This window comes from Mustelus asterias, chromosome 25, assembly GCF_964213995.1.
Source record: "Mustelus asterias chromosome 25, sMusAst1.hap1.1, whole genome shotgun sequence".
Taxonomy (NCBI): domain Eukaryota; kingdom Metazoa; phylum Chordata; class Chondrichthyes; order Carcharhiniformes; family Triakidae; genus Mustelus; species Mustelus asterias.
Genome location: NC_135825.1, coordinates 12,332,781 through 12,395,598, shown reverse-complemented (window position 1 = coordinate 12,395,598; position 62,818 = coordinate 12,332,781). Strand labels below are relative to the sequence as shown.

General features: G+C 44.1%; 2 protein-coding genes across 2 annotated transcripts; both read right to left on the bottom strand.

The window, feature by feature from the left end:
- Window positions 1-9,382: 9,382 nt before the first annotated feature.
- Window positions 9,383-22,461, bottom strand: LOC144511710 (uncharacterized; the record flags this gene model as incomplete). The annotated part of the gene is made up of 7 exons (XM_078241935.1): window positions 9,383-9,896; window positions 11,127-11,289; window positions 13,781-13,833; window positions 15,386-15,474; window positions 18,114-18,192; window positions 20,532-20,855; window positions 22,140-22,461. Coding segments are annotated over 6 exons (1,002 nt in total), but the record flags the coding sequence as incomplete, so codon positions are not given.
- Window positions 22,462-22,701: 240 nt separating this feature from the next.
- LOC144511709 (titin-like) lies at window positions 22,702-56,640 on the bottom strand. Its single transcript, XM_078241934.1, has 14 exons — window positions 56,604-56,640; window positions 53,557-53,877; window positions 41,342-41,665; window positions 39,915-40,223; window positions 36,906-37,229; window positions 35,928-36,236; window positions 32,923-33,246; window positions 31,946-32,254; window positions 28,266-28,589; window positions 27,289-27,597; window positions 25,712-26,035; window positions 24,734-25,042; window positions 23,119-23,442; window positions 22,702-22,799 (listed from the first exon to the last, which is right to left on the bottom strand). The coding sequence occupies exons 1-14, from the start codon at window positions 56,638-56,640 to the stop codon at window positions 22,702-22,704; spliced, it is 3,945 nt and encodes a 1,314-aa protein (XP_078098060.1).
- Between the last annotated feature and the right edge of the window lie 6,178 nt (window positions 56,641-62,818).

Sequence of the window (62,818 nt, the reverse complement as noted above, 5' to 3'; positions counted from 1 at the left end):
TGTTTATCTATCTAAGACTCATAGAGGCAAATTTTCCCATTCCACCTGCCACGGGAATTGTAGTGGACAAAGATTCGGACCATGGAAAGGTCTGTTGAACTCGGGTGGGATTTTCCAGTTTCAAGGTGAGCACATTGTCTGAGAGAATTCATTAAGTCAGATATCTGGACATGGGAGAGGTAATTGATATCCACAAATATAGACATAAACTGGGTGTTAAGGACAATGTGCAAGGGTCACCTCGCATATTCAAACTTTTACATGGATTGGATAATATACAAAGGTTGTGACTGGTTTTTAACATTTGTATCTCATGTATGATGTAACCTTAATCCATGGTTGTGAGTGGACAGAAATAACTCCTATAGAAATGCATACTTCTGATTGGTATGTGTTTATTATTTGTAATCAAAACTGGAAATATATCTGTTTGTGCATTCAGGGCTCTGGCTTGCCACTAGCTGGAGTGCTATGGCTCTTACTATAGCTACCAATAAACAGGTGATTTAAAACTCTGAAACCTGGTCTGGCTACTTGAAGGGAACAAAGTCTCCAGCAAGATAAAGGATTGAGCAAAAACAGCCCCACAACAGCTTTTATGAAAATCACTTAAATATTAAGTTTAATTGATAATTTGTTTTAATTTGCTTAATCTCAATCTTATTGTTGGTGATGAGCAACAATTCTGTCAGGGTGAGGAGACCTGATATGGAGTAGAACAACCTTCGCTGCTCCATGTATCAGATCCACAAACAAATTATGAGGCAGATTTCAGGCAGAAAAGTATCTCAATTCACAGAGAAAATTCTCTGGGCAAAAGTAAATTGTGATTGAGTAACTGGGAGGCAGACTCAATTCCAATGTAAGGATACCTCTGCTCAACTCCCTGACACGGGGCTGTGTATTTCCCTAGATGTAGTTGGCGATGAGTGAGGCTGGAGAATGACACTTTCCTCAAACAATGAGAATATTAAGCTGGTTAACCCTCAGCCCTAAATGGTTTATCCCGTATCCTTAGACTCTAACCCCTGGTTCTGGACACCCCCACCATTGGGAAATTCCTTCATGCATCTATCTTGTCTAGTCATGTTAGAATTTTATAGGTTTTTATGCGATTTCCCCCTCATTCTTCTAAATTCCAGCCATTAGAATCCTAACCAATTCGATCTCTCTTCATTTGTTAGTCCCGCCATCCCAGGAATCAGTCTGGTTAACCTTAGCTGCACTCCATCCATAACAAGAACATCCTTCCTCAGATAAGGAGACTAAACCTGCACACAGTAATCCAGGTATGGTCTCACCAAGTGAGACTGGTAAAACTGCAGCAAGACATTCCTTTTAACAGTAACTTCATTGCAGTGTTAATGTAAGCCTACTTGTGACACTAATAAATAAACTTTAAACTTTAAATTGCTGCTCCTGCACTCGAATCCTCTTGCTATGAAAACCAACATACTATTTGCCATCTTTACCACTTGCTGCACCTGCTTGCTTACTTTCAGCGACTGGTGTACAAGGACACCAAGGTCTTGTTGCACATTCCCCTCCCCCAATCAATAGCCATTCAGATAATAATCAGCCTTCCTGTTTTTGCTACCAAAGTGGATAACCTCACGTTGATCCACATTACACTGCACCAGCCATGCATTTGCTCACTCACTCAACTTGTCCAAATCACAATGATGCATCTCTGCATCCTCCTCACAGCTCACCCTCCACACCCAGCTTTGTGTCATCCGCAAAGCCTTCCCCTTTTTGTCTAACCCCTTTCTATTTCTTTCCCCCCCTCAACTATTTATTCAGTTTCCCCTGAATGTATTTATGCTATTTCCTTCAATTAACCTTTTATGGTAATGAATTTCATATCGTGACGCTCTCTCGGTAAAGATGTTTCTCCTGAATTCTTTATCCCTTCCCTGTAAATTGAGTCATTTAGCATTACTGCACTACAGGGAAGGCCAGATAATCACACAAGGGAGAAAGAGACAGAAGGATATGGAGATAGTTTGAGATGGAGAGGGGTGGGAGGAGACTCAAATGAAGCTTAAGACCAGCATCGAGCAGGTGGCTGAATGGCCTATTCCTGCTGTAAATTCTCAGCAAGTTCTATATCATACAGCTTTGAAAATTTCCAATTATTCATGTTCATATTTATTATACTTACCAGATTATCATGTGGGGTCTTGTCTCTTCGATGACATAGAATGCCTATTGAGCCTGAAAAATGGCTGGCCAGATACAGATTCTGGAATTCTCCGGCTATCCATGCCCTGCCGCTAAATATTTAAACGTCTCTGCTGTATAAGCTGTAGACTAGAGTTAAACTAAGACTGATTATCTGACTATCCAGCTCTGGCTGTTACTCACCGGGCAGAGAGCTAATGAGGAGAATCAAAATCCACATTGTTCTGTTGGGGATCAGATCAGTGTTTGTCGTCAGTCACCCAGCTCCTGTGTCTCACGGTGAAATAAGTGTTAAATATAAATTGTATCTGAAATTTAAATGAGGAAGAAAATAGCAGGAAGTCGGGTCATGAAACCACAATCAGCCTCTTCACAAAATCTGGCTCCTCAGAACCTGAAGTTCTGTCAGTTATATTTAGCAGAAGAATGAAAGTAATTATTGTTGAACGAATGTAAAATTGTGGAAACAAGGTGTTTGAAAGTCAGAGCCTATGGATAATATTGGCCCAAGCAAAGCTTTATAATTAATAGTGAGGGGAGTTAGAACATGCCCTCCTCCATTGTTATTAACATTCCATCAACTCCTCAGTGAAACAAGTATTTTTTTCCTGATGTGAGTTATTTCACGAATGGAACATGGAGATTTATTAATATTTTGTTCTGATTTGCTGAATGTGAATCTTGTTATTCGTACAGAGTAACAATCCTGTCAGGGTGAGGAGATCTGAGCTCCTTGATGTGCAGCAGAAGAACACCCCCTGCTCCATTTATCCACACACACGTTCTGAGGCAGAATTCAGTCAGGAAAGGATCTCAATGCACAGAGAGAAGGCTCTGGGTGAAAGGAAACTGTGATTGAGTAACTGGGAGGAGGACTCAATTCCAAATTGAGGATACAACAACTCAACGTCCTGTGACATGGGGCCGTGTATTTCCCATGACATCGATGGCGATGAATGATCCTGGTGAATGACACATTGCTTAAACATTGACCTGAATTTTGAGCTCTGGAAGTGGGCGTGTGGCACTCCTGATCACCCAAGGAATGGCACGCGATTATGTTTGGAGGGCAACATCATCGCGCCACCTCGCAATTTTTTGTTTGGCAGGCACATGCAGAAGTGGAAGTGCAATACCACAATCAAAGGTGTGCAGAGCTGATATTGTGGACACCCAGGTTAACTCCCTCCAGACTGTTACACCGCTGTGCTGCTGCCACATCTGCTGGGTCTGTCCTGCCGGTGGGACAGGCTATACCCAGAGTCGATGATGGTGATCAGAGTGATTTAAATTTCCATTTGCCAACATTCTGTCCTGGTGGCTCCCTAGATTGGGGATAACCTGCTGACTCTGATGCCCTGTGGTCTTGATAAGCTTGGAAGCCCCCTGTTGGCCAGTGGAGCCTGTGCAGGCCCTGTTGGGGTGGGAGATCCCAGTGCCATGGCTGGGATCTCTTCAGTCATCACAGCCTCATTGGATACAACAGGCACCGGCAGAGGGTTGGAGAAGTTGCTGCCATCATTTACATTGCCCTGAGAGGAGACTGCAGGTGCAAACTACAGCCCATCCACAAGAGTAATGTTGGTTTGAACCTCCCCATTCACCATCAATGGATAGGCAGCTAGTGGAGTAACTTGGTGCCTCTTCTATCTGTTATGATCTGGCAGGAGCTAAATGTCATAGAATCCTTACAGTACAGAGGGAGGCCATTTGGCCCATCGAGCCTGCGCCAACAACAATCCCACCCAGGCTCTATCCCTGTAACCCCATGTATTTACCTTGCGAGTTCCCCTGATACTAAGGGGAAATTTAGCATGGCCAATCATCCTGACCTGCACATCTTTGGAGTGTGGGAGGAAACCGGGGCACCCACGCAGAAGCCCATGCAGACACGGGGACAACGTGCAAACTCAACACAGATAGTGACCTCAGGGCGGAATTGAACCCGGGTCCCTGGCAACGCGCAAACCAAATCCTGAAAAGAAACTTTGCAAGCTATCACAACCATTTTCCTTTTGTATTTTGCTACAAGAAGACACATATACTGAAGTCAGGAGCCACAGATTCTGGTAATACTTTTTTGGGATTTTAAATATTAATTCACTACATTTATCAACAAAAGAAAAATATAAACACACAAGAAAACATTTGGACAGTTAAAATTATTCTTCCATTCCCTCAGAAATATTTCCTACTTTATTAGATTCACAAATAAAGACCCCTTAATCTGTAGTAGTAATTGCAGTAATATTACTGCAAGTCATCCCCACTGTTGCTGTAGGGGATGGGTGTCCGAGGGATTCTCTCTCGCTCCCACCCTGCTGTGGAAATTCAAAAATCAACACCCATGGTTCATTTATGCCCCAAGCAATCAAGAATCTCGGTGACGGTACAAAATATGCTGTTCTGAGAAAGTAAACTCCACCACAAACAGCGGGGGTGAAACTGGTTTTAATTTCCCTTGAAATCAATGAGTAACTTCTTCTTTGGCAAGCACTTGCTAAGTTGATACTATGGAAATATTTTATGCAGAGAATACTTCAGGGAAGGAAATCCACCACCCTTACCTGGTCTAGCCTCTATTGATTCCAGATCTACAGTAACATGAATGACCTGTTTTGCTATTTGGGCAATTAGGGGATGGGTAACAAATACTGCCCTTGCCGGCAATACCCACACCCCATGGAAACATTTTAAAACGCTATTCATAGAATTATAGAATTTCTACAGTGCAAAAGGAGGCCATTTGGCCCATCAAGTATGCACCGCCCACAATCTCACCCAGACTCTATCCCCATATATTTACCCTGCTAGTACCCCTGACACTAAGGGGCAATTTTCCATGGCCAATCAAGCTAACTCACACTTCTTTGGGTGTGGGAGGAAACCAGAGCACCCGGAGGAAACCCATGCAGACATGGGGAGAATGTGCAAACTCCACACAGAGAAGAACCCGAGGCCGGAATTGAACCCGGCTCCCTGGCACTGTGAGGCAGCAGTGTTAACAACTGTGCCACCTTGTTGCCCCATTCATTGGGTTGTTTGTAATCTACAACTTTGTAATACTTATAAAAGCAGGTAAAGATTGGTTCCAGTTATATCCTTCATCACCTGACCTCCTGAAAGATAACGTCCATGATTCAGACGGTGAAGTTTCAGTTGCAAGGCTTTCAGGAAGTGTTTTCTGATCAGGTTAATGTGATTGTCTCTGGTGTTTCATGGGGTGGTTATGGATATTATAATAGCTGTAAACAGAACCCCAACAAAGCAGGAGATGTGATCAATTTCCATTTGTAACGAAATGAATTTTCATGTCCAGTTCTATCAAGTTATGTTGTAATTGCTACTTTTTTCCTCCACAGTCAAGTGATTGTAACATCAGTCAAAATGAAATGCAATTGGAAATAACTTCTCCTGCATTTGAGAATATTTCCATGTAATTAAACACCCCTCTCCACAGATATTGACTGGCAGGATTTACGACAGCTTCACCCAGACATGAACCTGTTGTGGGGACATCCTTCAGGGGTGTAAAGGTGAGTACAGCTCTGGGGGTAGAGGCACAAGGTCAGGCAGTGGCCTGGCAATGCCCCTGGCATACCCTTGGCACATGTTGGCAATGCCAGGTTGGCACCATGCCAATCAGGCAGGGCCACCTGGCTGTGCCAAGCTGTGCCAGGTGGCAGTGCTGGGGTGGACCCCAGTGAGAAGCTCATAGCGGGGGAGGGGCAGGCGGAGGTTTTTTCATCTGGTCAGAGTGCCGTTTAAACATGGCACCCCGAGCTCAGTGCAACCGGGCTTTGCCGATGGGTTGAGCCCCACCCCCCCCGTCCAACCCCCACCCCCCCTCACCTCCCCTCCCCGCCCCCCCCCCCCCCCCCGCCCCGTTTCTTTTTTGGTAAGATTTGGAGATTTCTCACTGGAACTAAGAATCTGCCAAATTCTGGTGAAATCAGCCCCCCAGTGTCTCTCTCAGTGAGTTTGGGGTTTTCCAGTGGTGTTCATCGCAGAACTCCAGAGTAATTATAAAAAAACAGCATTTACCATTCCTGAATAAAATTCACCATTCCTGCTCACAGGTCGGATAAATTAATTCTCTTTACAAAATATTGCGATCAATATTTTACTGCGAAAGTTCCTGCCTTCAGAGAAAGACACTCTGCCTTCAGAGGAAATAAAGTTTCACTCTGAATACTTGTGGTTGAATGTACTTTATCAGAGCTGCATGTTTCACACTGGGAGCTTTATTCTCGATTGTCTAGTTTCACACAGTGATCAAGCTGGAAGTTGTTGGCTGAACAGCTTTGAATCTTAGCATTCTTCACTGTAACCTTTATCGATGTAGACGTTATCTTGGCCAATTTGGTGCCCTGGCCAAGATTTATCTCTCCATCAACATCGCCGAGAAACAGATTATCTGGTGATTATGGGCATGATTTTCCAGCCGCACTCGCCATGAAAACCGGAAAATCCCACCCCGAGGTCAACGGATCCTCCCATGGTCTGCCCCCCACCCGTTACTATTCCTGTGGCGGACGGAAGGAGAAAATTCACCAATTTTACTTTGCACTTTGTGGGATCTTGCTGTGCACAAATTGACTACTGTGCTTCCTGCAGCTATTCTTCCAAAGTACGTTACTGGCAGTAAGGTGCTTGGGGATGTTCTGAGGCGAAGGCACTGATAAATGCAAGACATTTTTTCCAGTTGTTTAGTGAAGGGTTTTACAGTATTCACCGACACCGTTTGACAGCTCCACTGCGTATATGAGTGAAGGTGGAAGGACAAGCTGAGAAGATTGTTAATGAAAAACACATTTCAGATCCTTGGGTTTATTGATAGAGGGACAGAGTTACAAAAACAAAGAAGCGATGCTTCACCTTTATGAAGCATTGGTTAGTCATCCATTGTGTTCAGTTCTGGGCAGGTAAATGCACTTTCTAAATACAAGTTATTGTTGTAGTGCTTTGTTTGTACTCATTGTATTGACAAAGTTATAGTTGCTCATATTATCATTGCATTTTATTTGTTTGTAACATTTAGAGTATAACGTGCCGTGTATCAATCCTCATGAACATAAAGATACAGTGAAACCGCAGTTTTAGTTTTAGCAGATAAATGCTCAAATTGTACATCCATTTAAAATAGTTCAATGAGAATCTCAGACTAAAACAAGCTGTACCTGTTTGAAAAGAATGCTCTCCGATGACAATGAGTAAAACTACACGCACTTAGAAACACTAGCAAGAATTTGAATAGTATTACATGAGACGTACAACACAGAAACAGCCCATTCCGTCCATCTATTTTTATAGTCCACAGGAGCCCACTCTCATTCTATCTACAGCTTATCTTTCTCATAAAATCCCGACAGTGCAGAAGGAGGCTGGGATTGGTGTCTATAATTCTGCTTCCTCATTCTAATCAGAAGATTGTTGTGAAGCACCCGGAGGAAACCCACGCAGACATGGGGAGAACATGCAGTCTCCACACGGACAGTGACCCAAGGCCAGAATCGAACCCGGGTCCCTGGCGCTGTGAGGCAGTAGTGCTAACCACTGTGCCACCGTGCCGCCCGACTGTGCTACCGTGCACCCTCACCTTTCTGTTTCCTTTTCTCTGACAAAATCACCTACTTCACTATTAAAAGCATCAAAACTATTTGCCTCAGTCTCTTGTGGCAGAAAGCTCCACAGTCTATCATCATTCTCTGAGTAATGTTATTGCTCCTTATTCCCCTGTCGGATGTATTGGTAACTATCTTGCGTTAATCGCCACCCAAAAATGGGAGTATTTTCTTCGCAGGTATCCAATCCAACCGATTCAGCATTTTAAAGATCCCTGTCATGTCTCCATTGAATCTTCCCTTTCCTGATGAAAACTACCCTACCTGTCTAATCTTTCCCTGTGGCTGCACCATCCCAATTCTAAAACATCCTTGTCAATCTTTTTTTGTACTTTCTCCAGTGTTTCTTTGTCATTTTTACAGTCCGGACACCAGAGTTGTGCAAGGTGCTGTAAGTGCAGTCTAACTAAGGTTGTACATAACCTGGCTCCTTTTGAATTTGATTCCACTAGAATGAAATCTCAATGCTTTGTCAACACTTTAATTTTTTTGCTGACCAGTTGGATGGCTCCTAATTATTTGTTAACCTATATCTCTAGATTTTCTTGCCCTTCTCACTCATTTCAGAAGCTTATTGTCTAAGGTAGAGATTGTTTATTATTTCAAAGTGCATCATCTTGCATTCATCTGGAGGAAATTTTATTTGTTACTTACCTGCCCAGTCTGCAAGTTTTCTAATCGATTTCTGTATTATGTTATACTCTGCCTCAGTGACAGCCACACACTCAATTTTGGCAGAACTTGCACATTTTCATAGGGTTACTTATTCCCAAGTCCAATTATTTATGTACATCATAATTAACAGTGATTTCCGTCCTGATTCTTGTGGGATATCACTTTCTATCTTATTCCAATCTGAATAACTGTTCTTTTCTCAATTCCCCCCCATTTTTATTTTTTTCACCAATTTGCTGTGTTTTCAGCTTTTAGTTGAAAGGCAGTGGCGTTGTGGTATTGTCCCTGGACTAGTAATCCAGAGACCCTTATCCTGAAAACATGACCCCGAGTTCTGGATTCCCTCACCAATGAGAACATTCTTTCTGAATCTACCCTGTCTCACCCTGTTAGAATTTTAAAAGTTTCTATGGGTTTCCCTCTCACTCTTCTAAACGCCAATGAATATAATCCTAACGGACTTCGCGTCTCCTCTTCCGACAGGAGTCAGCCTGGTAAACCTTTGTTGTACTCTCTCTATCACAAGCGCATCCTTCCTCAGATAAGGAAACCAGCACTGCACACAATGCTCCAGGTGTGGCCTCACCAACGCCCTATACAATTGCAGCAAAGCATTCACATTCCGATATTCAAATCCTCTTGCTTTGAAGGCCAACATACCATTTGCCTTCTTTACTGCCTGCTGTACCGGCGCACTCACTTTCAGTGACTGATGCATGAGGACACCAAGGTACTGCTGAGTATCCGCCTCTCTCAATTTACACCCATGTGAATAATAAGCTGCCTTCCTGTTATAATCCAGGTCTGAAACTCCAAGGTATTTTCTGAAGTCGGCTTGGACAATACGTTTTGGATTTGAATTTGGCGAGGGTAAGCATGAGACGTTTCACTTCAAGTATGATTCAAATGACTCCCAAGGGAGCTTTTATCAAACAAAGTTTATTTAAGAATACAGTTAACACTTAAAAAGAAAATTAGCAAAAACTTTTACCAATTGCAAACAAGAAAATAAAAACAACCGTGACATTGTATCAATCTTACCAATTAAATGCACTGTTCCAATACAACAAACTCCTTCAAAACATGCTCCTGCCACAAGTTTAGCACAGAAAATGACAATGTTCACTTGATGCTGGAACTTAGTCCTTTGGTTGGATTCTGCAACTTTCTTGACACAGCACGGACAAGCTTGAAGCTGGAACAGCTTCTCAAAACACGAGGGAGAGACAGAGAGAGAGAGAGAGAGAGAGAGAGAGAGAACGCTGCAGCCAGTCTGAAGTAAAACACCTTCTCACCCAAGACTGAAAGTGAATCCTTGGATTTCTCTGTGGAGGAACCATTTGACTTTTACTTGTCAATCAATCTTCCCACAACACTTCAAAAGATCGTAAAATGCCAGAAAATGAATTAGACCTAGAGTAAAAATAAACAAAACCTCATTTAACCCACTTACGCAGCAATAAAAGGACTTCTAAGCAGGCAGCTGGTGCCACAACAAAAACAAAAGGCCGGCTCACAAACTGCAGAGAATATGATTTTTTTTAAAAACATTTCTTAAAGGTAGTGGAGTGTCACATTTCTATTATTGTTGCTGAAGTGGATAACCTCAAATTTATCTGCATTATACTGCATCTGCCATGCCTGTCTAATTATGCTGAAGCATCTCTGCATCCTCCTCACAGCTTACCCTCCCACCCAACGTTGAATCATTTGCACACTTGGAGATAATATATTTAGTTCCCTCTTCCAAATCGTTAATATATAACATGAATAGTTGGGATTCTCACACAGATGCTTGCGGTACCCCACTAATCACTGCCTGCCAATTGGAAAAACACCCAATTATGCCAACTGTTTGCTTCCGATCTGCGGACCAGCTTTCTATCCATCACAAGACACGACCCTCAATCCCATGTGCCTTAACTTTACACAGTAGTCAGCTGTGTGAGACCTTGCCGAAACCCTTCGGAAAGTCGAAATAAACCACATCTACCAGTTCTCCTTTGTCAACTCTATTAGTTCCACCCTCAAAGAATTCCAATAGATTCGTCAAGTATGATTTCCACTTTGTAAATCCATGCTGACTTTGTCTAATTATACCACTGTCTTCCAAATGCTGAGCTGTGAAATGCTGAGCTATGAAATGGACTCCAGCAACTTCCCCAGCACTGACATTAGGCTCAGTGGCCTATAGTTCGCTGTTTTCCCTCTACCTTGCTTTTTGTGGGCTTGCATTAGTTACCCTCCAATCTGTAGGAACCAGTCCAGAGTCCAAATAATTTTGGGAAACGTCCACCAATGGATCTATTATTTCTAGGGAATCCGAACCGGGAGCTCATTGTTAACTGATTGAATATGACAATGAAACCAAATTGGCAGCAGCAGTAAAACTGGAGGGAACAACTCAGAGAGCACAGACGAATTGACAAAATAAGTTTGTGGACAGTTCATCGCAGATGAAATTTAATTGCAAAGTAGGAAGGAATAATATTCATCACGTGCTCGACATGAATACTTTTCTTAATGAGTTATGTTAGCATATATTGCCATTTCAGATTCGTCAAAGTTTGTGTGTTGTTCTTTGGGAGCTATCATTGAACCTTGACGCATCCTCATTGTTAACCGAGTGCCTCGACCTCTCACCTCTTCAGGCTGACAATTTCTTTTGAATCTACAGTGTTGCATATGTGACTCCATCCTCATTGTTAATGAACCGGACAGTTAGCTCGCTGCGTGTTTCTGCTGAGTTCCCTCGATTGCGCTTTACACTGGCATACACAATGCTCTCTTCTACAACTGCCAATTGCTGCAATATAAAAAATAACGATCCAATTTATTTCCATTTAACTTGAATGGTGATTTGTGGAGAAATCGATTTCTAGATCATTGCAAATCAGTTTACAAGTGATCACAACATGAGATAATCTATCTCCAGCGGTGAAACACATCATTTGTCCCAACTCCACATAAACCTGTCCAGTTAATCTCATCAAAATAACATTCAAATCCTTTCCTTCCCATGTGCTTATCCAGCTTCTGTTTGAATGTATTTCAGCTGTTTACCTCAACTGTTCCCTGTGGTGGAAAATTCCACATTCTGAACACTCTGGGTAAAGATGTTTCTCTTGAATTTGCTGTTAGATTCACCTTTTTGATTCACACATGGGATGTGGGCGTCACTGGTTGGCCAACATTTGTTGCCCATCTCTAATTGAACTGAATGGCTTGCTCAGCCATTTCACGGAGCATTTATGAGTCACATGTAGGCCAGGCCAGGTATGGGCAGCGGATTTCCTAAGGGAAATGTCCCGCAAGGACATTAGTGAACCAAATAGGTTTTTACAACAATCTACAATAGCTTCATGATCATCATTAGACTTTTAATTCCAGATTTTTATTGAGTTCTGCCTTGGTGGGATTTGGACCCAGATACCCAGAGGATGATCCTGGGTCTCTGGATTACTAGCCCAGTGACAATACCACGACACCACTACCTGTTATTAATGACTATCCACTATTTATGGCCACTGGTTTTGGTCTTGCCTGCAAGTGGAAACATCTTTGTTATCTCTACCTAAATCTTGATGATCTCAATCAGATCGTTAATCAAAGAGAGGCCCAGCCTGCTGAATCTCGCCTTAAGTTTTTAATTTTCCAAGGCAGAATGTGATATGGCATTTTGCTGCCATCTAGCGAAATTATACTTCGCACCCTCGACAGACCAGATGAAGATTTTGGGGTTTTAAATCGGCCTTTATTCACCCTTTAGCGAGGAAGTCTGCCTCCCACAAGGTGGCGTACTGGTACATGGCATGCACCATTCTATCTTTGTGTATCTTACATATAATTCTCATACACCAATCACAAGTCAACATTTGTTCAGAACTCATTGATATCCAATTACAGCGAATAGTTCTGATTACTTCATTTATGTTAGTTGAATATCGTTAACCAGTTATAGCCTCTATATGCTTGTCTAATTATAATGATTAACTACTAACGAGGTGTGCCTATATGGTTACACCATCCAAACATCCACGCCTGCTGTTATAGCTTGTGATTATCAGAGTTCTCCCCCTCTGTCTCTTGGGCAGCTTGTGTGTGCTGTCCATCTGTAAGTGTGGGAGCTGCACTGAAACATCTTCACAGCAGTTTCCCAGTGAACTGTGTTGTAATTAATTCACAGGGGAACACTACTGCATTCAATGATGCTAATCCCTTCAGAATGATAGCATCTTTCATGTTACTATCTCACAGTAGAACCAGCAGCGAACCTAAATTAGAATTAGCTACGTCCATATTTAACACAAAGAACTACATTTATTTGGAGCCTTCAACATAGTAAAATGCCCCAAGACAGAAACTAAACCAAGGAAGGAGATATCAGTGAAGGTGACTGATGCGCGATTGATTCACATGGGAGGCTAGGACGTACCCGGGAATAAAGGCTTTTATTCACAACAAGATTGGAGCACACGACTTAACAATACTATCCCAGACTAAGGGCTACTAGGAAGTAGCAGTGACCTTTATACTCCTGTAAGAAGGCGGAGCCGAACGGAGTGTACCACATAAACAATAATAACAGGTAGAACACCCAAACCCTAACCCCAACAGTAACAAGAGTAACATATGTGCAAGTACCCATAGTGGTAACCATCTATGGTTCACCACAGTGACCAAAATCTATCAAAGGTTTAAGGCAAAGACATGTTAAGGAATGCCTTAAAGGAATAATGAAGTGATGAATTAGACAGAGAGGATTCCAGAGCTTCGGGACACGATGGGTGATGTTACAGCAAAGCCAACTCTCATCACACAACAGATGGACTCGTTAGCGTTTGATAGCATTTTCTTATTCTGAAGTTTTGTTCTGTTTTGGCAGTAATACCTAAGACTTTACAGGAATATACGAGAGTGTAAACTGAAAAATGAAATCAAATCCAAAGTTGGGATGCAATAATTAACGAGGTCTCATTTCTGACGGTAAAGCCAAGGTCTATCTCCCTTTATGCCCATCCAATGAGATTAAAGATTGGAACCAGTCCAAGGTGCAGTTCAGTTAAATAGCATCAATACATTTAAGGCAAATCTACAGAAGCAAATGTGAGTGAAAGGAACAGAAGCTGATGCTGGTCTGGTTAGATAAAGAGGGATGGGAGGAGGCTTGTGTTGAGCATCAAATCCAGCATGGACTAGTTGGCCTGAATGGCCTGTTTCAGTCCTGTCAATTCGATATCATCCAGGTTTGAAAATTTCCAGACATTAGTCAGAGAATTCACACTTCATCTCCTCACCTGATTGTCAATAAGATTATTGTTGTCTCTTCCGTGGCTTATGTCATTTGTATCTGAAAAATGAAAATGTTAACATTGAAAAGGCTTGAATTGGAATGGTAGATATGCTTAGAATGTCTGAACTGAACATGTGTTGCAGGGTACATGGCCCCACATTGATTAGCATTGAAAGAAAGGCAAATGGGTTGTTTTCTTTTGCTGCAGAGGGGTTTGTGTATAAAATGGGGAATTGGTGAGGCCACACCTGGAGTGCTGTTTGTAGGTTTTGGCTCCAGGTAGGACATACCCACCCTCGGTTCACAGCGTTAATTCCCGATACGGAAATTGTGTTATGAGGAAAGATTGAGTCGACCAGGTGTAATAACTCGAGGCAACTCGATGTGGTAAGTTACAAACTAAAGGATTTATTGATTGCGAAGAACTCAATACAATGAAGGGTTTAACAGCACAACGATACAGGCCGACTCCTAACAATGTCCTGGCTTCAACAATAGCCTCCAGCCCCCGGGCTGCATGCCCTCGCTCCCGGTAGGCTCCCGATAGGCTGGTGCACTTGCACTCTATTGGTTACGGCCCAGTCACATGGCCCCTGAAGAATTGCGCAATAAAGGGGCAATGGTACCACACCAAGCCGATATTCTCTGCTGTTCAGCAGGATGAGCGATGATCTCATTGAAAAAGAAAATCTCAATTGACTTCACAGGGCAGATATTGAGGAAATGTTTCCACTGACTGGGGAATCTAGAACACAGAGTCCATAAGACCATAAGATATAGGAGCAGAATTCGTCCATTCAGCCGATCGAATCTGCTCCACCATTCAATCATGGCTGATAAGTTTCTCAACCCCATTCTCCCGACTTTTCTCCACAACCTTTGATCCCCTTCCCAATTAAGAATCTATCGATCTCTGCCTTAAATCTGTCACAGTCTCAGAGCACAGCGTGGGCCCATTTACTGAGATTGGGCGAGATTACAGAAAGTTCTGTATCTTTGGAATTCTCCATCGCAGAGAGCTGTGAATGCTCCACCATTGAGTGCACTCAAGTCAGACCTGGATAGATTTTTGGGAGCTTGGGGAACCAGGCTGTCACACTGAAAGATCACTGAAAGATTTCCCTCACAGAGCTAAGCAAAGAAATGACTTGGGGCGGAATTTTCCCATCCCGTCCACATTGTGAATCGTAGCAGGCGGGACAGAGAATTTCTCGGACAATTTAAAAGGTCCGTTGACCTTAGACGGGAACTTCCAATCTTGGGGTGGACACGGCCAAAACAATCCCGCCCTTGGTCTTAAACATTGAATGGCGGAGCAGACTCGATGGGCTGAATGGCCTAATCCTGTTCCTATTTCTTATTGTCTTATGGTCTCTATCATTCTAAACCCATGTTGAGTTTCACTTTCTCCAGAGTTCACAGGGTTATTTGTTATTTCCAAACAACAGGAACAACTTCAATATTCTTCCATGTTGAATACATCTATGTTAGAATGTGCAGGATACCAGAATCAGAGATGTTTGTTGATTGCAGCAAATTAGGTTCTCTTTATATTCTTCAGAAAATGATTGTAATATAACAAAATGATTCAGGAGAAACAGAAACTCACCCTTGTCGATTCGCCTCCGGTACAAAAGTAGAGAAACAGCGAACACCACAAGAATGGCCCCCAGCACCCCGAGCACAATGTAAATCAGACTGTGACACAGAGAATAGGAAATGAGCAGTGTTGGACTTTACAATCATAGAAAGTTTACAGCACAGAAAGTGACCACTTGGTCCATCATGTCTGTTGTGTCTAAAAACCGGCCCCCCAGTGCAGTCCCATTCTCCAGCATTGTGTCCATTGCCCTGCAGATTATCCAGACATCTCTGAAATGAGTTGAGTGTTTCTGCCTCTACCACCCTTTCAGAAATCTGCAGCCCTCTGGGTGAAAACACTTTTCCTCATCTCTCCTCCCATCTTTCTACCAATTTCTTTAAATTTATGCTCCCGAGTCACTGACCTCTCTGCTAAAGTAAACTGGTCCTTCCCGCCCACTCTATCTGGGCTGCTTTTAATGTTGTCCATCTCAATCAATTCTCCCCTAAACCAAGGACAACAACCCCAGCCGACCAATGTTTTCTTCTTGGCTGCAATTTTCCAGTCCTGGCAACATCCCTGTAAGTCCCCTCTCTGATACATCCTTTTTGTCATGAGGTGACCAGAACTGCTCACAGTGCTCAAGTTATGGCCTAACTCATATTTTATATAGTTCCAGCATAACCTTTCTGACCTGAAATTCCATACCTTGGCTAATGAATGAAAGGATTCCATGTGCCTTCTTAACCACCTTATCGACCTGTCCTGTTACCTTCAAGGACCTCTGGGCATTCACTCCAAGGATTTTCACTTCCTCTATATCCCCCAGTATCCTCCCATTTATTGTCTAACCATTTGCTTTGTTTGACCTGCTCAAATGCATCACCTCACCCTTCTCTGAGTTGAATTCCATTTGCCACTTTTCTGCCCACCTGACCAGTCCATTGATATCTTCCTGCAGCCGATAGCAATCCTCCTCGCTATCTACTGCATTGGTAATTTTCATTACATTACATCTAAATCATTAATATATGCCAGAGAAAGCAGGGGACCGAGCACTGAGCATTGGAAACAGCCTTCCAGTCACAAAAACAGACATCAACAATCATCCTTTGTTTCCTGCCACAATTGATTCTTGGCCATTTGTTTAAGGAAGTGGGTTTTGAAATTTTACAGCACTTTTCATGACCTTTGGATGGTCTAAAGAATTTTACAATCTGGGAAGTATTTTTAGACAACTGCCACTGTTGTGATATGGGAGATGTGGCAACCAATTTGCACACAGCAAAATCTCAAAAACAGCAGTGAACTTTGACCAGATCAATATTAGCCATTTCTTGAAAGATCTCCTTGTCTGCTTTCTCTGTAGATAAGAAGTGACCTGCTGCGTATTTCCAGCAGCTTTTTCATCATTTTGATGTTTAGTTGGTATTTTCTCCTCATCACCATTGTAACCTCCGTGTTTACATTGGACAACAATTTCTGCTCTTTCTGTATGTCCCAACTATGTTAGGAGTTGTGGGTTTTAACAGGAAAAGAAAAGACTTGGTTTGCACACGTAGATTCAAGCAAGCACACAACAGGAATTATTGAAGAGCTGCTCTCTGCACTACATCAAGTACAAAACTGACAGTAACACAGCAGCCTGAGCACGCACCCTAATGATATCACATCAAATCAACCCTTTTTAAAACTCGCACTTTCATTATGAAGCGAACACAACAACATCCCGCCAAGGTTTCTGATCTGAGAGATATTGAAAAATGATGCCCAGTTTCCCGGATCATCAGAGACTGGACATATGACCCAAGATGTGTGTCAGGACCCTGCAGATGACCCAACATGATGACTTCCATGGGAATTGCCTGGGACGTTGGAACTTCCAACGGACAATTCTGCTGTTCCCTGGGTCCCTCTGAGAAAATCTTCAGCTCTGGGTAAGAGTCAGACACTTCAAACAATTCCATGGGGCTTAACTGGATAGTTACCCGGGAAATGTTAGACTGAAAGAATCTAGTTTCATCCCTGGGTAATCACAGAACTGACCCCCGAATAATCACACTGACCCCCTGGAGTCCCCCCAATCCTCTGATGAACCGCTTGCCACACCAACTATCACCCCACACCCCGACTATCCCATCTGACCTTGTGACGACGCCACAACCTGAGCCAATCTGATTACTCTCACAGGCTACTCTTTGCACCCACCACTAGCTTACCCAAGGTCCAAATCTGATTAGCCCCCAAACCAGGCTACCCCTGCCAACCTGACCCGATTACCATCCTATTCATCTACCACCTCATCAACCTCCTACCACACCCAACTGCCACCCTCCCCATCTACCACCTCACCTATCTGCAACCCTACCCATCTCACACACCTATGACCTCACTCATCTGTCTTCTCACCCACCTACCACCATTGCCTCCTACTACCAACACATCGATACACCTGTCTCCCGATCCATCGTTCACCCGACCCACCTGTGGTCCTACTGAGTTGCGATGGAGTTCTCTGAGGGACACTGCGCTCCACAGTTCTGGAGAATCTGGACTTGGAAGATCAGGCAAGAAATGTGGAGCTGAGTCGAAGGTGGAAAGCTTCGAGCGGAGTGGCAATCCAACAATGATTGCTGCTCTGTGACTGGCCCAGGACAATAAATGACATCCATCCTCACGCCAAAGTTGTTAAAGAGGATTTAATCACTCACACAGAAGCCATGTCATTTAAACACTAACAATAAAAACAGTGTACCTTTCAGCAGGTTTGGAGTTTGGAATTGACGAATGTGTTGGCGATACTGTTAAAACTTCAGAAGAATTTTCAGGTCCGACTGAAAGAAGGAAACAGCATTCAGATCAGCCTCATTTTCACTGTCATGAACCGAGAGAGTCACATTGTCAAGTGGCACCTCGACCTGAGGGAGAACCACGTTGAGGGAGCGGCTCTTCTTGGGATGTGGGTGTCGCTGTTTAGGCCAGCAATTATTGCCCTTGAGAAGCTGGTCATGAGATACTTCTTTAACCGCTGCAGTCCATGTGGTGTAGGTACATCCACTGTGCAGTGAGGGAGGTAGCACCCATCGTGTCTATGCCAGTCAAACACAATTGTCTTTCCAGCACGTGGCCCATAGCTTTGTGTGCCTTGGCATCACGAGTGCACATCTAAATACTTCTTAAATGTTATGAGGGTCTCTAAGACACCAGGAAAATTTGCCTATTCCTCCTGGAAGAGGGCCATGTAATCATTTACATTTAGCTGAAAGGATGCATGGATCAGCAGTTCAACCAGACAATAGCACCGTCAACAGCAGAGCGCAATCTCCGTGCTGTACAGTGATATCAACCCCTTTCTCGGAAGGAGAATTTGAACTCACAACCCATTGGTTTCAGAAATCAGGCTGCTACCAACTGAGCCCCTTCTGACACTGACATATTTGAATATTAAACATTCAAACTGGTTAAAGTCCTCATTAATTCAGGACTATCGTTAGTGTTTATGTTAACACTGAGTAATTCAGTGTTTAGAACATGGAATTCTGAGATTTTGAGCAGCATTTTGTGATGATAGAATTTTACGGCAAAGAAGGAATTTTGGTCCATTGCCCTCCATCGCTATGAAATAATTTGCCATTTAGAATCAGAGCATCCATGCAGCGCACAAGGAGGCCATTTGGCCCATCGAGTCTACAGCGACACTCCCATTGTCGTGTCTTTTCCCCAAATCCTCCTAAATGTCTGCTCCTTTTTAGCTTCCCTTGTGAAAGCTATTATTGATTCTGTTTCTAACGCAATCCATATCTTAACAATCATTTGCATCAATAAAATTCTCCCAATTTCTCCCGCTGTCCATGTTGTGATGATCTGAACTGTAATCTCTCCAGTATTCACTCACTACTGGAAATAATTAAGTCTCAATTTATCTTATCAAAGCCTCTAATAATTTTGAATAGATTTAGCAGACTATTTCCTTCTATTCTAATGATTCTTTGCCGGTGTCAGCTGTTGGTAGCACTCTTGTGTCTGCAGCCACAAGGTTCTGTGTTCTCGCCCTACTCTCGGGACTCAAAAATCAAAGCTGACACTCCTGTGCAGTACCGAGGAAGTGCTGCACTGTTGGAGGTGCTGCCTTTCGGATGGACGTTGAACAGAGTCCCCAATCTGCCTGCTCTATGGGCGGCATGGTGGCACAGTGGTTAGCACTGCTGCCTCACAGAGACCCGGGTTCAAATCTGGCCTCGGGTGACTGGCTGTGTGGAGTTTGCGCATTCTCCCTGTGTCTGCGTGGGTTTCCTCCGGGTGCTCTGGTTTCCTCCCACAGTCCAAAGATGTGCGGATTAGGTGGATTGGCCAAGCTAAATTGCCCCTCAGTGTTAGGGGGAACTAGCTGGGGTAAATGCATGGGATTATGGGGATAAGGCCTGGGTGGGATTGACGTTGGCGGAGACTCGATGCGTCAAATGGTCTCCTTCTGCACTGTAAGATTCTATGGATTTTATGAATCTATGGATGTATAAGATCGATGGCACTCGATCTCCTGAAGAAAAAACAGAAGCGTTATCCCAAATCACCCAGCGATACTTATCCCTCAATCAAAAACATGTTATCAGTTCATTATTTTGATCTTGCTGTGTGTAAATTGGCTGCTGTGTTTGGTTCCTGCCTGACAACAGTGACAGTGCTTCAAAAAGCATTTCATTGGTTGGAAAGTGCTTCGAGAAGTCAGGTGACTGTGAAAGTAAATGTAAGACATTCTTTCATTTTGTAAGTGAGACCTCTTAAGATGCTATCATTTCACATCAACTCTTCAACTCTCGGGCCTTACCATTCATCCTAAAGCAAGAGTCATCAGCTAAAGATTGTTATTCACAATTTGATCTCCAAGAAATGGGAACAGGAATGGTTAATGGAGACCTTGTCAGTCAAGTTCTATTTAATATTAATGGGATTACTGCAACATTTAGACATGTTTGGGGAATATTTTACGATCCTGATATTTTCAATCAATATTTTAATCAGTAAGTTTGTTCCGAGTGGTTGAGGGACAAAGCAGAGTGAATTTTTGTCAGTTGCAGTCATTCAGAGAGACATTAGGAAGCGAACCAGCAACCAGTATAGACAAACATCAACAAATATTTCACTGACCACATCGTATGTTTACACTATCACTTACCAACGTTGTTGATCTGTGTCACATAACTGCAATTCTGCCCTAATCCGTTGATCACTGAAATGTTCAACATTTCACTGGATTTTCCTCCCTGGTTATTTGAGGCTGTGCAGTAATATTGATGATGTTGCTGTTTGAAGGATTGACAATGTAGATCCAGTTTATTGGTGTCAGAGATCTTTGAATCTTCAAACAGGGTCTTTTCATACCATGTGTACTGAATAGGAAGTGATCCCTGGACAGACTCACAGGAGACGGACACTGAGCCCCCAGAACATGAGGCATTTGGTGGTGATAAAAATTTAAGTTCAGGAACAGACACGGGTTCTGTGGGAAAAAGACAATCATTAACGGATTTTCACAGTAACTTCATTGCAGTGTTAACGTAAGCCTACTTGTGACGCGAATTTAAAAAAGCTTTAACTTTAAACTATAAAATTTTGACCTTTAGAATGACCAAAAAATTAAATAGTTTCATATTACCAATATTTCTACACTTCATCCAGGGTATGAGGAGGAAGGGAAAGTGTTAGAGAGAGAGAGAGATGGCAGTGGGAGCTTGGCTGAATGCAGGTAGAATCTATTGATTGCTGTCATGGACAGCAGATATTCATGATAGCAGATTAGTTAGTAACAAGCATTGGAGTGTGACCTGCGATAGACTGTGGATGTTTGCTGAGATAACGCAGACAGAAATATCTTTTTGAAAATCTAATCTTGACCTGAATCACCCGATATCGAGCGATCCGTCCCCGCTGTCAGTTGGAATCGGGAATTTGATGCTCAGCCAAATGCCATTCACAGCAGCGGGACTGGATAATTCCAGCTGCGGACGAGTTTAGTGAATTCCGGTCATTGTTTGTATTTGTATTTAACATTTAACAGTAAGTACCATTTAACATTTAAGTGTGAGTACTGTTTAAAGTCTCGGGCGGGGTTTTATGGCCTCGAATGAGCGAGACTGGAATATTCCGCCCAAGGTCAACAGACATTTCCGTTGTCTGCCCCACACCCGCTCCGATACCATGGCGGGCGAGGCAGTAAAATTCCGACGTAAGTATCACCCAAAGGGCATGAGCTGGGAGATAGAAGCTATCCACTGGCAGCAACTGGATTAGTTCAATGGGGAAACTGGCTTGAACTGGCCTTTTTGTACTGAGTCCCTTTGTTGTTGAACATATAAATTCAGACATTCTCAGTGCAACCAGCACTGGAGTCTGACTTCAACCGAGTGTGGAGGTTTAATGAGCTGAAGGAATTTACGACAGGGGAAGAAGTGAGCTGTTGGTGAGTATCTGGGGAGTATCCAGGAAGTAGCCAAGAACTATTTTCCAGGCACCGAGAGCATGGGTGGGGTCCTTGCCAACTCGTTAACCAGGAGAGCAGGAAACCAGTTGCATAAATCTGACCCCAGCTCTCTGGATCATTACTCTGGGCCTCTGAATTACAATTCCTCCAACATAATCATTGTTCTAACTGCCCTCTAGCTGCCAGACTCTGCACTGCTGCGGAGCCTCGGGATATCGGAGCTGTCAATGTCTCCTCCCAGATAAAGCACCGATCAGACATTTCAGTCGAGTGGAATAAAGATAATCACTGAGAACAATGTACCATCAGATATTTGTAGCTTTACAGGAAATATTGAAAGGAGGCCGGGCTTATCAATTCCACAGCTGTACCATCCTGCATCTCCTGAGCGAAGATCCTCCATAGTAACAACAAATAATCCTTGTGTCTTGTTATCTGTGATCGACATTCTCCCTCGCCGTCCATCTGGATCGTCTGATTTTACCAAAACAGAGCACTGACGACTCCAATATTTCACATGTGACTGAGACAATTTGTCATAGTGACAATCTATAGTGATCGATCTTCCCAAAACTCCTGTTACATTATTGTTTGCCCACAATGCACTTGGAGCTGAAAAGACAACAGGTCAAAAATTGAACTGAAAATAATTGCTCAATACAAACAGATATATTTCAATAGGATTTACCACTGTGTTCAGAGAAATCTCTCCAATACATCTTCTAATGCAATTGGATACTTCCTTGTTTGATATCGTTGGGCATATTGAATATGTGCTCCCTGCGGATTGATAATTAGACAACCATATTGAGATTGTATCCCAAGCCCTTTATAAAGCAAGACCTTGAGTGGTTCCATTAATCTTTTAGTCCAGGTTGGGACCTGTAGTGCTCACCACAGGCATGTGGTAATTCTTTACTTTCATTTTGTACAATAGAAGCACAGTTCTTTCACAGCCGGCTCCTGGAGTTATTGTATTCTCAAACAGCAAATTGTCAGACAGCAGATTGTCTGCTCATCATCACATTGCTCCCTGAGGGAGCTTATTGCTCACAAATTGGTGCTGAGCTTCCTACATCACAACAATGGCTCTGAATCAGTTCCAGCATTGACCAGAACTGACTTTAAAACTGTCCTGAAGCTGTGAAAAGTGAAAAATAAATGCAATTCTAATTTTATTAAAATTGCTTTGAACGACCAATAGAACAAAACCCGTGAGCAATTCAGACAGACATTAATTTAAAAATTAGTTGAATCTTTTGAAGCTTAAAGTGATATTTACCAATGTTGCTGATTTGTGTTAAGTAACTGCAATCATTCTCTGAAATGTGGATCACTGACCCTGTAACCATTTCACTGGATTTTTCTCCCTGGTTATTTGAGGCTGTGCAGTAATATTGATGATGTTGCTGTTTGAAGGATTGACAATGTAGACCCAGTTTATTGGTGTCAGAGATCTTTGAATCTTCGGACGGAGTCTTTTCATACCATGTGTACTGAATGGGAAGTGATCCCTGGACAGACTCACAGGAGAGGGACACTGAGCCCCCAGAACATGAGGCATTTGGTGGTGATAGAAATTTAAGTTCAGGAACAGACACGGGTTCTGTGGGAAAAAGACAACCATGAACGGATTTTCACAGAACTTCATTGCAGTGTTAATGTAAGCCTACTTGAGACACAAATTTTAAAAAGCTTTAACTTTAAACTTTAAAACTTTAAACTTTAGAATGACCAAAAAATTAATTAGTTTCATAGTACCAATAATTCTACACCTCATCCAGGGTGTGAGGAGGAAGGGGAAGTTTTAGAGAGAGAGAGAGAGAGAGATGGCAGTGGGAGCTTGGCCGAATGCAGGTAGTATCCGTTGATTGCTGTCATGGACAGCAGATATTTATGATTGCAGATTAGTGAGTGACAAGCATTGGAGTGTGACCTGAGATAGACTGTGGATGTTTGCTGAGATAACGTAGACTTAAAATATCTGTCTAAAAATCTAACCTTGACCTGAATTCTCTGATATCGAGTGATCCACCCCTGCTGCCAGTTGGGATAGGGAATTTGGCGCTCAGCCAAATCTCCATTCACAGCAGCGGGACTGGATGATTCCAGCTGCGGACAGGTTCGGTGAAATTCAGCCATTATTTGTATTTGTATTTAACATTTAACAGTAAGTACCATTTAACATTTAAGTGTGAGTACTGTTTAAAGTCTCGGGCAGGGATTTATGGCCCCCAATGAGCGAGACAGGAAAATCCCGCCCAAGGTCAACAGACATTTCCGTTGTCTGCCCCAACCCGTTCCGATACCATGACAGGCGAGGCAGTAAAATTCCGACGTAAATATCATCCAAAGGGCATGAGCTGGGAGATAGAAGCTATCCACTGGCAGCAACTGGAATAGTTAATTGGGGAAACTGGCTTGAACTGGTCTTTTTGAACCGAGTCCCTTTGTTTTTGAACATATAAATTCAGACATTCTCAGTGCAACCAGCACTGGAGTCTGACTTCAACCGAGTGTGGAGGTTTAATGAGCTGAAGGAATTTACTACAGGGGAAGAAGTGAGCTGTTGGTGAGTATCTGGTGAGTATCCGGGAAGTGGTCAAGGTCTATTGTCCAGGCATCGGGAGCAAGGGTGGGGTCCTTGCCAACTTGTTAACCAGGAGAGCGGGTTCCAAGGTGCAATAAATCTGACCCCATCTCTCTGGAACATTACTCTGGGCCTCTGAATTACAATTCCTCCAACATAATCATTGTGCTAACTGCCCTCTAGCTGCCAGACTCTGCACTGCTGCGGAGCCTCGGGATATCGGAGCTGTCAATGTCTCCTCCCAGATAAAGCACCGATCAGACATTTCAGTCGAGAGTAATAAAGATAATCACTGAGAACAATGTACCGTCAGATATTTGTAGCTTTACAGGAAACATTGAAAGGAGGCCGGGCTGATCAATACCACAGCTGTACCATCCTGCATCTCCTGAGCGAAGATCCTCCATAGTAACAACAAATAATCCTTGTGTCTTGTTATCTGTGATCGACATTCTCCCTCGCCGTCCATCTGGATCATCTGATTTTACCAAAACAGAGCACTGACGACTCCAAGATTTCACATGTGACTGGGACAATTTGTCATAGTGACAATCTATGGTGATCGATCTTCCCAAAATTCCTGTTATTTTATTTTTTGCCCACAATGCACTTGGAGCTGAAAAGACAACAGGTCAAAAATTGAACTGAAAATAATTGCTTCATACAAACAGATATGTTTCAATAGGAATTACAACTGTATTCAGAGAAATCTCTCCAATACATCTTCCAATGCAATTGGATACTTCCTTGTTTGAGATCGTTGGTATCATTGAATATGTGCTCCCCGTGGATTGATAATTAGCAAACCATATTGAGATTGTATACCATGCCCTTTATAAAGCAAGACCCTGAGAGGGTCCATTAATCTTTTAGTCCTGGTTGGGACCTGTTCTGGTCACAACAGGCGTGTGGTTATTGTTTATTTTCATATTGTACAACAAAAGCACGGTTCCTTCACAGCCGGCTCCTGCAGTTATTATATTCTCAAACAACAATTGTCAGACAGCAGATTGTCTGCTCATCATCACATTGCTCTTTGAAGGAGCTTCTTGCTCACAAATTGGTGCTGAGCTTCCTACATCACAACAATGGCTCTGAATCAGTTCCAGCATTGACCAGAACTGACTTTAAAACTGTCCTGAAGTTGAGAAAAGTAAAAAATAAATGCAATTCTATTTTTATTACAATTTCTTTGAATGACCAATAGAACTAAACCCGTGAGCAATTCAGACAGACATTAATTTAAAAATTAATTGAATTTTCTGAAGCTTAAAGTGATATTTACCAATGTTGCTGATTTGTGTCACATAACTGCAATCATTCTCTGATCTGTTGATCACTGACACTGGAACCATTTCACTGGATTTTTCTCCCTGGTGATTTGAGGCTGTGCAGTAATATTGATGATGTTGCTGTGTGAAGGATTGACAATGTAGATCCAGTTTATTGGTGTCAGAGACCTTTGAATCTTCAGACGGGGTCTTTTCATACCATATGTACTGAATGGGAAATGATCCCTGGACAGACTCACAGGAGACGGACACTGAGCCCCCAGAACATGAGGCATTTGGTGGTGATAGAAATTTAAGCTCGGGAGCAGACACGGGTTCTGTGGGAAAAGACAATCATGAACGGATTTTCAGAGAAACTTCATTGCAGGGTTAATGTAAGCCTACTTGTGACAATGATTGAATAAATGTTTAACTTTAAACTTCAAAACTTTGAACTTTAGAATGACCAAAAAATTAAATAGTTTCATGTTACCAATATTTCTACAACTCATCCAGGGTGTGAGGAGGAAGGGAAAGTGTTGGAGAGAGAGAGAGATGGCAGTGGGAGCTTGGCCGAATGCAGGTAGTATCTATTGATTGCTGTCATGGACAGTTGGTGACAAGCATTGGAGTGTGACCTGAGATAGACTGTGGATGTTTGCTGAGCTAACGGCGACTTAAATATCTTTCCAAAAATCTAATCTCGACCTGAATTCTCCGATATCGAGCGATCCGCCCCTGCTGCCAGTTGGAAGAGGGAAATTGGCGCTCGGCCAAATCTCCATTCACAGCAGCGGGACTGGATGATTCCAGCTGTGGAGTTTGGTGAATTCCAGCCATTGTTTGTATTTGTATTTAAAATTTAACAGTAAGTACCATTTAACATTTAAGTGTCAGTACTGTTTCAAGTTGAGGGTGGGGTTTTATGGACTCGAATGAGCGAGACCAAAATACCCCGCCCAAGGTCAACACCCTTGAGTCTGCCCCACACCAGTCCCGATACAGTGGCGGGTGAGGCAGTAAAATTCCGATGGAAGTATCATCCAAAGGGCATGAGCTGGGAGATAGAAGCTATCCGCTGGCAGCAACTGGAATAGTTAATTCGGGAAACTGGCTTGAACTGGTCTTTTTGTACTGAGTCTATTTGTTTTTGAACATATCAATTCAGACATTCTCAATGCAATCAGCACTGGAGTCTGCCTTCAACCGATTGTGGAGGTTTAATGAGCTGAAGGAATTTACAACAGGGGAAGAAGTGAGCTGTTGGTGAGTATCTGGTGAGTATCCGGGAAGCGGTCAAGGTCTATTGTCCAGGCATCGGGAGCAAGGGTGGGGTCCATACAAATTTCTTAGCCAGGAGAGCAGGTTCCAAGGTACAATAAATCTGATCCCATCTCTCTGGATCATTACTCTGGGCCTCTGAATTACAATTCCTCCAACATGATCATTGTTCTAACTGCCCTCTAGCTGCCAGACTCTGCACTGCTGCGGAGCCTCGGGATAACGGAGCTGTCAATGTCTCCTCCCAGATAAAGCACCGATCAGACATTTCAGTCGAGAGGAATAAAGATAATCACTGAGAACAATGTACCGTCAGATATTTGTAGCTTTACAGGAAATATAGAAAGGAGGCCGGGCTTATCAATACCACAGCTGTACCATCCTGCATCTCCTGAGTGAAGATCCTCCATAGTAACAACAAATAATCCTTGTGTCTTGTGATCTGTGATCGATATTCTCCCTCGCCGTCCATCTGGATCGTCTGATTTTACCAAAACAGAGCACTGACGACTCCAAGATTTCACATGTGACTGGGACAATTTGTCATAGTGACAATCTATAGTGATCGATCTTCCCAAAACCCCTGTTACATTATTTTTTGCCCACAATGCACTTGAAGCTGAAAAGACAAGAGGTCAAAAATTGAACTGAAAATAATTGCTTCATACAAACAGATTTATTTCAAGAGGAATTACTACTGTATTCAGAGAAATCTCTCCAGTACATCTTCTATTGCAATTGGATACTTCCTTGTTTGAGATCGTTGGTATCATTGAATATGTGCTCCCCGCGGATTGATAATTGGACAACCACATTGAGATTGTATACCATGCCCTTTATAAAGCAAGACCTTGAGAGGGTCCATTGATCTTTTAGTCCTTGTTGGGACCTGTTGTGGTCACCAGGGGTGTGTGGTAATTCTTTATTTTCATTTTGTACAATAGAAGCACGGTTCCTTCACATCCGACTCCTGGAGTTATTATATTCTCAAACAGCAATTGTCAGACAGCAGATTGTCTGCTCATGATCACATTGCTCCTTGAGGGAGCTTATTGCTCACAAATTGGTGCTGAGCTTCCTACATCACAGCAATGGCTCTGAATCAGTTCCAGCATTGACCAGAACGGACTTTAAAACTGTCCTGAATATGTGAGAAGCGAAAAAAAATGGAATTCTATTTTTATTAAAATTGTTTTGAACGACCAATAGAACTAAACCCGTGAGCAATTCAGACAGACATTAATTTAAAAAATAGTTGAATTGTTTGAAGCTTAAAGTGATAGTTACCAATGTTGCTGATTTGTGTCACATAACTGCAATCATTCTCTGAAATGTGGATCACTGACACTGTAACCATTTCACTGGATTTTTCTCCCTGGTGATTTGAGGCTGTGCAGTAATATTGATGATGTTGCTGTGTGAAGGATTGACAATGTAGATCCAGTTTATTGGTGTCAGAGATCTTTGAGTCTTCAGACGGGGTCTTTTCATACCATGTGTACTGAATGGGAAGCGATCCCTGGACAGACTCACAGGAGACGGACATTGAGCCCCCAGAACATGAGGCATTTGGTGGTGATAGAAATTTAAGTTCAGGAACAGACACGGGTTCTGTGTGAAAAAGACAATCATTGACGGCTTTTCACAGGAACTTCATTGCAGTGTTAATGTAAGCCTACTTGTGACTCTAATTTAAAAAACCTTCAAATTTAAACGTTAAAACTTTAAATTTAGAATGACCAAAGAATTCAATAGTTTTATGTTACCAATAGTTCTACACCTCATCCAGGGTGTGAGGAGGAAGAGAAAGTGTTAGAGAGAGAGAGAGATGGCAGTGGGAGCTTGGCCGAATGCAGGTAGTATCTATTGCTTGCTGTCACGGACAGCAGATATTCATGATAGCAGATTAGTTAGTAACAAGCATTGGAGTGCGACCTGCGATAGACTGTGGATGTTTGCTGAGATAATGGAGACTTAAATATCTTTTGAATAAATCTAATCTTGACCTGAAATCTCTGATATCGAGAGATCCGCCCCTGCTGCCAGTTGGAATAGGGAATTTGGCGCTCAGCCAAATCTCCATTCACAGCAGCGGGACTGGATAATTCCAGCTGAGGACGCGTTTGGTGTTTTCCAGCCATTGTTTGTATTTGTATTTAACATTTAACAGTGAGTACCATTTCACATTTAAAAATATTTAACAACTTTAAACTTCAGAATGACCAAAAAATTAAATACTTTAATATTATTACCCATATTTCTATAACTTATCCATGGTGTGAGGAGGAAGGGAGAATGTTAGAGAGAGAGAGAGAGATGGCAGTGGGAGCTTGGCCAAATGCAGGTAGTATCTGTTGCTTGCTGTAACGGACAGTAGACATTCATAGAAACCCTACAATGCAGAAGGAGGCCATTCGGCCCATCGAGTCTGTACCAACCACAATCCCACCCAGGCCCTACCCCCACATATTTACCTGCTAATCCCTCTAACCTACGCATCTCAGGACTCTAAGGGGCAAGTTGTAACCTGGCCAATCAACCTCACCCGCACATCTTTGGACTCATGATAGCAGATTAGTTAGTAACAAGCATTGGAGTGCGACCTGCGATAGACTGTGGATGTTTGCTGAGATAATGGAGACTTAAATATCTTTCTAGAAAATCTAATCTTGACCTGTAATCTCCGATATCGAGTGATCCGCCCCTGCTGCCAGTTGGAATAGGGAAATTGGCGCTCAGCCAAATCTCCATTCGCAGCAGCGAGACTGGATAATTCCAGCTGAGGACGCGTTTGGTGTTTTCCAGCCATTGTTTGTATTTGTATTTAACATTTAACAGTGAGTACCATTTCACATTTAAAAATATTTAACAACTTTAAACTTCAGAATGACCAAAAAATTAAATACTTTCATATTATTACCCATATTTCTATAACTCATCCAGGGTGTGAGGAGGAAGGGAGAGTGTTCGAGAGAGTGAGATGGCAGTGGGAGCTTGGCCGATTGTGGGTGGTATCTATAGATTGCTGTCTGGGAGAACAGATATTCATGATAGCAGATTAGTTAGTGACAAGCATTGCAGTGTGACCTGCGATAGACTATGGATATTTCCTGAGATGACAAAGGCTTAAATATCTTGCAAAAAATCTGATATTGGCCAGAATTCTCTGATATCAAATAACCTGCCCCCACTGCCAGTGAGAACTGAGAATTTGGAGCTGAGCCAAATCTCCATTCACAGCAGCGGGACCGGAGAATCTGGTCCATGGATGAGGTTGGGAAAATCCGGCCATTGTTTGTACTTGTATTGTTATGGAGCAGAGGTGGATCCCCCCACCCGCTGAGAACTAACACCTAACCACTCAAAGAGGAGTACCTCACCTCACAATCTGTAAAAGTGATTGTGAAGTGTTACGCTCTGCTCTTTCGCAACTCTCAGTGGTTAAATCAAAATAACTCTGAGACACCGAATCCAAAGTCACAGGGTAACAATTTATGTGGCTAACACACAATGAACAAGTTAACTAAACTGTTAACAAACCAAATAAAACATGATTCGAATGGAATGCTCTTCAGATAAATACAATTCCCACTCATTAACAAACTAAAATTTGGTCACTCTCACAATTATAACCAGGTTTGGTGTCTTCAGGAATATTCTGGGCCTATTCAGTTGATTCTTCTGTCTGGAACTCCTGTCCGCTTTGGTATCTTCCCTATTGAGATGGTGCTTTCTCTTAAGCCATCAATGAGGCGATGAGAGCCAGCAGTTCTCTCTCTCTCTCTCTCTTCAGAGCTGAGAGCTGAACTAAGAGCTTTAATTCTGGCAGTTGGCAGTTGCTCTCTGCTTTTGTCAAACTGCCCCCTTCCTTTTATACCTGTGATGGCATATCAATATCCCCACAATAGGATTGGTCCTAGGTTGCCAAAACCATTGGATTTAAATTTAATAGGTTCTTGGTACCTAAGTGCCGAATTCAAATTGATTGGAGGAATTCAAATAATTCAAATGCCTGACACCCTGTTGCCTTGGTAACACTGCTCCTTGGCCTTCTGATACAAATGTTTCATTTTGGGCACTCTATGTGTACTTGCATTTTTTATTAACTCTCTAAGCACAGTAAAAGTACTACTTTTTGAAAGGACCATGCAATGACTTTCCCTCACATTTTCCAATCTTGCAAACAACAATCTACAATTACTCTACTCAATTTAGCAATAGTATTTAACATTTAACAATAAGTACCATTTAACATTTAAGTGTGAGTACTGTTTCAAGTTTAGGATGGGATTTTACTGCTTCGGTCGAGCGAGACCAGAAACTCTCGCCCGACGTCAACCGATGTTTGCATGGTTCATCACCCGCATGCTACAATTTCCATGGCGAGCGGAATGGGAAAATTCCCCCCCTAAGTCTCATCTAAAGGGCGGAAGCTGGGAGATAGAAGCTATCCGCTGGCAGCCACTGGAACAGTTAATTGGGGAAACTGGCTTGAAATGGTCTTTTTGTACCCAATCCCTTTGTTTTTGAAAATATAAATTCAGACATTCTCAGTGCAACCAGCACTGGAGTCTGCCTTCAACCGAGTGTGGAGGTTTAATGAGCTGAAGGAATTTACAACAGGGGAAGAAGTGAGCTGATGGTGAGTATCTGGTGAGTATCCGGGAAGTGGTCAAGGTCTATTGTCCAGGCATCGGGAGCAAGGGTGGGGTCCATACAAATTTCTTAGCCAGGAGAGCAGTGTCCAAGGTACAATAAATCTGACCCCATCTCTCTGGATCATTACTCTGGGCCTCTGAATTACAATTCCTCCAACATAATCATTGTTCTAACTGCCCTCTAGCTGCCAGACTCTGCACTGCTGCGGAGCCTTGGGATATCGGAGCTGTCAATGTCTCCTCCCAGATAAAGCACCGATCAGACATTTCAGTCAAGAGGAATAAAGATAATCACTGAGAACAATGTACCGTCAGATATTTGTAGCTTTACAGGAAATATTGAAAGGAGGCCGGGCTTATCAATTCCACAGCTGTACCATCCTGCATCTTCTGAGTGAAGATCCTCCATAGTAACAACAAAAAATCCTTGTGTCTTGTTATCTGTGATCGACATTCTCCCTCGCCGTCCATCTGGATCGTCTGATTTTACCAAAACAGAGCACTGACGACTCCAATATTTCACATGTGACTGAGACAATTTGTCATAGTGACAATCTATAGTGATCGATCTTCCCAAAACTCCTGTTACATTATTTTTTGCCCACAATGCACTCGGAGCTGAAAAGACAACAGGTCAAAAATTGAACTGAAAATAATTGCTTCATACCAACAGATATATTTCAATTGGAATTACCACTGTGTTCAGAGAAATCTCTCCAATACATCTTCTAATGCAATTGGATACTTCCTTGTTTGAGACCGTTGGTATCATAGAATATGTGCTCCCTGCAGATTGATAATTAAGCAACCATATTGAGATTGTATAGCATGCGCTTTATAAAGCAAGACCTTGAGAGGGTCCATTAATCTTTTAGTCCTGGTTGGGACCTGTTGTGGTTACCACAGGTGTGTGGTGATTCTTTATTTTCATTTTGTACAATAGAAGCGCGGTTCCTTCCCAGCCGGCTCCTGGAATTATTATATTCTCAAACAGCAATTGTCAGACAGCAGATTGTCTGCTCATGATCACATTGCTCTTTGAGGGAGCTTATTGCTCTCAAATTGGTACTGAGCTTCCTACATCACAACAATGGCTCTGATTCAGTTCCAGCATTGACCAGAACTGACTTTAAAACTGTCCTGAAGATGTGAAAAGCAAAAAAAAATGCAATTCTATTATTATTAAAATTGTTTTGAACGACCAATAGAACTAAACCCGTGAGCAATTCAGACAGACATTAATTTAAAAATTAGTTGACATTTTTGAAACTTAAAGTGATAGTTACCAATGTTGCTGATTTGTGTCACATAACTGCAATCATTCTCTGAAATGTGGATCACTGACACTGTAACCATTTCACTGGATTTTTCTCCCTGGTTATTTGAGGCTGTGCAGTAATATTGATGATGTTGCTGTGTGAAGGATTGACAATGTAGATCCAGTTTATTGGTGTCAGAGATCTTTGAATCTTCAGATGTGGTATTTTCGTACCATGTGTACTGAATGGGAAGTGATCCCTGGACAGACTCACAGGAGACGGACACTGAGCCCCCAGAACATGTGGCATTTGGTGGTGATAAAAATCTAAGTTCAGGAACAGACAAGGGTTCTGTGGGAAAAAGACAATCATTGACGGATTTTCACCGGAACTTCATTGCAGTGTTAATCTAAGCCTACTTGTGACTCTAATTAAAAAAACCTTCAAATTTAAACGTTAAAACTTTAAATTTAGAATGACCAAAGAATTAAATAGTTTCATATTACCAATATTTCTACACCTCATCAAGGGTGTGAGGAGGAAGGCAAAGTGTTAGAGAGAGAGAGAGAGATGGCAGTGGGAGCTTGGCCGAATGCAGGTAGTATCTGTTGCTTGCTGTCACGGACAGTACACATTCATGATAGCAGATTAGTTAGTAACAAGCATTGGAGTGCGACCTGCGATAGACTGTGGATGTTTGCTGAGATAATGAAGACTTATATATCTTTCTAAAAAATCTAATCTTGACCTGTAATCTCCGATATCGAGTGATCCGCCCCTGCTGCCAGTTGGAATAGGGAATTTGGCGCTCAGCCAAATCTCCATTCGCAGCAGCGGGCTGGATAATTCCAGCTGAGGACGTGTTTGGTGTTTTCCAGCCATTGTTTGTATTTGTATTTAACATTTAACAGTGAGTACCATTTCACATTTAAAAATATTTAACAACTTTAAACTTCAGAATGACCAAAAAATTAAATACTTTCATATTATTACCCATATTTCTATAACTCATCCAGGGTGTGAGGAGGAAGGGAGAGTGTTCGAGAGAGTGAGATGGCAGTGGGAGCTTGGCCGATTGTGGGTGGTATCTATAGATTGCTGTCTGGGAGAACAGATATTCATGATAGCAGATTAGTTAGTGACAAGCATTGCAGTGTGACCTGCGATAGACTGTGGATATTTCCTGAGATGACAAAGGCTTAAATATCTTGCAAAAAATCTAATATTGGCCAGAATTCTCTGATATCAAATAACCTGCCCCCACTGCCAGTGAGAACTGAGAATTTGGAGCTGAGCCAAATCTCCATTCACAGCAGCGGGACCGGAGAATCTGGTCCATGGATGAGGTTGGGAAATTCCGGCCATTGTTTGTACTTGTATTGTTATGAAGCAGAGGTGGATCCCCCCACCCGCTGAGAACTAACACCTAACCACTCAAAGACGAGTACCTCACCTCACAATCTGTAAAAGTGATTGTGAAGTGTTACGCTCTGCTCTTTCGCAACTCTCAGTGGTTAAATCAAAATAACTCTGAGACACTGTCTCCAAAATCACAGGGTAACAATTTATGTGGCTAACTAACAATGAACAAGTTGACTAAACTGTTAACAAACCAAATAAAACATGATTCGAATGGAATGCTCTTCAGATAAATACAATTCCCACTCATTAACAAACTAAGATTTGCTCACTCTCACAATTCTAACCAGGTTTGGTGTCTTCAGAAATATTCTGGGCCTTTTCAGTTGATTCTTCTGTCTGGAACTTCTGTCCGCTTTGGTATCTTCCCTATTGAGATGGTGCTTTCTCTTAAGCCATCAATGAGGCGATGAGAGCCAGCAGTTCTCTCTCTCTCTTCAGAGCTGAGAGCTGAACTAAGAGCTTTAATTCTGGCAGTTGGCAGTTGCTCTCTGCTTTTGTCAAACTGCCCCCTTCCTTTTATACGTGTGATGGCATATCAATATCCTCACAATAGGATTGGTCCTAGGTGGCCAAAACCATTGGATTTAAATTTAACAGGTTCTTGGGACCTAAGTGCATAATTCAAATTGATTGGAGGAACTCAAATAATTCAAATGCCTGACACCCTGTTGCCTTGGTAACACTGCTCCTTGGCCTTCTGATACAAATGTTTCATTTTGGGCACTCTATGTGTACTTGCATTTTTTATTAACTCTCTAAGCACAGTAAAAGCACCACTTTTTGAAAGGACCATGCAATGACTTTCCCTCACATTTTCCAATCTTGCAAACAACAATCTACAATTACTCTACTCAATTTAGCAATAGTATTTAACATTTAACAGTAAGTACCATTTAACATTTAAGTGTGAGTACTTTTTCAAGATTAGGATGGGATTTTACTGCTTCGGTCGAGCGAGACCAGAAACTCTCGCCCGACGTCAACCGATGTTTGCATGGTTCAGCACCTGCATGCTACGATTTCCATGGCGAGCGGAATGGGAAAATTCCCCCCCTAAGTCTCATCTAAAGGGCATAAGCTGGGAGATAGAAGCTATCCGCTGGCAGCCACTGAAATAATTAATTGGGGAAACTGGTTGAAATGGTCTTTTTGTACCCAATCCCTTTGTTTTGAAAATATAAATTCAGGCATTCGCAGTGCAACCAGCACTGGAGTCTGCCTTCAACCGAGTGTGGAGGTTTAATGAGCTGAAGGAATTTACGACAGGGGAAGAAGTGAGCTGTTGGTGAGTATCTGGTGAGTATCCGGGAAGTGGCCAAGGTCTATTGTCCAGGCATCGGGAGCAAGGTTGGGGTCCATACAAATTTCTTAGCCAGGAGAGCAGTGTCCATGGTGCTATAAATCTGATCCCATCTCTCTGGATCATTACTCTAGGCCTCTGAATTACAATTCCTCCAATATAACCATTGTTCTAACTGCCCTCTAGCTGCCAGACTCTGCACTGCTGCGGCGCCTCGGGATATCGGAGCTGTCAATGTCTCCTCCCAGATAAAGCACCGATCAGACATTTCAGTCGAGAGGAATAAAGATAATCACTGAGAACAATGTACCATCAGATATTTGTAGCTTTACAGGAAATATTGAAAGGAGGCCGGGCTTATCAATACCACAGCTGTACCATCCTGCATCTTCTGAGTGAAGATCCTCCATAGTAACAACAAAAAATCCTTGTGTCTTGTTATCTGTGATCGACATTCTCCCTCGCCGTCCATCTGGATCGTCTGATTTTACCAAAACAGAGCACTGACGACTCCAAGATTTCACATGTGACTGAGACAAATTGTCATAGTGACAATCTATAGTGATCGATCTTCCCAAAACTCCTGTTACATTATTTTTTGCCCACAATGCACTCGGAGCTGAAAAGACAATAGGTCAAAAATTGAACTGAAAATAATTGCTTCATACAAACAGATATATTTCAATAGGATTTACCACTGTGTTCAGAGAAATCTCTCCAATACATCTTCTAATGCAATTGGATACTTCCTTGTTTGAGATCGTTGGTATCATTGAATATGTGCTCCCTGCAGATTGATAATTAGACAACCATATTGAGATTGTATACCATGCCCTTTATAAAGCAAGACCTTGAGAGGGTCCATTAATCTTTTAGTCCTGGTTGGGACCTGTTGTGGTCACCCACAGGTGTGTGGTGATTTTTTATTTTCATTTTGTACAATAGAAGCGCGGTTCCTTCCCAGCCGGCTCCTGGAATTATTATATTCTCAAACAGCAATTGTCAGACAGCAGATTGTCTGCAAATGATCGCATTGCTCCTTGAGGGAGCTTATTGCTCTCAAATTGGTGCTGAGCTTCCTACATCACAACAATGGCTCTGATTCAGTTCCAGCATTGACCAGAACTGACTTTAAAACTGCCCTGAAGATGTGAAAAGCGAAAAAAAATGCAATTCTATTATTATTAAAATTGCTTTGAACGACCAATAGAACTAAACCCGTGAGCAATTCAGACAGACATTAATTTAAAAATTAGTTGAGGTTTTTGAAACTTAAAGTGATATTTACCAATGTTGCTGATTTGTGTTAAATAACTGCAGTCATTCTCTGAAATGTGGATCACTGACACTGTAACCATTTCACTGGATTTTCCTCCCTGGTTATTTGAGGCTGTGCAGTAATATTGATGATGTTGCTGTTTGAAGGATTGACAATGTAGATCCAGTTTATTGGTGTCAGAGGTCTTTGAATCTTCAGATGTGGTATTTTCGTACCATGTGTACTGAATGGGAAGTGATCCCTGGACAGACTCACAGGAGACGGACACTGAGCCCCCAAAACATGTGGCATTTGGTGGTGATAAAAATCTAAGTTCAGGAACAGACAAGGGTTCTGTGGGAAAAAGACAATCATTGACGGATTTTCACCGGAACTTCATTGCAGTGTTAATCTAAGCCTACTTGTGACTCTAATTAAAAAAACCTTCAAATTTAAACGTTAAAACTTTAAATTTAGGATGACCAAAGAGTTAAATAGTTTCATATTACCAATATTTCTACACCTCAACAAGGGTGTGAGGAGGAAGGCAAAGTGTTAGAGAGAGAGAGAGAGATGGCAGTGGGAGCTTGGCCGAATGCAGGTAGTATCTATTGATTGCTGTCACGGACAGTACACATTCATGATAGCAGATTAGTTAGTCACAAGCAGTGGAGTGCGACCTGCGATAGACTGTGGATGTTTGCTGAGATAATGGAGACTTACATATCTTTCTAAAATATCTAATCTTGACCTGTAATCTCCGATATCGAGTGATCCGCCCCTGCTGCCAGTTGGAATAGGGAATTTGGCGCTCAGCCAAATCTCCATTCGCAGCAGCGGGACTGGATAATTCCAGCTGAGGACGCGTTTGGTGTTTTCCAGCCATTGTTTGTATTTGTATTTAACATTTAACAGTGAGTACCATTTCACATTTAAAAATATTTAACAACTTTAACCTTCAGAATGACCAAAAAATTAAATACTTTCATATTATTAACCATATTTCTATAACTCATCCAGGGTGTGAGGAGGAAGGGAGAGTGTTCGAGAGAGTGAGATGGCAGTGGGAGCTTGGCCGATTGTGGGTGGTATCTATAGATTGCTGTCTAGGAGAACAGATATTCATGATAGCAGATTAGTTAGTGACAAGCATTGGAGTGTGACCTGCGATAGACTGTGGATATTTCCTGAGATGACAAAGGCTTAAATATCTTGCAAAAAATTTAATATTGGCCAGAATTCTCTGATATCAAATAACCTGCCCCCACTGCCAGTGAGAACTGAGAATTTGGAGCTGAGCCAAATCTCCATTCACAGCAGCGGGACCGGAGAATCTGGTCAACGGATGAGGTTGGGAAATTCCGGCCATTGTTTGTACTTGTATTGTTATGAAGCAGAGGTGGATCCCCCCACCCGCTGAGAAATAACACCTAACCACTCAAAGAGGAGTACCTCACCTCACAATCTGTAAAAGTGATTGTGAAGTGTTACGCTCTGCTCTTTCGCAACTCTCAGTGGTTAAATCAAAATAACTCCGAGACACCGTCTCCAAAGTCACAAGTAACAATTTATGTGGCTAACACACAATGAACAAGTGAACTAAACTGTTAACAAACCAAATGAAACATGATTCGAATGGAATGCTCTTCAGATAAATACAATTCCCACTCATTAACAAACTAAAATTTGGTCACTCTCACAATTATAACCAGGTTTGGTGTCTTCAGGAATATTCTGGGCCTATTCAGTTGATTCTTCTGTCTGGAACTCCTGTCCGCTTTGGTATCTTCCCTATTGAGATGGTGCTTTCTCTTAAGCCACCAATGAGGCGATGAGAGCCAGCAGTTCTCTCTCTCTCTCTTCAGAGCTGAGAGCTGAACTAAGAGCTTTAATTCTGGCAGTTGGCAGTTGCTCTCTGCTTTTGTCAAACTGCCCCCTTCCTTTTATACCTGTGATGGCATATCAATATCCCCACAATAGGATTGGTCCTAGGTTGCCAAAACCATTGGATTTAAATTTAATAGGTTCTTGGTACCTAAGTGCCGAATTCAAATTGATTGGAGGAATTCAAATAATTCAAATGCCTGACACACTGTTGCCTTGGTAACACTGCTCCTTGGCCTTCTGATACTAATGTTTCATTTTGGGCACTCTATGTGTACTTGCATTTTTTATTAACTCTCTAAGCACAGTAAAAGCACCACTTTTTGAAAGGACCATGCAATGACTTTCCCTCACATTTTCCAATCTTGCAAACAACAATCTACAATTACTCTACTCAATTTAGCAATAGTATTTAACATTTAACAATAAGTACCATTTAACATTTAAGTGTGAGTACTGTTTCAAGTTAAGGATGGGATTTTACTGCTTCGGTCGAGCGAGACCAGAAACTCTCGCCCGACGTCAACCGATGTTTGCATGGTTCATCACCCGCATGCTACGATTTCCATGGCGAGCGGAATGGGAAAATTCCCCCCCTAAGTCTCATCTAAAGGGCGGAAGCTGGGAGATAGAAGCTATCCGCTGGCAGCCACTGGAACAGTTAATTGGGGAAACTGGCTTGAAATGGTCTTTTTGTACCCAATCCCTTTGTTTTTGCAAATATAAATTCCGACATTCTCAGTGCAACCAGCACTGGAGTCTGCCTTCAACCGAGTGTGGAGGTTTAATGAGCTGAAGGAATTTACAACAGGGGAAGAAGTGAGCTGATGGTGAGTATCTGGTGAGTATCTGGGAAGTGGTCAAGGTCTATTGTCCAGGCATCGGGAGCAAGAGTGGGGTCCATACAAATTTCTTAGCCAGGAGAGCAGTGTCCAAGGTACTATAAATCTGACCCCATCTCTCTGGATCATTACTCTGGGCCTCTGAATTACAATTCCTCCAACATAACCATTGTGCTAACTGCCCTCTAGCTGCCAGACTCTGCACTGCTGCAGAGCCTCGGGATATCGGAGCTGCCAATGTCTCCTCCCAGATAAAGCACCGATCAGACATTTCAGTCAAGAGTAATAAAGATAATCACTGAGAACAATGTACCGTCAGATATTTGTAGCTTTACAGGAAATATTGAAAGGAGGCCAGGCTTATCAATACCGCAGCTGTACCATCCTGCATCTTCTGAGTGAAGATCCTCCATAGTAACAACAAAAAATCCTTGTGTCTTGTTATCTGTGATCGACATTCTCCCTCGCCGTCCATCTGGATCGTCTGATTTTACCAAAACAGAGCACTGACGACTCCAATATTTCACATGTGACTGAGACAATTTGTCATAGTGACAATCTATAGTGATCGATCTTCCCAAAACTCCTGTTACATTATTTTTTGCCCACGATGCACTTGCAGCTGAAAAGACAACAGGTCAAAAATTGAACTGAAAATAATTGTTGAATACAAACAGATTTATTTCAACAGGAATTTTCACTGTGTTCAGAGAAATCTCCATTACATCTTCCAATGCAATTGAATACCTCCTTGTTTGAGATGTTGGGAACATTAATATCATAGGTGGAACTTTCCAGAAAAAATGCAAATTGTCAGGTTGGGACTGAAAACTGGTGATTTTCTCTCCAGAAAGACAGCCAGGTTTTCCCACCAGATCCCAAGACATTGTCCCAAAAAAATCAGGGGGCGTGGCCTGTGCTGTCACTCTGATGGGGCGGGGCCTGATTGAGCTGGCAAGGCCGTCTCCATAGAGATTTGGGCACCATTTTTAAAGTTGATGTGAACGTTCAGATAGAAACCCTCCCGCACCCCCCCCCCCCCCACCCCGACACTGCCACAGATATCAGGCCCCACCCCGTGGACATCAGAGCCCCCAGTGAACAAGGGGGCCACCTCTCACATAGAGGGTGATCCTCCCCTCAACATCCTACTACTCAAAGGTTAGGGCACTCCACCTATTCCGCAGAAGGGTCAGGGTGACCAACTCCAGCCCATCTCCACCATCACTGTGGCATTCCCACTCCCACCCCCACAGCAACAATGCCCAAGCCCCCAATTCACAGTCTCCACCCCAATGCATACACAAACTCCTCCCGCCCCTACTACCCACAGACAGGAGGTCCCACCCCATAGACATCGGGGCCCCCACTCGACACGGGGAACAGTATTCCAAAGAAGGTCCAAAGAATTCTCCCCAGTCCTGGGGAAAGCTTATCTCTCAAACAGAAATTGTCGGACAGCAGATTGTCTGCTCATGGTCACATTGCTCCTTGAGGGAGCTTATTGCTCACAGGTTGGTGCTGAGCTTCCTACATCACAACAATGGCTCTGAATCAGTTCCAGCAGTGACCAGAACTGACTTTAAAACTGACCTGAAGTTGTGAAAAGTGAAAAATAAATGCAACTCTATTTTTATTCCAATTGCTTTGAACGACCAATAGAATTAAACCCGTGAGCAATTCAGACAGAAATTAATTTTAAAATTAGTTGAGGTTTTTGAAGCTCAAAGTGATATTTACCAATGTTGCTGATTTGTGTTAAGTAACTGCAATCATTCTCTGAAATGTGGATCACTGACACTGTAACCATTTCACTGGATTTTTCTCCCTGGTTATTTGAGGCTGTGCAGTAATATTGATGATGTTGCTGTGTGAAGGATTGACAATGTAGATCCAGTTTATTGGTGTCAGAGGTCTTTGAATCTTCAGATGTGGTATTTTCGTACCATGTGTACTGAATGGGAAGTGATCCCTGGACAGACTCACAGGAGACGGACACTGAGCCCCCAGAACATGTGGCATTTGGTGGTGATAAAAATCTGAGTTCAGGAACAGACACCGGTTCTGTGGGAAAGAAACAAACATTCAGAAACTGAGTGAACATCTAAAAATCAAACATTCTGTGAATTTCAGCTCATCAACCTCTCATTCAGGTTCAGTCATGTTGCAATCTCACCAACACATCCAGCTCTCCATATCTCTCCATCCTCCAAGCAGCCTGAACTACAATGTCTACTATTATATCAGAACATCGCAGCTCTCCAGATCAGACCATGAACCAGGAGCTAAAGATTTAAATTAATTGGTGAATGGATTAGAGGAGATTTGGGAAGATTGGTTATTTCACTTGGGGGGATGTTGAGGGTCTGGAACTCACTGCCTGGAAGAATGGTAGAGGGTGGAAGAGGTGGATAGCCTGATTACATCAAACAAAATGGATTAATCTTGAGATCCTGTAACCTACAGAGCTCTGGATCAAGAACTGGATGGTGGGATTAGATTGGATTGCTTGTTCAGTCAACCCAGTGGGGCACAGTGGCACAGTGATTAGCACTGCAGCCTCACAGCGCCAGGGACCCGGATTCAATTCCAGCATTGGCTGTGTGGTCAGTGTGGAGTTTGCACATTCGCCCCGTGTCTGCGTGGTTTTCCTCTGGGTGCTTCAGTTTCCTCCCACAACCAAAGATATGCATATACCCATGGGGAGGTGATGGCCCAGTGGTGTTATCGCTCGCCTATTAATCCAGAATCTCATCTAATGTTCTGGGGACCAGGGTTCGAATCCCGCCATGGCAGCAGTTGGAATTTGATTTCAATAAAGAAAATCTGGAATTAAGAATCTACTGATCACCATGAAACCATTGTCAGTTGTTGGAAAACCCATCTGGTTCACTCATGTCCGTTAAAGAAGGAAATCTACCATCCTTTCCTGGTCTGGCCTACATGTGATGCCAGAGCCAAAGCAATGTGGTTAATTCTTGACTGTCCTCTGAAATGGCCTCGCAAACCTCTCAGGATGGGCAACAAATGCCACCCAGCCAGCGATGCCCATGTCCCCAAATGAATAAAACAAATACTGGCACCTCCCACCAGGTGCCAGGCAGTTCCAAAGTGGGTGGTGCTAGCGTGGGTGGGTGGCATTCTGGGGGGTGTGGCCTATTGGGGGCTCAATGAGTTGGGGGGTTTTCAGTGACACTGTGCACTGGGATCGGTGGGAGAGGGAGAGAGGAGGGGGATCAGGGCTGGCCATCTGGGTGGGGGGAGATCGGGGCTGGCCCGGGAGAGCTCTGGTAGGCCAGTGGTTGGATGGTTGTGGGGGGTCGGGATGGCCAGCGATCGGGAGGCTAGCGGTGAGGGGGCCAGTGTGCATGCGCCACTCTCCGCGGTGACAGATCGGTGTGTGTGCAGTGGCTCACTCAGCAATACGCTGCCGGCCTCTCCAGTGGGATTTGGAACCGCCGATCACATTTCAGACGGAATCACTCTGTCTTGGAGAATCGTTCTGGTCCGGCCCTAATTTTGTTAAATGAGCCTCTTCAGACACTGGAGTTGCAACACACCAAGGAAGCTGACCAGGAAACGTGTACTCCCTGTGTTGTGGGATTGCCCGTCAGTGAGCTGCTTGTCTCTGTTCATTCTTTTGCCTTGTGGAGCTCAGGGTCTGTGTGGAGGAGGCAGTTGCTGCTATTGGTCACTTGGGTCCTTGAAGGGGGAAAAATATACAGATGGGTACACATAAGAGCCTGGCACACTGTCACCTGGGAAAGAGACATTAAACAGGCACTGACTTTCAGTACAGAGAGACACCTGAGATTAAAACATAAAGGACAGACAGCTATTCAAAGTTGAACATGCAGGAATCAAATCCTGCTGGAAGCCAGCCGGGGCTTGAGGCACTCTTAAGGATAAAGACAATAGGGTTGGATAACGAGATTAGCTACAGGTGGGATCGGGAATAGATAACTGCAGGAAAACCAATTACTGTAAATTGCTGTATGAACAGACCGAAACTAAAACCATCGATGGTCACTGATGTAGGAAATGTATCCATTCAGAGAACAATGCGATGTTAACATGCTTATGTCTGTATCTGTCTGTATTTGTCTATAACGATGTGTTAACAATCGATCACCTACTTGATTACAATGATGTGATAATGGCTCGATGTCCGGTCCATCTATTGTGTAAAGGGTATAAAGATGGACCGCTCCTATTGTCTCATTGAGAGAAGGTTTGCTGCTTGTTAGTGCCTTATCTCCACAAAGCTTCGTTAAAATAAAACTGTATTCTTGAAACCTTCAAGCCTGACTCAGTGGTACATTTCCCACAACAATTGGCGTAGTCAGCATGGATCCTGTTACTGGTGAGATCGATTGGCCACGATCGGAGCCAGGGTACAGATCACTGAATCTGTGAGTGTCAGACAAGGTCAAGCATACAGTTTGCAAGGGGTTAAACTTAAGGGGTTAAACTTAAGGGGTATTTGTAGAAATAAGTATTGTTGTATATGATATAGTGATAAGTACTAACTGCTGATAGTGATAAGTAACTGTTGCTTGTGCTGACCGACAAGAGGACAAGGTCGTGCCTGTCTCAAAACCCTGCCTTAGACCGGTTGTTAAGAGGAGGAACCTCCCACACGAAGGCCAGGAGATTGAAGTGGGTAAAGAGATAAGTGGCAGAGGTCGGTTAACATCAAACTCTGTCGTGGTGAACAAACGCAGAGTTGCCATCTGATTGCATGAAAGTTTGGACAGTTGGGAACTGTACTGTCAATGTTGTGAAAAGCGGGACGGAAAAGGAGCTTGATCAACTCTGAACTAAACCGGACTCCGGTGGAGAAGCACATTGCCGAGGTGGTAATAGTGGAAACCATGAGTATAACTTGAAACCCTGTAATGGTAGTGAAACACAGTGCTAGAGTAGTAATAGTGGCCGGGGGTAGCGAAGTCCCTACGGTAGAGAGCACACTTCACCAGGGAGTAATCGTGGCCGGGGTTAGTGAAGTCTGCAAAATAGCAGATAATGAAGTTAAAAGGGGACCTGCAGGTTCTCTCATTGAAATTTACATGACAGACAGGAAAGAGTTAATAAAGAGAATGCAAAAGGATGGCTGGGATATATCTCAGACCTTAGAGCAGCAGAGAAAGTGGATAGATAAAGAAAAGAGAAACAAGACAAAGAAGATAGGAGTAATGTTAACACATGAGTTAGCTGGTCTAATTGAGCAAGTAGTCGCCTCTACTAAGAAGTGGAGTGAAGATAAGGAAAGGATTAGAGAATTGGAATCCCGAGTGAGGGAACTGGAAAAGCAAAACCAGGTTTTAGAAGAAAAGCAATGGAGAGGGGAAACTGTTCCTCTACCTCCTTATGAGTCCACACAGGAGAGACCAACCGCTCCTTCAGAGGAGTGGGAAGTGCTAAAACACAACTTAGCGCCAGTACCCCGAGGGGGAACAAATGCGCGACCAAAGGCAACTTATCAACCCTTCACCCCAGGTGAGAGAGAAGTGCAAACACTAAATTCTGGGAAGAATTAGACACAATCTGGTTAGGACACCAATTACACCTGAGAGACGTACACCAGCTGGTCAGGGCAGCCTGTCCAGCGGATAAGTGGAGGCAGGTAGCAGGTGGACCCACCGCTCCTCCAGCACAGGATTATAACAAGGGACGGTGGACACATGCAATCGCCCTAACATCGGAGATAGATGCCCAACCTTCACCCAGTTTAAAGCAGAGATTCAGAGGGTATTAGGGAATGCTCCCACCAACTGGAGCAGAATTACCACAACAAAACAGTTAAAATGGGAAGGAGCTTCTGAATACGGGGAACAATTGTTCCAGATATATCAAGAGTGCTCAGGACAAGGGAACCCAGGTCGAGGGGATCAAGAGTTCATCCAGGCTTTTAAGGATGGACTCTCCAGTGCTCACCAGGTCATCCTAAAAATGGGAGTGATTATGTCCCAAGATTACGCTGAGTTGGTAGAGTGGGCTTGCGGAGTACCGGGAGAAGAGAAATCCCAGGCAAGAACAAGGCTGGAAAGAGTAGCAGCCTACAGTAATGGGAAGGGAACAAAGTCTAAACTGACTTGCCACAATTGTGGCCGGCAAGGACACTTTGCGAGGGATTGCGGGACTCCACGGAAAGGGAACAGATTTGGGAACAGTGGGAAACATTGCAGCCACTGTAATAAATATGGACACACAGAAGCAGTGTGTTGGAATAAGCATGGGAAACCCCCGACCCGATCCATGACCACAGCAGAACCGGAGGAACCACAGGACCTCCGGGGTCAGCAAGATTGACGGTCTGCAGCCCCCATTCACAAGGGTAAGAAGGAGGGAAGGATTTACGTGTCAGCACAAGTAGGGGGCAGACAATGTGAGATGCTAGTGGACACAGGAGTGTCCATATCTGTCACCGACCTACCCTTACCCACTACAAATAAAGTGATTTACCTGACCGGGATAGGAGAGAACAAAACACCCGCCTACCTGAGCGAGACCACCTTAGTAGAGATAAATAATCTGTACATACCAATGAGGTTTTATGTGTGCAAAAATAACGAGGGTACAATAATGGGAAATGATCTGAAGAAAGAAAAGGAGATTCTGATAGACTGGAAAGGGAGAATTAATCTGGCCAACACAGGACGGTCAGAAAACTAGAATAGGGAAACTTACAAGTCACCTCAAAACTATTAAGGTGGCCACAGTCACCACCAGAAATTGGGAATTAGAAACAGGAGGGTTTGGAGCCATCTGTGCCTCCGTCCCTGGAGTATGGGCTAAAACGAAGTTAGAAACCGGTTTGACTAAAACGGACTCAATAAAGGTCCCGGGACCGGAGCATAAGCCACACCGACAATACCCAATCAAACCAGAGGCAGAGAAAGCTGCAGTGGAGATCGTTAAAGGGTTAGTGGAAAGGGGGATTCTGGGAGAAACCACAAGCACCACTAACTCCCCAGCATGGCCAGTGAGCAAGCCTGACGGAAGCTATAGGCTCACGATAGATTACACCGGACTCAATAAAGTCACGTCCAAATTGCACCCCATTGTAGCAAGCCCTTCGACAATCCTGAATGGACTGTACAGGAGCATAAAATATTCACAGTGTTGGATGTAGCCAATGGATTCTGGTCCTTACCATTGGATCCTGAATCCCAAGACAAATTTGCCTTTCCAGTGGGAGACAGGCAGTACACTTGGACTCATTCACCACAGGGATTCCACAACAGCCCCGCTATATTCCATCGAGCAATGAGTGACATCCTGAACCGGGTAGAACTGCCAGAGGGTAGTACGGTCCTACAATATGTAGATGATATCCTGATAGCTTCGGAGTCCAAGTCAGGACATCAAGAAGCCTTAGATTTAGTACTGAATGAATTAAAAGCCGCAGGGTTAAAGGTGAGCCCCAAAAAGGCACAAATCGGGAAAACACAGGTCCTATACCGAGGACGCCTTATATCCCAAGGACTTAAAGAAATGCCAACGGACCGAAAGAAGGCAATACAACAAATTCCGTGACCCATCACTGGAAGAGGGGTCAGAAAGATGCTCGGACTATTCAACTATAGCCCCAGTTTCATCCCAGAGTTCGCAAAATTAGCAGAACCCATACAAAGACGAGTCAATGGGGGAAAACCAGCTTTGGATCCTGTAGAATGGGGACCCGAGCAGGAAGAGGCTTACACTAAACTGAAAACAGAACTGATATCAACCCCTGGACTAGGATTACCCGATTCTAATAAGGACTTCCATATCCATTGTAGTAATGAGGGAGGGTTCTATTCCGCCATGGTAACACAAGACCATGGCGACAGAAAGAGATGATGTGGAGATGCCGGCATTGGACTGGGTTAAACACAGTAAGAAGTTTAACAACACCAGGTTAAAGTCCAACAGGTTTATTTGGTAGCAAAAGCCACACAAGCATTCGGAGCTCCAAGCCCCTTCTTCAGGTGAGTGGGAATTCTGTTCACAAACAGGGCATATAAAGACACAGACTCAATTTACATGAATAATGGTTGGAATGCGTTCCCTTAATAACAGCCAAGGAGACCTTTTTTGTGGATGGGTCACGCAAATATGTGGAAGTATCACCCCGCACAGGGTGGGCAGTAGTGAATGACAAATTAGAGACAGTAAGGTCAGAAAGGATTGACGGAGGTCTATCCGCGCAAGTGGCAGAACTAGTGGCACTCTCACAGGCACTAGAGTTATCTGAAGGTAAAACGGTAAACATCTATACAGACAGTCGCTATGCATTCGGGGTCATACATGACTACATGGCAGCATGGGGAAGAAGAGGGTTCATAACCACAGGAGGGACCCCTATTAAGCACCAGCAAAGAATTGAGGCATTATTGAGAGCTAGCGAGAAACCTCGAGAAACCGCAGTAATCAAAATTAAAGCGCACCAGAAAGAACCAGGAAGAGATAACCCGGACTGGTTCAATTTCAAAGGGAACCAAGCCGCAGACAGGGCGGCACAGTGATCCTCAGGACAGGAGACAATTGGCGAGCTGCCAATAGCAGCAACAGAACAGACAGGAGACAAAATAGATATTCGGGAATTACATGAGGATACCCCAAGGGAGGAAAAGGAGAAGTGGGAAGCACAGGGAGCAGCCAAAGGGACTGATAACATTTGGAAACGGGAAGATAAGGTAATAGCACCAGAGTGCATACAAAACACCTTATTGGAACTATACCATGGACTCTCACAAGTAGGTCGAGAGTCATGATAACTAGTATAGGAAAGGAATGGTGGTGGAAAGGAATGGGAAGAGATATAGCCCGACACTGTCACCGATGCATGACATGCGCGCAACACAACCCTGGTAGACCCATAAAATTTAAATGGGACACCAGCCGAGACCAAAGGGAACATCTGCAAATAGATTTCACACGGCCACTACCACAATCCCATGGCAAAACTTATTGTCTGGTTATTATAGACCAGTTCACCAGGTGGGTAGAAGCATTCCCTACTACAAATTGTACTGCTACCACGGTGGCTAGAATATTGGCAGAAGAGGTAATCCCTAGATGGGGTGTACCCCTACAAATCGATTCGGACCAAGGGACGCACTTCACTGGAAAGGTGGTAAAAACAGTATGCCAATTAATGGGGATAAAACAAAAATTTCACATCCCTTACCACCCACAGAGTTCTGGAATGGTGGAATGTATGAATAGAACACTGAAACATGCACTAGCTAAAGCCATACAAACATCAGGAAAAATGTGGACAGGCGTATTGCCCACTATACTAATGAGATTAAGAGCTACCACAAACCGGACAACCGGATTAACCTCTCATGAGCGAATGACAGGACGGGCGATGCAATTACCCGAAAGCATCAGAACAGGTGGGACTGATGTAGGTCCACTAAAAGATAAAATCAGGAGATATGTATTGGAACTGAGCACCCAACTAAAAGGGATGCGCAAATTGGTAAAGGACAATCAGGAAATAAAAGACGCAGAGAGAGAGCTTGAAATGCTCCCTGACGTCCCAACAGTGGGAAGTCGAGTCCTCGTAAAAACATTACCTGACAAACCAGGGTTTGCACCAAAATGGAATGGGCCATATGAAGTTATAATTAGTGGAGACACCTGTGCCTGTATAGACATAAGAGGGAAAGGGGTCTGGAAACACTGGACACAGCTAAAATTACACAAGAGAACAAATAAGTAATTAAATTGATGAACTAACGAAAATGCTTTCCTCAACACAGGCAAAGACTGCAAGCAAGAATGACTGGCGCGCACAGGGTGATAGATAATATAACTTGTAAAGATTATATGAATTATAGTGTTAGGTTTGATATTTGATCATTGCGAATATGTATGTAATCGGGTATGTAACTGTACTATTTTGCGTTGTCGCGACTGTAACTTTGACTGGATTGGACACGGGAATTGAACTGTATGTTACCCGCTAGCACAATCGGTAGAAGCCCTATTTGTAGCCACCCCTGGGTGAACCCCTCATGACTTATATACTGTAGATACATCAGATACATCATGTAAGGGACAAATTGGCAAATATAAAAGAAGTATACAGGGGAGATGTGTGGGACTTGTAAACCCCAAAGATCCAACAGGTGGGAGGAAAAGCTTGTTCAGATGCTGCAAGCTATCCGCTTTGTTTTACGGGGCAGGGATGGGGATGTGCCTATGCCTTGGTCCCAAAGAATGATTCCTGCGTATAGACACAGTGTGTCCATCAACATTGTCGGGTTAATAAGGGACAGTTTACTTGCACTTGTGATGAACAGAAATGTCTGAATATAACCGCAGGAAAACAGCTTATTTGTGGACAATGCAATGGAACTCACGTAAGCTCAGCCAAATGGACATACCCATTTGATACTTACCAGGTGGTGGGATCAAACGGGGAGTCAAGTAAACCGAACAACCGGCAATATGAGCAAACTCATAATCAAGACACTAAATGTTACCGGGCTAAGAAGGGATATGTGTTGCTCTTCAATGGTACTTACATGATAGAAATACCAAACCTCCCAAACCGTTTTGCAGCAGGAACAATCGGACCACTGACTGTTCCATGCCCTCAGAAGTGGCATATTCGGAGGAGAATAGTAATTTGGGCTATCAGCAAAGAATGCTGCGCTGACTGGGAAGCCCCAGGCACAATAGGATCTTCACTGGGATATGGGTTCCTTGGAGCCTTATCTATGGGGGGGCGGGGCGGGGGGGCGGGGCAGCAGGAGTGATTAGTGCAAAGAATAGGAATCATATTGTTTGTGGACTAACAGTCCTGGGAAACAGGACTTCAAAAGCACTGGAGGCTGTTAACCACGAAATGGCTGAACTGAGATTATATGCACAACAGACACGATATGCAGTGGACTATCAGTTAGCACAACAAGGGGGAGTGTGTACAATTATAGGCAATAAATGCAGAACCCATGTCACAGACGAGTCCTATAACATTACACAGGTCATCAATAGCATCAGAGAACAACTTGATAGCTTCAGACAGGGACCCAAGAAAGGAAGTAACTGGCTGGAATGGGTAGTGGGGGGGTCCTGGGAATCTTACTTATTACATGGATTGGTCATGCTCATTTCAATTGTAATTGTCTGGTGTCTAATTGTTGGATGCCTAAAAGTCTGTTGCAAGGTGATGGTGACTAGAATTGTGCCAGGAGCCAGTGTATACGTCGAAGAAGAAACCCCGATGAAGATCCCCGAAGACATCAGAAGAAACGAAGAAGGAAAGAAGAAGAACAAAGAATTATACATATAAAAATTGTTGGTCTCAGGATTAGTGAAACTCATAATCCGACCAAAAGTGGGGACTGAAGTGGGAAAAATATACAGATGGGTACACATAAGATGGCTGCCTGGCACACAAACAGTCACCTGGGAAAGAGACATTAAACAGGCATTGACTTTCAATACAGACAGCCACCTGAGATTAAAACATAAAGGACAGACAGTCATTCAAAGTTAAACGTGCAGGAATCAAATCCTGCAGGAAGCCAGCCAGGGTTTGAGGCACTCTTTAGGATAAGCACAATAGGGTTGGATAACGAGATTAGCTACAGGTGGGATCGGGAATACATAACTGCAGGAAAACCAATTACTGTAAATTGCTGTATGAACAGACTGAAACTAAAACCATTGATGGTCACTGACGTAGGAAATGTATCCATTCATAGAACAATGCGATGTTAACATGCTTATGTCTGTGTCTGTCTGTATTTGTCTATAACGATGTGTTAACGATCGATCACCTACTTGATTACAATGATGTGATAATGGCTAGATGTCCGGTCCATCTACTGTGTAAAGGGTGTAAAGATGGACTGCTCCTATTGTCTCATTGAGAGAAGGTTTGCTGCTTGTTAGTGCCCTTTCTCCACGAAGCTTCGTGAAAATAAAACTGTATTCTTGAAACCTTCAAGCCTGACTCAGTGGTACATTTCCCACAACAGTCCTCATCTGAAGCCCAAAATAAAACAGCCTGAGAACCACCCGTGCTGATCTGATAGATACAATCACCAAAATATAACCCAGAAATACACATTATCACCATTCTCGTGAAAGACAACAACCTGTAAATACTGATATTAAACCTTTCACACAATCAGGCTAGAAATAAGCAGTGAGGTTCCAGTGCTTCTTGGCATCTTTCCCAGTCACTTCTTCAGCCTCCCCCATTGCCTCTGTCTTCTGCCCTTGCTCAGTAACCCGAGCAGCCACAGTTAGATTTCACTAATTGCACTCACTGAGCGATTAATAGACTGAAATTGGTAACTCGTCTCTCACTGGGGGGATTTGATCACACACTGATTGACACATTTAAAGTTTCCTTGGAGATTTTTATGATCATTTGGAATATTTGGAATACTTGTCCAATTCTGGTCCCACACAACCAGAAGGACGTGGAGGCTTTGGAGAGATTGCAGAAAAGGTTTACCAGGATGTTGCCTGGTATGGAGGGTATTAACTATGAGGAGAGTTTGAATGAGCTGAGATTGTTCCCCCTGGAAAGACGGAGTCTGAGGGGCGACCTGATAGAAGTTTATAAAATTATGAGAGGTATCGATGTGGTGAACAGTTGGAAGCTTTTTTCCAGGGCAGAAATGACAATTACAAGGGGGCACAAGTTCAAGATAATTGGGGAAAGGTTCAGTGGAGATGTGCGGGGGAACTTTTTTACACAGAGGGTGGTGGGGGCTTGGAACGCACTCACAAGTGAGGTGGTTGAGGTAATTACATTAGCCACATTTAAGACTTATCTTGACAGACATATGAACAAACAGGGAATACAGGGATATAAACGGTTGGTCTAGATAGATAAATGTGATCGGTGCAGCATGGAGGGCCGAAGGGCCTGTTCCTGTGCTGTACTGTTCTTTGTTCTTTGATCCCTTTAAGGGGCTTTCACCATTTTGGATTATTTAATTGTTAAATTTGCCAATTTGTTAACTTTTAATCTGTCAGCTTCACCCTGCGTTTTCAGTGGCTTATTTGAAAGACAGTAAGAAGTTTACCAACACCAGGTTAAAGTCCAACAGGTTTATTTGGTAGCAAAAGCCACACAAGCTTTCGAGGCTCTAAGCCCCTTCTTCAGGTGAGTGGGAATTCTGTTCACAAACAGAACTTATAAAGACACAGACTCAATTTACATGAATAATGGTTGGAATGCGAATATTCGCATTCCAACCATTATTCATGTAAATTGAGTCTGTGTCTTTATAAGTTCTGTTTGTGAACAGAATTCCCACTCACCTGAAGAAGGGGCTTAGAGCCTCGAAAGCTTGTGTGGCTTTTGCTACCAAATAAACCTGTTGGACTTTAACCTGGTGTTGTTAAACTTCTTACTGTGTTTACCCCAGTCCAACGCCGGCATCTCCACATTATTTGAAAGAAGCACAAACTGACACATTGCGGATACATCCGGATGTTGGGAGTTTGACTGGCTTCCCAACATATTGTCAAATTCTGTGTATGTAACCCTCTCTGTGCTCCCCCACCCACCCCCACAGCCCCACCATTCAGCGCTAAACCAACAAGTACAATTACTGCCAACTGGCTGCTCACTTCACTTTGTTAATGTCTGACTGTTGGATTGATCCGGACTGTAAAAATCTGACAGTGTGATATTTAATACATTTCAGAGACAGGAAAATATTCTGAGAATCACAGGTAATGTATTTCACAATATCCTATAGTTAAAGGAATTGTTTGTCTGATTATGTTTGAAGTTTTTGATCAGAATGTTGGACAGGCCACGAATTGAGTTTGTGTCACAAGAGTCGGATTTCCAGATCTCTGCCCTCTGGCTGCCAGACTCTGCATTGCTGCAGAGCCTCGGGATATCGGAGCTGTCAATGTTTCCTTGTGGGTAAAACATGGATCAGACATTTCAGTAATAAAGAAAATCATTGAGAATAATGTACCCTCAGATATTTGCAGCTCCGCAGCAATCTTTGGATCTTTGCCAGGTTTATCAATACCACAGCTGTACCCTCCTGCATCTCCGAGGCGAAGATCCTCCATCGTAACAGCAAATATTGCTTGTGTCTTGTTATCTGTGATCGACATTCTCCCTCGCCGTCCATCTGGATAATCCGTTCTCACTGAATATGAGCACCGTTCAGTCCAACCCTGACACCAATATTTCACATATTGTCTGTATTTTCCATTATATTTGCAATTTATTGTGATCGATCTTCCCACAATTCCTGTTAATTTCATTTCTGCCTGCAACGCACCTGAAACTCAGGAGACAACATTTCAGCGATTGACCAAGTAAATAACTGCTTAATGCAGAGAGAAACATTTTAATAAGATTTACCACTGTGTACAGAGGAAACTCTCCAATATCTGTATTCATCATTCTCTTTCTGGTTTGTGATGAATGAAAACATGAATATAGAGCCGTGCTGTCAGTGCCAAAGTCCTTCACTGACAATGATTTCTTGTTAATGTACAGTGGCCATTGTTATTGTGTCACCTTGTCACTCAAGCTTTGCACTGGCGCCTCTGAATGGGTGGATTGCAGGGTCAGGTCCCACTCCAGAGACTGGAGTATAAAACCGACACTAACATTCCAGTGTAATACTGAGGGACAAGATGGCTCAGATTTTCCTGCCCCCAGTCATGTTCACAGAGCTCAGTGATGTCTTTCAGGTGAAAGGTTAATCTGACACCCAGGTCTGGACATTCCCTGTCATGGAGAAAATCCCAGGAATGGCTGGAATTTCGAAGCCCGGAGAGTGGGAGTGGGACTGCAATCGGGCTGGCATTCACACACACGCGATTCGTTCAACTCTGGATTGCCTTAAATTCATCATCTGCCTCGACTGAAGTGGGATTTTGGATGAACAGGAGTGTGGAATCTGGAATGTGCAGATTAGAATATTGAAGAAAAGGTCTGAACTTGGTGGATTCTTATGGACAGCCAGGGTACACCTTCTGGAGAGGGAAGTTACTCTTTGGGAGGGGAAAGTTACTCGTTGGGGAGGAAAGTTACTCTTTGAGACAAACTCTGGTGAGCGGTCAGGGCCGGAGTGATTATTTGATTGTTTACATTATTTTATTTATTAACCATGGCGCTGGGGCACAGAAAAAGGCCTTGTGTCCAGCTCACCTCCGGGCTGAGCAGCCTGTGGATTTGTTCCCGGGTCACCCGTCCCGACTCATTTTTATTGCCTTTCCCGACTCAGTGAACACGACCCAGGGACGGCAATCTGGGCCTCAGTCTGCCCCACAGGTCAGTGCACCAGGAATGACACATTACTCAGGGAAAAGTGCAATGAAGATTCCCGAGACTGGTTCCTGGGATAAGGGGATGGGATGGGAACAGGTTGAGTCCACAAGGTGCATATTTCCTGTCAGTTGGAAGAATCAAAGGTGATTGAATTGAAATGTGTACAATTCTGAAGGGGCTTGACAGGGTACATTTTGAGCATATATGTACCACCCTACCAGGGCTGGGCATTCTGCATCACAGGATCACAGTCTCAGAATAAAGTGACAGACACGAAGGATGAGATGAGATTTTTATTCACTCAAGGTGTTGCAAATCTTTGGAATTTTCTATCCCAGAGAGCTTTAGATGTTCAGTCTTGAAGGATATTAAACACAGAGATTTATACAATTTTTTGGTACCAACATAATCGAGCGGTATGGGGATTGTGCAGGAAATAAGAATTGAGGAGATCAGTCAGGATGTTGTTGAATGATGGAGCAGGCTCAAAGGGACAAATGGCCAACTCCTGCTCCTATTTCTAATGTTCATCTTGAGGAGGAGAGTTGGCAGTATGAATCAAAAATTCCATTGCAGACAGCATAATAGCATCAATTTAATATGGGGCTGGTGTGAAAATTTAGATTTACTTTGTTAAATGTTAAAGAATTAGAAGAAAATGACTAGGTCTTGGATGGACAAAGCAGACGAAGCATGTACAAGTGATTGGGTGGCATGTTGACACAGTGGTGAGCACTGCTACCTTACTGCGCCAGGGACCCGGGTTCAATTCCAGCCTCGGCTGACTGTCTGTGTGGAGTTTGCACCTTCTCCCTATTTCTGTGTGGGTCTCCTCTGGGTACTCCAGTTTCCTCCCACACTGCAAAGATGTTCAGTTTAGGTTGATTGGCCATGCTAAATCGCCCCTTATTGTCCCAAGATGTATAGGTTAAGAAAATTAATGAGGCAAATATGTGGCGTTACGGGCATGGGTAACACGCTCTTTGATGCAGACTCAATGGGCCGAATGGCCTCCTTGTGCACTGTAGGGATTCTATGAAACAGACTCACTGACAGAGATTGATAAAACTTTCATCAGATGTAATTTAAATAATAGAAACAATTGCAAACTTGAGGAATATTTTCCTGGAGCCTTTGTTGCCTCTGCAGTCTTCAGAGTCAATTCAATGAGCAATAATCTGCAATGGGTCACAGGCATCTCTCAACATTAGGGAGAGATAATTGGTTACATTTAGTGTGGGGGGCACCACTCCACAGGAATGGGGAAAGGTGAGGAGGCAGATTTCCATAAACTACCACAGCCGCTCTGAGGATTGAACTCCTGCCATTGGAATCATTCTGCATTGCACTCCAAACAACTGAGCCAATCAAACCCTCCAGTCTCCAGGATATATTGAGCATGAAACTACATTAACAAGTTAACTTTTACTGGACTGAAATGTGTTGCTTCTGCATTTTAATTATATGAATCATATCGCTTTTTAACAAAAATAAATAGGTTAATTTATATTCACAATCAATAATGCTGTTTACTATTTGCTGGGTAAATATTTCTGTGGTACAATACTATCAACAAAATAGCTACAAATATCACACAAATTCATTAATTTATTTTTGCTGAGTTTTTGTAGCTTTACATGTCTCCAAGTATTTAAATATCTCTGCGGGATAAACCATGCACTAGACTTAATCTAACACTCATCATCTCGGGATCCATTTTTGTCCCTTACTCACCAGGCAGAGAAAAGATGACAAGAATCAGAATCCACATTGTTATCTTGGCAATGTTTCGATCAGTATTTATCGTCTGTCACCCAGCTCTTTGTTGAGATGTTGAAAGGCGGATCCAATAAAATCTGATACGGAATTGAAATAAGATTGAAGAAAGTAGCAAGCCAGGCCTCAGGAAATTCCACCCTTCAGAAAGCTCCAGAATGGAGGTCCCAGCTGGCCACTGCTATCACTGGTTGTGCCAGCTCTAAAGATCCCTTTTAGCTGCTGATCTCCTTGTTCCAGCAGGCACAGCTCTACATCTGCCTCTTTGGTGATCTGTGGACAGTTACTGTCCGGCTTTGACAGTGTCGCTCAGTGTGGTTGTTGATATCATGGGAGGTGTGATTCACCCTGACACTTCCTGCACTGTTGCTGAAAACAGAAACACCCAGAATTTGCTGAAAATACCACAGTGTGTAAACTGGCCAATGAACTGAGACAATGAAGAGATATCAAAATAATTACAAGTTATTGGCTGCTTTTTACGCCTCCTCCATTAGCTTTGAGAAAATGGTGGATCATTCTTAAACCCGCCCTGACTTTGATGAAATTGTGACATTTGCCAAATAAATACCAAATAAACAGGCTGGAAAGAGTGCAGAGGAGATTTACCAGGATGCTGCCTGGTTTGGAGGGTAGGTCTTATGAGGAAAGGTTGAGGGAGCTAGGGCTGTTCTCTCTGGAGCGGAGGAGGCTGAGGGGAGACTTAATAGAGGTTTATAAAATGATGAAAGGGATAGATAGAGTGAACGTTCAAAGACTATTTCCTCGGGTGGATGGAGCTATTACAAGTGGGCATAACTATAAGGTTCATGGTGGGAGTACAGGAAGGATATCAGAGGTAGGTTCTTTACGCAGAGAGTGGTTGGGGTGTGGAATGGACTGCCTGCAGTGATTGTGGAGTCAGACACTTTAGGAACATTTAAGCGGTTATTGGATAGGCACATGGAGCACACCAGGATGATAGGGAGAGGGATAGCTTGATCTTGGTTTCAGATAAAGCTCGGCACAACATTGTGGGCCGAAGGGCCTGTTCTGTGCTGTACTGTTCTATGTTCTATGTTCGAGAATGTTCAGTCTCGTAACATCAGCCTCCCTGGCCCAGAATGTGAACAATTATAAACTCTGGAGTTTCACTCTCTCCTGGATTGAATTATTGACCTGGATTTTCCAATGAGAGGAACGGCGAAGGTTAACAAACATTCACTGTTATTATGGGGTAAATGAGGCGGTAAAGAGGGTGCGCATGTGCAATTAAATTCAGGAATGTACAAGTTGTGGCCCTAATTCCCCAGTTACCCCAGAGGCTGTGTCAATACCTCACTGATAGAGGCAGCATGGAAACTGATATAAAGACATGGGTCTGAGTTTTACATTCCACACCCCCCCGACCCCCTCATCCCCCCCACACCCCCCGACCCCCCCCCACACCCCCCGACCCCCCCACCCCCCACACCCCCCACACCCCCCGACCCCCCCCGCCCCCCACACCCCCCGACCCCCCCACCCCCACCCAGCAGGTATTTCGGTGGGGAGAGTGCGTAAAATTGCAGTGACGGGATTATTTCCGGGTTCCTGCCCACTCTGAGCTCTCAGTGATTTTACACTGAGGCTGGCAAGGCCATGGCTGTTCCTGGGCTTGGCCTCTGCGAGCAGTCCTTCTCCTGCCCACTGAAGCACAGTTACAGCAAGGATAGGAGACCTGCTGGCCAATCAGGGGGTTGGCAGCACTTCAGTCACAGCAGCGCCACCAGGAGCTGTGGTCGCTGCAGGGACTGCAGTCAGTCTCGGAACGATGAAGGTCCAAGCAGGAGCTGAATGGGGTGGATTCGCTCGGGTCAGTCAGTGCTAGCCCCAGAGAGGATGGTGGGTACAATTAACAGGGCGAGGAGGGTCATGAATCAGGGATGGTCCTTCTCACTTGTGAAAATTGAGGATTTGGGACTGAGTTTGACTATTGTTCAGTGAGCCAACTCGGGCACAATGAGCTGAATCAATTCCTTCTGTTCTGTAGTTTCTAGAGCGGGGGGTGATTCTCGTGATCTGCAACTTTTCCGGCGGTTCAGGCTGGGTGCTATGCGTCATCGGCCTTTTTCCAGGATTTGCACATGCCCCGGGAATACATGCGCTTCTCCCAGAGACGGAGAACAGTCGGAGTCCAGACTACGCTGGAAATCGGCGGGAAGACGGGTAAGTGATTTTCAATTATTGGGAACTTGCCGGGAGCCCGATTGAATCTCCCACCCCACCAGGAGCACTTCATTCCCGCGGGGTTTAGAGAAGATCCCCACATTTGGGGAACTAGCGGGAGACCCGACCGGAATGAAGGGGGCAAAATCGGAGCCCCACAGGGGGTCAGGTGCGGGGGTCAGGTGCCCCCCTGGGCATGGACACCCTGGCAGTGCCAGCCTGTGCCCCCGGCACTGCACAAGGTGCCAATTGTCCATGCCCAGAGACTGCCTTGGCGCTGCCCATCGGGCATCGGGCAATGACAAGGGGGCGAGGCCCATTGTGGGTGGGGCCTGGGGGTAATCAGTGGTGAGGGGTGTCAAACTGCCACTCTGCATGGCGATCGGTCTGGGATGGGGGGAAGCCAGCGATCAGGGCAGGCTGTGGCGGGGGTGGGGGCGTTCTGATGGAGTGAGGGGGCTGGTAGGATCGCCACCACTGGGTGGGTGTGCTGGTCATCGGGGCGCTCTGGGGCGGGGGATGGGTCAGAGCTGGCCCAGGAATTGTCTTGAGGGCCGCGATCAAGGTGTGCGGGGGGCCTGAGGGACAGCACTGTGAGGGTCCTGGGCTGGCCAGCAAACGGGGAGACTGCCAGATTGGGACCACTGCACATGCGCAGAGATCCGGAACTGTCAGACTCCCGCGTGAATAGGCCCCGCCCCCTGGGTGTTTAATAAGATTCCCGATTGTGACCTCGGCATTGCACAGAGTGCGGAGATTCGAGTGAGAAACTGCACTGAAAAAACAGTCGTGATCCAGAACAGTTTTCCCACAAATTCAGCACTTTTGGGAGAATCGCCCCCAAGGTTTCTAATATTCACTCCCTGATGCCTCTCTCTCTGGGGTAACTTGTCCACACCATGGTGTAGCTGATATGATTCCTGGTCATTCCTTCTTCACCCTGCATCATCTGATGTTCAAGAAATGTAGCAACACCCGTGCTGTTTGCCTGTGACAAATTCTGTATCAATGCTGATCTTCTCGCTGCTGCAAACACAGCTCTGCATTTGGTATCTGACACCTATTGTACATTCACAGGGTTTCTGTCTCACACCACCCTGAGGACAGCAACACATTTTTCTTGCTGTTTCAAACCATGAGCATTGCAAACTGCAGCAAACATGAAGCCACATTTATTTCCAATGTCAATCTCTCTCTTTGCCTTTCTCATCAACCGTTAAAGAATTTGAGGAGTGAATGGAATATTGCTGTAAATTGGTGCTTATTTAGGATGGAGCCGTCACTCACAGAATTCTATACTCAATAAAAAATGATCAAACATTGGAACCATTTGGAAAATTCAGAACTCTGAGTACAATCTGTTACACGTGGGTAAGAACTTCACTCTGAGTAAATCTAAAGTTAGAACTCTCACTGACCACAGCCTTGGGTGGAGAAACACGTTCATTTTTTATTATTATCTCATTCGTGGAATCAACAACAACAACAATAACTTGCTCTTTATAAAGTACCTTTCACTCAGTAAAACCTCCTCCGGCATTTTACAGGAATGTCATCAGACAAGTGTTGCTGCTGAGGCAAAGATTAGAGGGGGGCGCGGGCGGGGGGCGGCGATTCTCCCATTCCGACCCGCTAAGTTTTGTGCGCGTTGGGTTGGGAGATGTGCGTGTCGACCATTTCCCGGGATCCCCGCGAGCGTTTACGACCCGCGCGCATCTCCCAACCGGAAAAAAAATGGCACCGTTGGGACCGCGCTGAAAACCGGCCGACCGCTAATTTCCATCACTTACCACACTTTAGCATTCCATTATCAGGATCGACACAGCAAGCTCCGCCCACGTTAGCGTCTCCCACCTCTTTGGTGTGATGTCCATTTGGCCCGAATCAGGGTCGGTTTTGAAAAGTCTCAAGCTGGCGTGGCAGCGTTGAGCAGGTGTGAGGAGGGAAGTGATGAGGACCTGAAGTGAGCAGAGTGCGGGGGATGTTGCTGGCAAGCAGGCCCTGGAGATGCTTGGTGGACTTCCTCCTGGCTGTCTTCAGGTGCTGGCCCATGGACCAGTGATACCTGAGGTGGGGGGGGGGGGGGCTGGCAGGGGGGGGGGGGGGGGGTTTATTTTCTCAGAGCTCTGTGGGGGAGGGGCATTGAAGGAGTCGTGCTCAGCCTTCCCCTTGAGGGCACTGTGCAGTGGCATTGTCTTGCTGCCGGGGGTGGTCAGAGACTGCACTGAGTGCTGGGTTCTGGGGGGAAAGGGGGGGGGGGGGTGTGGTGAACCATCGTTGGTTCACCACTGGGGTTGTTATTGTGTTACTGTTGGGCTAGGGTGTTGTTGTTATGGGGGTTGTACTATGTTGTTGGGTTAGGGTGTTTACCTGTCCCAAGTGTTATCATGGCACACTCCAGTGGGGTCCCGCCTCCGGTGGCAAGGTATAAGACCCCCTGCTCCGGCAGGACCCCTTCAGTCTGAACGGGTGAATTTGTGTTAGTAGTTTCATTGTTAATGTATTAAAGCCTTCAGTTCTAAAGCCTTGTTTCCGGGTGCTCATTGAGGTGCATCAATTTAATACATTAACTGAGAATATGGAACAGATCCTAAAACCGGATCGTCTGACACTGGACCCACGTGCGGTCGGTGCAGCTAACATGTTCGAACATTGGTGGAAGTGCTTCGAGGACTACCTGGCAGCCTCGGTAGCTATCACTACAGACAGTGATAGACTCCAGGTCCTCCACGCAAGGGTAAGCGACACGATTTACCTAGCCATTCGTGCAGCTTCCACTTACCAGGGTGCCGTCGAGCTCCTAAAGAATAGGTACATTACGCCACCCAACGAGATTCACGCTCGTTATCTCCTCGCTACACGACGTCGGCAGTCGGGCGAGACCATAGAAGACTACGCCAATGAACTCCTGCAGCTTGCCAGGGGTTGTGACTGTAAGGATGTCTCCGCCGAGCAGTACATGCAAGACCTCGCCCGAGACGCGTTCGTAGCAGGGGTAGGGTCCTCGTACATCAGACTTAAATTATTAGAAAAGGGGAAACTCAACTTGACCCAGGCAATGGGGATGGCCGTGAGGTTGGAGGTGGCGTCGAAGAGCTTGGCGCTGTACCCCGAGGACCACGTGCAGTCAACGTGGTTGGAGCAAGCTCTGCTCCCTCCTCACCCCGCGAACCCGCGCTCCCAGATCGATTCGACGACGGCGGCAGCTCCAGGTGGCCAGCGATGCTATTTTTGCGGTGGGGCCAAGCATCCACGGCAACAGTGTCCGGCAAGAACGGCTATCTGCAGCCAGTGCGGTAAAAAAGGCCACTACGGCAAAGTCTGCAGGTCCAAACCTAAAAACGGCAGTGCAGCTTGTAACCCTCCTGAACGGAGACCATCTCTTTCGGCGTCGCAGTACCCACGAGGTCCGACCACGTGCGATCTCAGGACGGCGCCATCGTGGCAGACAGAGGAGGAGGAAGACCACCAGGAGTCGCTGCGCTTGGAGCCCTCGGCCACATGCGATTCATGGGGGCGGCCATCATGGTCCACGACGACTAGGAGCGACCAGCAGGGGTCCTCAGCATCCACATCGGCAGCATGCAGCAGCGACCAGCAGGGGTCCTCAGCATCCACATCGGCAGCATGCAGTGACGCCCAGGGGCCAACGGTGGCGTCGATCTCTCTGGATCAGGCCAGGCATTACAGACTGGAACATTCCATGATGGAGGTAAAGGTTAGTGGCAGAACTGTGAATTGTCTGTTTGACAGTGGAAGCACCGAAAGTTTCATACACCCTGAAACTGCTAAAAGGTGTGGACTCCGGGTTCTCCCTGCCAAACAGACAATTTCCATGGCATCACAGTCCCGGTCTGCACCGATCCAAGGACGATGTATGGTAACTCTTGAGGTACAGGGCACAGTTTACGAGCAATACAGGCTCCTTGTGCTACCTCACCTTTGCGCGCCAATTCTCCTCGGACTAAACTTTATGGCCCACATGA

What these genes read in the sequence shown, in the direction of transcription:
- LOC144511709 (XM_078241934.1), bottom strand. Translation starts at nt 56,640, where the DNA reads ATGTGGATTCTGATTCTTGTCATCTTTTCTCTGCCTG. An exon ending in AACACAAATCAGCAACATTG is followed by an intron (nt 40,224 to 41,341) that starts GTAAATATCACT and finishes TTGTCTTTTCAG; the next exon opens with CTGCAAGTGCATCGTGGGCA. An exon ending in AAAGCTACAAATATCTGACG is followed by an intron (nt 28,590 to 31,945) that starts GTACATTGTTCT and finishes TTTTTCACACAG; the next exon opens with AACCCGTGTCTGTTCCTGAA.